General features: G+C 38.3%; 1 protein-coding gene across 1 annotated transcript; it reads left to right on the top strand.

Annotated features, from left to right (window-relative positions):
* The first annotated feature begins 29156 nt into the window (after positions 1-29156).
* LOC149787505 (uncharacterized) lies at positions 29157-57615 on the top strand. Its single transcript, XM_089975602.1, has 5 exons — positions 29157-29249; positions 29810-29848; positions 50824-51004; positions 55826-56216; positions 57000-57615. The coding sequence occupies exons 1-5, from the start codon at positions 29201-29203 to the stop codon at positions 57588-57590; spliced, it is 1251 nt and encodes a 416-aa protein (XP_089831728.1). The 5' UTR covers positions 29157-29200; the 3' UTR covers positions 57591-57615.
* Positions 57616-72089: the final 14474 nt, after the last annotated feature.

The following is a 72089-nucleotide window of genomic DNA, read 5'->3' as shown; positions in this document are numbered from 1 at the left end:
CGTCCACCGCGAATTTGTACATCCTCACTATTTGCCTGTCAGTAAGACGTATTTGGACAGTGTCAAAATTGCTATAGAAGGAGATCTGGGACAATATATTCCATTCACCAAAGGAAAAGTCACGGTGAAACTCCATTTTACAAAACGGTTCTCTCACGATTCGTAAGTCATGTATCCAGTGTACCGAGGGGTTGCTCGACAGCGAGGACACGGTTTAGGAGATATGCTAAAATCGGCCTTTTGTTCGGTGGCCCCAGTCTTGATACCGATGGTGTCACGTGGATTGCACGCCTTGAAAGATGCGACACTGACGCAAGGCAAAGAATTTCTCCAAAATGTCATCATCGACAAACAAAATCCCAAAGAAGCCTTCATGAGGGCAGGCAAAAATGTCTTGCTGCAAACGGGTAAAGACCTTTTGAGCCGACGAGAAACTCCTATAAATGCCCTGCACGCTACCGAGTCAGGTATTCAGCAAGGACAAGGCAGAAAAAGACGACGAAGAAAAAACCCTTTCACCAGACTTCACACGTATAGAGCTAGAAAGACAAAGAAAAGAAGAACCGTTCGAGACTTAGACGTTTTCGATTATTGAGACACAGAGAAAAAAATGATGCACCGAGAGTCTTGCGCCTGTTCCAAGTCAGAACTGGAACTGTTTGCCATGCCCCCCACCATGATGACCATGCAAGAATGCCAATGGGTGGAATTTCATCCCGTCTCCTCATTGACCGATTCCGCTCCCATCGAGTTTGAAATCAAAGGACAGCCCGAAGATTACATCGATCTGAATAGCAGTTACTTGTACCTGAAAGTCAAAGTTCTAGATAAGACAGGAGGTGATATAGACACTGAAGCAGTAGCTCCCGTCAACAATTTCATGCATTCCTTGTTAGTGGAGTGGACTTGTACTTGAATAACAAACTAGTCAGTAGCAGCATGGATACTTACCCTTATCGTGCCTACCTGGAAAATCTCTTGACGTACGGAATAGACGCCAAGAACACTCATCTCAATGCCTGTGTGGTATGGGAAGCTGACGATGCAGACCAGTTTGAAATATTGGAAACTGATACAAAGAAAGACCACACTGAGGGATTTGTAGAACGAAGAAACAAAGTCAAAGATGGAAAGAGTTTAGAACTGATGGATCGTTTGCAGTTGGACATGTGGTTGCAAGAAAAGTATTTGCTGAACGGGGTTATGTCCGCCTGAGACTGAATCGTAGCAGTACCGCTTTCCATTTAATGGCTGATAGTGACAGTTACAAAACCAAAATCCAAGAAACCAGACTCTACGTACGCTGTGTGGAAGTGTTACCTAAAGTGGGAAACGACATCAGTCAGACGTTGAGCAGAACGACCGCCAACTATCCAATACGACGCGTGGAAGTGAAAACCTTCACCATTCCCAAGGGACAGCGATCCATGATCGAAGAACATCTGTTCCAAGGACAGTTACCCAAACGTTTGATCGTTGGTATCGTCGAGAATACAGCCTTCAACGGAGCTGCCGAAAAAAATCCTTTCTACTTTCAACACTTTGGCGTGTCCAAGATCGAAGTCAGTCGCGATGGCAAAACCTTGCATACCCGACCTTTCGAACCCGACTTTGACAAGAAGAATTACTTGAGGTCGTACTTGTCCTTGTACGAAGCTACCGGACAGTTAGGAACCAACACCAGTCATGGCATATCGTATGAAGATTGTGCAGGAGGCTATGCTTTGTGGGCTTTCGATTTCACTCCTGACCAAGGCAGCGACGAGGGACATTTCCAGCCTATAAAATCCGGCCAGATTCGTGTGGAAATTAAGTTTGCAAAACGAGACCCTGGTGAAACGGTGAACGTCATCCTATATGCAGAATTTGATAATACGATAGAAATCAACAGTTTGAGAGAAGTCATTCTAGATTATTAGAAACCAAGGAAGACTGTTATCCCTCTTTACCTAGTGGAAAAACTTTGGACATAGAATGTGAGGAGACTGTGAAAGAAGAAGTTATCATAATGAAGTCAAGATGGCCAGAACAAGAAGCCCATTTAGTCTCCTATTTTGCCAAACACTTGGTCGAAAAAATGACGGAATTGATCAAGAAAGATTGCTATGGATGTCAAAACGATCATCCCAGTCAAATTCAACACGATAAATGCCTGTTGCTGAGTCAAGAAGAAGAATTGGACGAGTATCTGGACGAAGCTTGGAGTCTCATCTCGGACGAAGTCGTGTTGCATCAGTGGTATAAAGACTTGCGTGAACATTCTTGTCCACCATTAACCACTCAAGAGATCCATCGTATCGAAGCTCTCCTGAATCAGAGTGGGGAGACGAAGCAAAGAAACGGTTATTTGTCAGACATTTTCAAGCAAAAAGTCAGGATCGAATTGATGACTTATTATTACCTGTGAGGAAGAAAAAAAAACGCACAAAACATGGATACCTGGGAACTTTATTCCTTTTGAACCACAGGTCGTACACGGCTTCTTGGAATCCTGCCGTCTGTGCTAAAGATGAACTCCCTCATCGCAAACCTCAAGACCATCTAGATTATGTGATCAACACGGACGACAGTCATCTCCCAGGAACCCATTGGGTAGCCGTCTACTTTCCTCAAGAAGGATGTATGGAATATTTCATTCGTATGGATTGCCTCCTTTGGAAGACGATATCATTGACTTTACGAGAAGAAATGCTCAGACCACCCGATTCAATAATGTGAAATTACAAGGCACAGATTCCTTGGTGTGTGGACAATATTGTGTGTATTTTCTGCATCATCGCAGCCTGGACTACTCCATAGAACATTTAGTGACTCATTTTGATCCTCGTTCTTCTTCTAGAAACGATGTGAAAGTAAATCAATGGTTTTGTGACCATTATGCTTATATTTTGTCTCAAGCTAGGAAACGTAGTGTCCATCAATGGCCTAATGACTTCCATCAGTGGAAATCACAATTTCATTCACAACGTTGTCACTCCTGTCCAAAATAAAGTGTTAGTTAAAAAAATGTTTGTGATTTGAAGAAAATGTTTGATGTTATATTGTTGGATTATTGTTAAAAAATGTTAGAGTTGTTTGTTAGTGTTAAGTAATTTTGAATAAAAAATGTGTTTTGAAGAAAAAATGCCTTTGTCTTTTGTTTGGCTATAGGAATCTTGATTCATGCTCTTTGACTTCTCTCTATCCCTCTCATGACACTCATTGAACGGTCCGACTCGAAAACCGTGTGGGGATGTTTTCCTTCACGTCCGCGCTTTGACTTTAAAGCCGGGGGTAGTCTCCAGTCTAACCATCCATTGTCGACTCATCCTCCTACGAAGATGTGCTCCAGACTAGCTAAGCTAAACGAAGCCTACGTGAATTTGCATAGGGTCAGACACAGTCTGATACCGAAGCCAGAAGAGATAGAGAATGTGAGAATGTTAAAAGTCACTGAAGACCTGATAGAAGAGCTTTTCAGAGAAAAAATGAACAAGGAGAAAGAAGAATGGACAGAGAAGTACAGACTTCAGAAACAACAGAGAGAGCAGCAACAACAACAACAACAGCAGCAGCAACCTGACAGAGGCTTTGTCGATTGTCGTATCGACACCAAAGAGTTCTTCTTCTCTTTCCGAAAAAGCAGACCTATCGTCAGAAAGTCTATCGTCAGAGGACGTGGCATTCTTAGAAACTAAAAGATTGCTATAGCAAACAAAAAAAAAACAGCCCTTTTCAGGGCTACCCCAATACTCTAGAAAAGAAATAACAATCGATTTGCCAATGTGTGTATGTAGAGTAGTGTGAATATAAACACTTACTCTTTTGTGGCATGAGTGTATGTGTTTGTGATTGTAAGAGATCAAGTACGTTTGTGTGGATAATGATAATGTTTGTTTTTTTTTGCTGTTTGACGTGCGTGGAGAGTAGATTTGGGATTTGATTGCTTTGCGTATGTGGATAGTATATAATTTTTAAATTAGTAATGGGTAGTATAAAAAGTGAGTGAGTGTTTCTTTTAGGTCCGAGCGTTGTTTGGTCATGATCTAGGTAATATAACTTTTGTTTTAGGGGGATGTTTTCCTTCACGTCCGCGCTTTAACTATAAATTGATAATCGCTTGGCAGTCTAGCTACCCTGTTGATTCGTTAACAAGACAATGAATACCAGAATAAGCAAACTTCTTAAACTCCAGATACATCTGGAATATGCCAGGCGCCTGTTAAATGAACTTTCAGCGGAATCCATAGTAGAAGAGGGAAGAATAAAGAAGGAAGAGGAGGAGAGAAGACAGAAGGAAGAGGAGGAAAAGAAAATAGGAGAGAGGATGGCTTACAAGATACCAGAGACAGAGGATTGGGGTGCTGAATCCAATCATCCTCCCTCTGCGCTCTCAAGAAAAAAAGTCAAAGGAAACTGGGGAAGAAGATGTGTGTGTGGTGCCAGGCCTGGAAGGTTCCACCAGGTGTCACTGGAGTTCAAAAAACAAACAGCCCTTTTCAGGGCTACCCCAATCTCTAGAAAAGAAATAGCAATCGATTTGCCAATGTGTGTATGTAGAGTAGTGTGAATATAAACACTGACTCTTTTTTTCCTAGTGTATGAGTTTATGCATATGATTGTGTGTTTATAAGCGCTAGCATAGGTTAGTGTGGATAGTAGATTATTGAGATTTGATTTTAATGCTTTGCGTGTGTGAATAGTAGATTTGGGGTTGTTTATTGCTGGTTCACGTATGTGGATAGTAGATAATATGAAATGAGAAAAGTAGGGGATGTTTTCCTCCACGTCCGCGCGTTTTAAGTAATGATCTAGGTAATATAAATTTTGTTTCTTAGGGGGATGTTTTTCTTCACGTCCGCGCTTTTCGTATAAGAACCCAAAGTGTTCTTCGTTCGCACCATTCTACGGAATGACGGAAAGAAAATGGTAGCTGTATCTGAGCTGTTCAACAACTTGGTACGTATATACTATTGGATAATGGATGCTATATATGTAGTGGAGAGACTAGAAAAAGAATGGAAGATAGTAGAGTACCTGGACTACGCTAAATGCCTAAACGTAGCAAAACAAGTGGTAGCAGGAATGATAGAAGAGGAGGAAAAGAGATTGAGAGGTATGATGAATCCTGCCTATGTCAGAGTGGGAAGCCTAAAGGAAGCACTTGACAATGCAAGCAAAGTCAGGTGCTTTCTTGAAAATATGTCGCATGGGACAGAGTGCTCTTTTGTGGAGAGAGGTCTGGACAGACTGAAGAAAGGAAAGGAGTTAATGAGAAAAGTGATGGAGGTAGAGGTAAAGAAGATTAAAGAGAGATGGAATAAAGAAAGAAAAGATCAGAAAAACAAAAAGAAACAGGCAGAGTCTGAGAGACTCAATCAGAATTTGATCAAAGTCCAAGAAAAGTTCAGAGCCTTGGGCCATCCGGACTGGATGCCAGAGGAGGAGGAGAAGAAGAAGAAGAAGAAAGGAATGATGGAAAAAGTGAGAACTTGGTGGAAGAAGTGGAGGAAATAAAAGAAGAAGATAATGATAAAATCCAAAGGCCCTTTTCAGGGCCACCCACGTCTCTCGAAAAGAGATAGACTTTCCATTGCCTACCCCATTTTTTAAAATTTTTTTTTGTTTTGAAAAAAATAGAGACCCCTCCCTGTTTCAATTTTCACCTGTTCCCTTTCCATAGACCCATCAGGTCGGGACCATATTAAAATAGGGTCCCGACCCTGTTCCATTTCCCCTTGTCCCTAGATAGACCCACACTCTATTCCCATGTTAAATTCCCCTTGTCCCTAGAATGGATATTCTTTTCTCCCATGTTAAGTTACATAGTCCCCAGAGTGGATATGTTTTTCTCCTATGTTAAATTTTACATAGTCCCCAGAGTGGATATACCCTTTTTAACATGGAAGTCCTCTAGTCCCTATGGTGTCCCACTTAACTACTTCCATCAGACTTAATAAGTAGGTCAGGCACAAATAATCGAAAGTCATAGGGCTCAACAGTAAGATATAAGTATATTTCTCTATTAGGATTAGATTTTCTTGCAGGCATTTGTGTTCTTGGCTAGGTGTGGGTGTGGGTGTTAAACCTATCCAATATCCAATCAAGTAATTTCAGACAAACTAGCTTGAGATAACGATTGTACAATGGTTGTTAGATAATGTTAAGTCTGAGACTACAACAAGGGACTAATTAACAGTTATAGATTTATATGTCTTAGAATGTGTTTGTGAATAGAAACTACAAAACATTTAATGTACGGCAAATCGTTACTTAAGTTCAGTATTAATATTCTTAAAAGAATGGTACTATACTAATATAATGTGATTACTGTGTCTTTGTGTCTTTGTTCAGTGGGCAATTCATTCCACGTTGCTGGGCCCTGGTATGCAAAAGAACGACGTCCATATGACTTTGTTTTCATAGTGGGAATAATGAGTATACGATTGTCAGAAGAGGAGCGTAAGTATCTTGCTGGTGTATACACATGGGTGAGATCGGATAGGTATGTTGGACTAGAGTCCGACAGTGAAACGTAGCACAGAGAACAAATTTTGTGTTTGATTCTGGATCGAATGGATAGCCAGTGTAGGGTACATAGCAGCGGGGAGGTGTGCTCTGATCGTGGTACTCTAAGTATGATGCGAGCAACTGTGTTTTGAACTTTTTGAAGTTTCTGGAGCAGATATTGAGATCAACCAGACAGAATTGAGTTACAATAGTCCAGTCTTGAAAGTACTAATGAACACACAAGTGTTTTAGTGGCATCAACTGAAAGATATTTGCGAGTTGAGCTGATGCGTCTCAGCTCAAGATATGCAGCCTTGCATATGTTCATGACATGTTGGTGCAATGTGAGAGTACTGTCCAGAGTAACACCTAGGTTTCGTACTGATTGTGTGAATTTAATGTTTGTGTTGCTGATATTTATTGTTTGAGGTAAAGGATGTGAATGAGAAAGTCTTTGTGTTGTGATCAGAATGGCCTCAGTTTTATCATCATTCATCTGCAGCTTGTTACATGTCATCCATGATTTCACATCAGAAATGCACCTCTCTACACCTTGGATGGTAGCAACAACTTCAGTTGGGTGGCTAGATTTGTATATTTGGGTGTATCAGTGTACAATTGGTGAGACACTGGATGATGATCTATGACACTTGAGAGCGACTGAGTGTACAGAATGAAGAGAACAGGTCCAAGAACAGACCCTTGTGGAACACCACAACATAGATCAACTGGGCTGGAGTGTATTCCATTTGCAGATACAATTTGTGTCCTGTTGACCAAGTAGGACTTAAACCACAGTAAGGCTGTATCATGAATGCCAAATACATGCTGGAGACCGTGAAGTAATATATCATGGTATATTGTGTCAAATGCTGCAGACAAATCAAGGAGGGTGAGGATTGTAATCTTTCTTCTATCCAACGCAGAGAGAATGTCATTAACTACTTTTAGAAGAGTAGTTTCTGTACTGTGGCAAGGGCGATGTGCCGATTGCACATTGCTAAAATGACTGTTTGAATTTAGATGAGATACCAGCTGGGGTAGAACAACCTTTTCTAAGATTTTTTATACGAATGGGAGATTAGAGACTGGGCGGTAGTTCTTTAAATTGTTATGGTCTAGTGTTGGTTTCTTCAGCAGAGGATTTACAATGGCAGTTTTGAAAAATGCTAGGAATTTCCCGGATGAGAGAGAGGTATTAAAACTAAGCAATTGCAATATCCTTGTGGCATACAAAGGTGTCTTGTTACCAGGAACACGAGATTAAACAAATTATAAAGTGTGAAAAAGAAGATCAAATTAGGACAAGGTGCGGTCAATTAACAAACCACTGGACAGGTTTAGAAAATAATTGGACTTTCAGATTCCATCAGATTGTTGTCCACTATGTCCTTGTACTCTTGGAATGTCAGATTTAACATACCATTAGCAATTGACAAGGAAGTTATAGAACGAAGTAACCAGGAAAACCAACTTGAAAACGTTTATTTTTATTATGATCGATTGTTTTGCAATCAATTGCACACTCGATTGATGCCAATCAAAGAAAACCTATTTTTACTTCTTTTACGAAAAAGAGAATATTGTAATGGCACACAATATATATTTAACCAATATCACCCGTTTTTCTCCTCGAACAAGCTTGATTTTTTTTTTAATTTGTGCAAGTAGGATTAGAAAGACAACAAGAAAAAAATGTTAATTGGGATAATAAATCCAAATATCATGCGAGTGTTTGTGACTTCCTTCAGAACATGATGTCTTGTTGTGTTTTACAATCGAGACAATTAGGCTGTAAAGTGCATTTATTGGCGAAATCAGTAATGCCAGATGAGATGAAAGAAATTATATACAATTTGATACAGAAAGAATAAACGTTTAATGTTTGGAAATTTGATATGATTTTGTATCGTAGGTATTCATTCATGTGCCTTTAATGTGTTCTTCTGCACACCGTCCGTATGATTAAATGTCTAAAAGGTAATGTGTTCACGTTATCAACTGAAAAATATTTTTCTTCATACAAAGACAAGGCAACTATTTTATTTGCATGTTATACACCTCAAGGCATACCTGTATCACACGAGTACTGCATTTCCTGAAAATTCTTTTTGTCATAAATAAACTTTCAATATACCTCAGTCAACACAAGGTATTCGTCTTGCAAGCGCATCACGTGTGACTATTAAGGGATGATAGTTGCAATGTTTCGTTACATTTGTGAACTGTTTCTCTAAGTTGTATTGTTTACAGAAGAACCGTCAGGAAAGGCAACAAGCTATCGTGACCTTGTTTTTCTGCCCTTGACTTTCTCTATATACATCGAAATTTAGATGAAGATTTCAAAATGACTTTAGGACGCCTTTTCTGTGCGAATGTCCTTAACGTCTGTTTATCTATAACGACAACGATATTGTGAACACATCTTTTATTCCAACATTGCGGTACATGTCATCTTTATAGTCGTTGGGATCACCATATTGAAATATAACTATTATCAGGGCATGTCTTTGCCGTTTTAGGTTACTTTAAAAATATTAGTGGTGTTTCTGTCGTCTTTAATTTAAAGTTGGTATTTGCTCCACGTTTCAACGAAAACTATTGAATTTAATAAATAGAATTCAGTACGCGTGAGTTTTAATCAAGTTTTAGTTTCTTCAATCCGACGTTTTTCATGTGGAATTGCCACATATAAATCCAGTTCATAATCACAAAATTTCGTATAATCGAAACAAATACCAAAATATATTCATTCCAGATCAAATGGAAAAGTTGTTGCAATGCGCATTCATTCACAATATGACTCCAAATTTCAATTTCAACTAGACACACCATTTTCTTTCGAATGTTATGTTAGTGCACGACTAAGTTCAAATTTATCTGGGCGGAGTTATGTACGCATTAATAATGTTGTTGTTGTGTAATGATGAATCTGCGCTTGTGTATATAGTTTTGAATACGGCATACATTCAGTTACTTTGTTTCTTGTAGTGTATTTTGTTAATATAATTAAACATTAGGTAGAATAAGAAAATAAACATGTAATAAAAAGGTTACTGCATTTTTATGGGAAAATATGAACTCATTTTGTCGGATGGATATAATGCACTCCCAAGTTCGTGCAGTATTTACATCCTAAAAACTCCTTCATATTTTCCCATGCAAATGAAGTAACCTATTATTAAAGGTTTGAATTCAGTATAAATTCCAATGAATAACTTTATCCAAGAATTTATTGATAACACTTTTGTATTTCTAGCGAACATAACCACTTGAATTCAATAATGTAAAGAAAATAAAATTCAGCCCAAACTGGACACAACATAATACAACTTAAAGTGTTAGATGTCAAAGCACAACTGGTACAATCCTCACAATCAAAAGATAATAGTTTTCTACTTGAACTCAGGTCACATCAGCATTTTCGAAAAACAACCACTACCTAATGGAAAATAACCTTGTTCACTGATTCAATGGGCCTTGTTTACCCCCGACACAATAACCTATAACATTCACTTGGGAATCTCCAAAACCCTGACCACTCCTTGTTTATCTGATTTAATAACTTGGTTATTGAGTTCATACAAATAGAGTATAATTAAGCTATGTTTAGTTGTTTACATAATGACAATTTTTTTTACAAAAGGACATTCAGGTGAAGCAGAAATGAACTCAATTTTGGCCAAGGTCAAGTCCAGTAAACAATGTTACATTACAATAACATATAATGAAAAAGTCAGATCGATTAGATAGCTCCTGAAAAGTCGCTAAAAATTATTCCACTAATGATCACAGACTTGCACCTGAATTGGAAAATCCATCGTAATATTATTATCTTCATTTTATCTAGTCAAGACTGGTTCATAAGTTTGTGACAAATTGCGAGTAATAATAATTACGGACTGATGACGGAAGATATAAATAGCACTCCCCGAAATGGTCTTATCGTCATGTCATAGAAGCCAGCTTAGCAACAACAACAATAGAAAGAACATAAGAGACTAACGCAAAATTCAGGAAAAAAAAGGAAAAGCTTTAGGAGTAACATTTCGATGTAATATAATGTATATTTTTCTAAGATCAAACAAAAGAGCGATAAATAGTTCCCTATAAAATAATAACATCCTTACAAGAGGCAGCACAGGCCTTAGGTCTATTAAGAAAATGAAAAGCAAATTGCAGTAAGTTTGCAAAGAAGAAAATGAAGTACAACAGGACATATGTACATATTTATTTAAAGGATGAGGTTATATTATGTCTTGTACAACACTCTCTTATGTGAAATGGTGGTTCATTTATTTATGTTTGTCTTTTTATTTATGATTCATTTATTTATTTCAGGGATTTGAGCACCGAAGCTATCATTGGACTTGTTATCGGCGTCGTGGTGGGCAGTATACCTATAGTGCTTGATATATATATTATGTCAAGACAAAATGCTTTCACAGTGTTAAGTTTAATTTCTTTAAGCGTACCGAGGTCAGTTGTTATTAATTAGCATGACATACGAATCAGAATATCACAAGTGTAAACTACTGGATATTAAAAAAATTAAAAAACATCGTGGAATAATCGGTGTATATGAGACTTTTTAGACTCAAAAAGCTAGTTTAATGAGATTCAGTTCTTAAATCATTTAAACTGATAATTAAACTTATGCGATATAAGCCTTATTAAAACATGCGACTTCGCTTAGGTAGTATCTCACTACATTTGCAGACCAGTATAATGGGTCAGTAACTAACACAATCTGAGTGTCTCCATCAAGTGACGTCATTCGCACAAATGTGACGTAGTTCTCACTTTGTAGGCTCGGCTCGTACCTTCACATCGGCGATATGCATAGTAAGTAAAGGTAGAAATGTTTTGTGCATATTTAAAGATGTCGGTTGATAGTTATCTAAAGTATCATCACGTCAACGAAGGACGATACGGGTCTATTACAATTAAAGGTTCATGCTGTTGTTGATGGTTTTTGAGAAGAAGATTCTCTGTGTGTTTTAAACGCAAAACTGTTTTATTCAGTACTGACTATTACAAACAGATTATAATAAACACTAACAAAAGAAAGAGTGAAAACAAAAAGCTTTGAAATATTTAACAAAGAATATATTTCCCTGGAAAAACTGTAAAATGAAGAAAAAAAGAACTGTTTGTTTTAAGAATCAAATCCAAAAATAATCCAAGAATAATCCACGAATAAAATTTAGAAGTCCTAATAATGAAATGTTCTAATGAATTCAAGTTCGAATCCCGACGAAGAATCCCCGCTGACGTATGGTGTATCCATTGTGGTTTTGGAATGTCTACAGTTCTGTGTTATTCACAAACAATAATCTGGTGTTGGAAATCCGAATACAATTTTTAATAAACGTCTTCGTTCAAGAAGTCTGTCTGAGCACACAAATATTTCCAGAGAAACGAGTTAATCTTTTAGAAACCTAATAATCGGAAGAAAAATTAACATATAACTCGATAACTGGCTACAACAGAAGAAAACGACTTGACATCAAGTGTTTTAAGTCCAGACTGAGATTATTTCTCTAAAACAATGGTTATACAGTAATGTTGAGATGTAGAATGGGTCACGTGATCATGTTTACTTCACGTACTCGCAACGTGGCCCTGAAAAAAACCCAGCCATTTTACTCTAAGAACAAAATAAAAGAAATGTTGTTTACTTCACTAACCTCTTTGAACCGGATGGAATGAGTTTGATCCGGATTGAAACGGTTTGAACCGGTTAAAACCTATCAAAACCTGTTCAATATAGCCTTAAACCACAAAATGTATTTGGAATAAAACGGATTGAACCGATTTTGAACAAGGATAAATTGGATTAAACTGGTTTGAACGGGAAAAACTGGTTAAAACCTGTCCAATATATCCATAAACCATAAAATATATTTTTAATAAACCTGATTAAACCGGTTTTTGAACAGGATAAACTGGATTTGACCGGTTTTAACCAGATGGAGCCAGTTTCATCCTGATTGAACCGGGTAAACCCGATCAAAACCTGCCGAATATATATGTAAACCTTAAAATGTACTTGGACAAAACAGGTTTGAAGCTCTTTTGAAGCTGGGTAAGCTGGCTTGAACCAGTTTGAACCAGATGGAAACGGTTTGATCCTAATTAAACCGGGTTGAACCCATTTAACCGACCAAAACCTGTCTAATACAGCTTACACCATACAACATGCTAGAAATTATCAGGTTTGAACTAGATTTTAACCAGGATAAACTGGCTTCAATGGGATAGAACCTGATGAAAACCGCTTTATCCGGATTGAACCGGTTTGAAACGGTTAAAACCAGTCCAAACATGCCCTATACAGACATTGAAGCATACATTCTACTTGGAATAAACCGGTTTGTACCGGTTTTGAACCAGGATAAACGTGTGTACCGGTTTGATGTATATGGGACCGGTTTGATCTGGATTGAATCGTTAAAACCGGTTAAAACCTTTCCAGTAAAGCCCCAAACAATACAATCAACCTAGAATATTTGGTCTGAACCGACTATGAACAAGGACAAATGTTTAAACCGGATGGAATCGGTTTGACCCGAACTAAACCGGTTCCAACCAGACAAACCCGGTAAAAACCTGTCCAATACATCATTAAACTATAATATCTATTTAGAATAGAACTGTTTGAACCGGTTTTGAACATGATAAACTGGATTTGAACGGTCATATCCGGATCGAAACGGTTTCTTCCGGATTTAACCGGTTTCAAACGGTCAAAACCGGTCAAAACTTGTCCAATACAGACCCAAACCATAACATCTACTTGGAATAAACCGGTTGGAACCGGTTTAGAACCAGGATGAACTGGCTTGTAATGGTTTGAACCCGATGTAACCGGTTAGGTCCTGATTGAATCGGGTTGAACTGGTCAAAACTTATCCAATGCAGCCTTAACCAATACAATCTACTTAGAATTAATTGGATTATACTGGTTTTCAACCATGATAAACTGGTTTGAACCGATGTGAACCGGATGGAACCATTTTGATCTGGATTGAACCGGTTTTAAGCAATTAAAACCAGTCAAAACCTTCCAATTTAGCCCTAAACAATCAACTATGTTTGAACAAAACTGGCTGGAACCGATTTCGAACCAGAATAAACTGATTCGAACCGATTTGAATCGGATGGAAACGGTTTTATACGGATTGAACCGGTTTGAACCGGTTCAAACCAATCAAACCTTTCCAATACAGCCTGAAACTGTTAAATCTACCGGTTGGAACCGGTTTCGAGCCAAGGAAACTGGGTTGAATCGGATTGAACCGGTTTTTAAAATATACTCAGAATAAACCGGATTGAACTGGTTTGAACCAGTACAAACTGGATTTATCCGGCTTGGACCGGAAGGTGCCGGTATGATCCGGAATGAACCGGTTAAAACAGGTCAAAACCAGTCCAACACATACTTAAACCGTGAAATCAACTTGGAAAAAAACGATTTGAAACAATTTTGATCTGGGATAGACTGGCTTGAATCGGTTTGAACGGTATAGAACCGGTTTGATTCGGATTAGACAAAACCTGATTTTACAAAACCGGTTTGAAACGGTTTTCAACATGAATAAACTGAATGGAACCGGTTTCAACCGGATGGAAATGGTCTGACCCGGATTGAACCGGTTTGAACCGGTTAAAACCGGTCAAAACCTATCCAATACAGCCTTAAACCATGAAATCTAAGATGACAAAACCGGATTGATCCGGTTTTGGACCAGGATAAACTGTCTAAAACCGGTTTGAACCCTATGGTACCGGGTTCATCCGGAATGAACCGGTTTGAGCCGGTTAAAAACGGTGAAAACCTGTCCAATGCAGCATAAACAGTACTTGGAATATACCGGTTTGAACCGCTTTTGAACCAGGATAAGTTTTGAACAAGAATAAACAGGGTTGAACATGTTTTAATTGTATGGAACTGGTATATTCGGTATTTGAACCTTCTATAACCGGTCAACACTAGTCCAATACCGTCTTAATCCTTAAAATCTGCTTCGAATTAAACGGTTTGACCAGGTTGTCAACCAAAATAAACAGGATTGAACCAGTTCAAACGCGATGTAACGGTTTGATCGGATTGAACCTGTTTGAACCAGTTAAAAACTGTAAATACAGACTCAAGCCATATTGTCATTTTCGAACCATGATAAACTGGATTGAACCGGTTTGAACAGGATGGAACTGGTTTAATCTGGATTGACCCGGTTTGAACCGGTTGAAACCGGTCAAGACCTGTCCAATACAGCCCTAAACTTTAACATCTACTTGGAATAAATAGATTTTGACTTGTTTTGAACCAACAAAATCTGCTTTGCATCGGTTTGAACCGGTATGGGAAGGGTGTTGATCCGGATTGAACCGCTTTGAACCGGTTAAAACCGTACAAAACCTGTCCAATGCACCCTTACACCACAAAATATACTTGAAATAAACCGGTTTCAACCGATTTCGAACATGATAGGCTTGTCTAATCCAGTGTCAAATACATGGATCATCTTTCCTTTCATCCGGATTCAACGGCTTTGAATCAGTTAGAATATGAAAATCCTGTCCAATACAGCTTTGAGCCATAAAATCGTTTTGAAATAAACCGGCTTGATCCTGTTGTGAACCATGGTCAACTTGATTGGATGGAACCGGTTTGATCCAAACTGAATCGGTTTCGATTTGTTAAAATCGGGCTAAACCTATCCAATACTGCATTGAACCATAAAATCTACTTGTAGGAAACCGGTTTAAACAGCTTTTTGAAAAGGATAAACTGGTCTGAGCCAGTTTTAACCGGACGGAGAAGGTTTGATCCAGATTAAACAGGTTTGATCTGGTTAAAACCGGTAAACACCTGTACAATACAGCATTAAACCATATAATCTACTTGCTTGCAAGAAACTGGTTGGAACCGGTTGTCATCAAGAATAAACTTTTTGAACCGGTTGGTACAGGATAGAACCGGTTTAACCCGGAAAGAACCGGTTTGACCCAGTCAAAACCGGTAAAGACCTATCCATTACATCTTACACCATGAAATCAAACTGGAACAAAACCACTTAAACTGGATGTGAACCATTGTAAATTGGATTGAATGATCTTGAACCGGATAGTACTGGTTTGATCAGGATTGAACTGGTTTAATCCGGTTAAAACCGGTCAAAACCTGTCCAATAGAGCCGTAAACCCTGAATTATACTTGGAATAAACCTGTTTGAAGCGGTTTTCTGGCAGGATAAGCTTGTTTGAACCGGTTTGAACCGGCTGGATCCTGTTTGATCCAGAATGAAACGGTTTGAACAGGATGAAACTGGTTTGATCCTGATTTAACCGGTTTGGACTGGTTTAGACCTATAAAACCTGTTTAATACAGTTTTATACCACAAAATATAATTGGAATAAACCTGATTCAACAGGCTTTGAACCAGAATAAACTGGTTTGAACCGAATGGAGCCAGTTTTGATCGGATTTAACCATTTTGAACCTGCTAAAAGCGGTCGAAACCTGTATAACACATCTTTAGACCATAAAGCTACGTGGAATAAACCAGTTTGCACCGGATTTGAAACAGGTTGAAATGGTGTTAACTGGTTAGAAGCAGATGTTACTGGTTTGATACTGATTAAACCGGTATGAACCTGTTAAATATGGTCAAAATCTGTCCAATGCAGATTTTAACCATAAAATGCACTAGGAATAAAACGGTTTGAGTCGGTTTTGAACCAGGATATACTGTTTCCAAACGGTTTGAAATGGGTGGAACCTGCTGGAACATGATTCAACTAAAAAGCGGTCTAAACCTGTATTATACAGCCTTAAACCTTACAATCTACATATAATATACTGGTTTATTGCGATTTTGAACCAGCATAAACAGCTATGAACAGATTAGTACCAGATGGAACTGGTTTGAATCGGTTGAGACTTGTCAAAACATCTCACATACATCCTTAAACGATAAAATTTACTTCGATTAGACTGGTTTGAACAGGAGTTTAACGAGTAAAACCCGGTTTGAACCAGATGAAAATGGATGGAACCGGTTTTATCTGGATTGATCCGACTTGAACAGGTTATGACCTGTCAAACTCATTTTAACGTGATTGAACCAGTTTATGCAGTTTGAACTGGTTTAAACAGCTTGAACTGGACAAAACATGTTAAATACAGCCTTAAACCAAAAATCTACTTGGAATAACCCGGTTCGAACCGGTTTTGAACTATGACAAACTGTTTGGAACTGTTTTGAAACGGATGAAACCGATTTGAACCTGACGGATCTGATTTGACATATTTAAACTGGTGAAAATCTATTTAATGCTGCCTTGAACCATACAATCTACTTTATTGGTTTGAACCGGATCTGGACCAATATAAATTGGTTTGAACTTGCTTGAAACGGATGGAAAGAGTTTGAACCGGACTGAACCGGCTTTTACGGATTAAAACCGGTCCGATCCTAAGCAAAAGAGACTTTAACCATAAAATCTACTTGGAATAAACCTATCTGAAACGGTTATCATCAAGCAAGGACTAGTTTGAACTGGTTGAAACGGGTGGAACATGTTTGAACCTGATTGAACCGGTTTGTGCTGATGAAACCTGACCAAAAGAGCCTTAAACCATACAATCTAATTTGAACTAATATGACTTAACAGGATTTGAACAAGGAAAAACCGGTTTAACTTGTTTGAAAAGTGTGGAACTGGTTAAAACAAAGTTATCCGGTTTCAAACGCTTTAAACCAGACGAAACTTGTCCAATACAACTTCAAAGCATATAATATACTTTGAATGAACCGGTCTAAACAAGTTTCAAACCAGTAAAGTCTGGGTTTCACTTGTTTTTAAATGAATGGAACCGGGTTGAACAAAACTGAACAGACTTGAGCAACTTGAACCTGTCAAAACCTGTCCAACAGAGCCTCAAATCATAAAATCTACCTGTGATAAACCTGTTTGAACCGGTTTTCAAACAGGAACCGGTTAGATCCGGATAGAACTTGTTTTATCCGCTTGAACCCAATCAAAATCTATTAAATACAGCTTAATCCATAATATTAATATAAACCGGATAGAATCGGGTTTAAGCCAAGATAAACTGGTTTGAACCGGTTTGAACCAGATGGAATCGGTATGAACCGGTTTGAACCGGTCAAAGCCTGCTAAACACAGCATTATATCATAAAAATCCTTGCAATAAACCGGTTTGAAACGTTTTGAGCCAGGATAAATTGGTTTGAACAGGTTGGAACTGGATGAAACCAGTTTGAACCAGATGGGACTGGTTTGAGCCGCTGAAAGCAGTCAAAACCTGTTAAATACAGCCTTAAACAAAACAAATTATTTGGAGAAACCGGTTGTGAACCAGGAAAAACTAGTTTGAACTGGTCTGAAACGGATGGAACCCTTTTTCAACCAGGTTGAACCGGTTTGAACCTTTAAAATCGATCAAAACCTGTCCATTATAGCCATAGCTCATAAAATCTGCTTCGAATAAACCTGTTTGAACAGGTTTTGAACTAGGATACTCGATTTTGAACTGATTTGAAAGGGATAGATCCGTTTGAACCTTATCGAACCAGTTTGAACAGCTTACAACCGGTCAAAACCTTCCCAAAAGAGCCTTAACAATAAAATCTACTATGAATGAATCTGATTGAACCGGATTTGAACGTCAAAACTGGTTCAAACTTGATTGAAACATATGGAGCCGGTTCGAGCCGGATTTATCCGCTTTGAACCGCTTAACACCGGTCAAAACCTGTCCAATACAGCTTCAAAACCATACAACCTACTTGGAATAAACCGGTCTTAACCGGTTTCGAACCAAATTAAACTGATTGGATTGAACCTCTTTGATCCAGATTCATCCGGGTTGAACGGCTTAAAATCAGTCCAATACAAACTTAAATTATAAAATCCACTTGGAACAAAACCTGTTGGAACCGAATGAGAACAAAAATAAACTGGTTTGTAATGGTTTGAAACGGGCGGAACCTTTTTAAATCTTATTGAACCGGTTTGAACAGAATAAAACAGGTCCAAACCTGTGCAAAAAAGCCATAAACCATACAATCTACTAGGAATGAACCTGATTGAACCAGTTTTGAGCGAGAACAAACTGTTTGGGACTTGTTTGAAACGTATGCATCCGGTTGGGACCTGATATAACCGGTTACATCCAATTAAGACCGTTTGACAGATGTCCAGTACAGCCTGAAACTATACAATCTACCTGGAATAAGCCAGTCTGAATCGGTTATGAACCAGGAAAATCTGGTTTGAACTGGTTTGAAACGGACGGAACCGTTTTGAACCGGGTTGAACCGGTTTGGAAAGCTTAAAACCAGCCTAAACCTGTCGAATACAACCTGAACTAATTTAATCTACCAGTTTGAACACGTTTTGAACCAGGATAAACTTGTTTGAACTTGCTTGAAACGTATACAACCGGTTTGTGCTATACTGACTAGGTCTGGACTGCCTTACACCGGTGAAAACCTTTCCAAATACACCCTTAAACGAAAAAATCAACTTGTAGTAAATTTGTTTGTACCGGATTTGAATCAGGATAAACTGGTTCGAACTAGTTTAAAACCTATTGGTCCGGTTGGGACCGAATAGAACCGGTTTCAACTGCTTAACCAGATCAAAACCCGTCCAAAACAGCGTTAAGCCATAAAATCTACTTGCAATAAACAAATTTGAACCGATGTTAAACCAGGATAAACAGGTTTTAACTGGATTGAAACGGATGCAACCGGTTGAAACCGAATTGAACCAGTTTCAACCGGTTAAACCAGTAAACAACCAAGACAAACCGGTTCGAACTGGTTTGAATCAGATGGAACCGTTTTTATTCTTATTGAACCGGTTTGAACCGATTTAAACCGGTCAAAAACTGCCCAAAAGAACATTAAACCATGAAATATACTTGGAATGAACCTGATTTAACCAGTTTTGAACCAGGATAATTTCGATTTTCTTATAACGCACAGAACCGGTGGAACCGGATTGAACCAGGTTCAACCGCTTAAAACCGGTCAAAACCTCTCCAATACATACCTAACCCACACAATCTACTTGGAATAAACCGGTTTGAATCAGTTTTGAACTAGGATAAATTGTTTTTGAACTGGTTTGAAACGGATGGAACCGGCTTGATCCTGATTAAACCGTTTTCAACTCCGCAAGACCGGTTCAAACCTGTACAATACAGCCTAAAATCATAAATACTTCTCGGAGTAAACCTGCTTGTACCGGTTGTAAACCAGAATAAACTGATTTTATCTGGTTTAAAACGAATGAAACTGGTTTTAACCGATTTGTGCCGCTTATACCCGGTCAAAACCTGTCCAATGCAGCCTCAAAACCATAAAATCGAAGTGGCATAGAGCGGATTGAACCGGTTTTGAACTTTGGAGAATCTGGTTTGAACTGGTTTGAAACAGTTGGAACCGGCTTGAAAAGGAATTAACATGTTCAAACCTGTCCAAGACAAACTTGAACTATATAATATGCTTCGAAAAAACCTGTTTGTATCGGTTTTGAACCAGGATAAACTGGCTTGAAATTGCTTGACACGAATTAAACCCTTTTGAACAGGACTGAGCCACTTTTAACCTCCCAAACCGGTGCACACCTGTCTAAACCGGTCAAAACATGTTCGATAAAGAATTAAACCATAAAATCTACTTGGAATAAACCGACTTGAACCGATTTCGAACCAGGATCGACTGCATGGAACTGGTTTAAAACAAATGGAACAGTGTTGAACCGGATTGAACCGGCTTGAACCGCTTAAAATCTGTCCAAACCTGTCAAATACAGCCTTAAACCATAAAATCTACTTAGAATAATCGTTTGAACCGCTTTTGAACCATGATAAACTGGTTTGAACCTGCTTGAAACGGATGGATCCTGTCTGATCTTGGAATAAATTGGTTTGAACCGGATTTTATCTATGATGAACTGTCTTAAACTGGTTTAAAAAGGATGGAACCGGTTTGACACAGATTGAACTGGTTTGAGCCGCTTGAAACCAATTCAAACCTGTCCAATACAGACTTAAACCATACAGTCTACTTAACTGGTTTGAACCTTATTTGAACCAGGATAAATTGCTTTTAACTGGTTTGAAACGGATTGAGCCGGTTGGAACCAATTTCGACCGCTTAAAACCGGTCATGCCCTGTCCAATACCACATTGAACAAGAAAATCTTCTTGGAATAAACCAGTGGGAACCGGTTTTGAACCAGAATAAACTAGATGGAACGGGTTTGAACAGGATGAAACCGGTTTGAAACTCTTAAAACCGGTACAAACCTGTCAAAGACCACAATAAACCATAACATCTACTTGGAATAAACCTGTTTGTACCCTTCTTATACCAGGATAAACTGATTTGAAATTTTTTGAAAAGTATGCTACAGGTTTCAACTGGATCGAACCGATTCGAAACGCTTAAAACCGGCCCTAACCTGAGCAAAAGAGCTTTAACCATAAAATCTACTGGGAATAAACCTATTGGAAACGGTTTTGATTAAGGAAGGACTAGTTTGAACTGGATTGAAACAGAAGGAACAAGAGTGAACCAGACTGAACCAGTTTGAACATCTTAAAAGTTGTCCAAAACTGTCCAGTACTTTTTTAAAATATAAAATCCTGATGCACCGGTTTCAACAACTAAAAGGGAGCAAAAACAGTCCAATTCGGCCTTAAAAATAAAATCTAATTGGATGAGACCTGTATGAACTGGTTTTGAACGATAATTAACCGGGTTGCACTTCCTTGAAACGGATAGAACCGGTTTGAGCCGGAATGAGTCGTTCTAAACTGCTTGAAACCGGTCCAAACCTGTCCAATACAGACTAAAAAGATATAATCTACTTGCAATAAACAGGTTTGAACAGAGTTTGAGAAGGGATTAACTGATTTGAATGGTTTAAAACGGATGGAACTGGTTTCCACCAAATTTAACCGGTTTGAAGCACTTCAAACTGGTCCTACGCTGACCAATACAGCCTTAAACCATACAACATTCTTAAAACAAACCGTTTTAAACAGGTTTCGAACGAGGATAAATTGGTGTGAACTAATTTGAAACGGCTGGAACTGGTTTGAATCGTACTAAACCGGTTTTAACCGCTTTAAACCGGTACAAACCTGTCCAATAAGTCCTTAAACTAAAAAATCTACTTGGAATAAACCTGTTTTAACCTGATTTGAACCAGGATAAACTGGATTGAACTGGTATGAAACAGATGGAACCGGTTTGAACAGGATCGAACTTGACTGAACCGCTAAAATCCGATCTAAACCTGTCCAATAAAACCATAAACCACAAAACTACTTAGAATAAACCTGTTTCATCCGGTTTTGAACCAGGATAAATTGGTTTGAACTTGCTATAAACGGATGGGACCGGTTTAAACAAAGACTGGCTTGGTTGGAACCGTTTAAAACAGGTCTAAACCTGTCCAATACATTATTGAACAACAAAATCCCCTTTGAATAAATCTGTTAGAACCGATTTTGAACCAGGATAAACTGGTTCGAACTGGTTTGAAATGGAAAGAACCGGTTTGAACAGACTTGAACCGCTTAAAGCCGGAAAAACATGTCCATTGCAACCTTAAACAATATAATTTACTCACTTTTAAACCTTGATAAACAAGATTAAATTGGTAGGAAACAGATGAAACTTGTTTGAAAAAGATTTAACATTCTGAACCGCTTAAATCCGGTTGAAATATGTTTGATAAGCCATAGACCATGAAATTTAAATAGAATACACCTGTTTGATCCGTTTCTGAACCAGGATAAACTGGTCTGAACTTCGTCAAAACGAAGGGAACCGGTTGGAACCGGAATGAAAATGTCTGAACCGCGCAAAACCTGTCCAAACATGTCCAATACAAAATTAAACTACAAAATCTATTCCGACTAAATCGATTTTAACCGATTTTAAATTAAGATAAAATAGCTTGAACTGGTTTGAAACGGATATCTCCGGTTTAAACTGGATTGAATCAGTTTCAACCGCGCAAAAACCGGTTAAAAGCTGTCAAAAATAGCCTTAAACCATGCAGTCTACTTGAAATGAACCGTTTCGAAACGGTTTTGAGCCAGGCTAAACTGGTTTGAACATGTTTGAAACGAATAGAACTGGTTTAAAATGGGTTGAACCGGTTTCAACGGCTGAAACCGGTCAAAACCTGTCCTATACAATCTCAAAACATGAATACAACTCGGAATAAATTGGTTTGAACCGAATTTAAACCAGTATGATCTGGATTGATCTGGTATGAAAAGGACGGAACCGGTTCGAACTGGATAAAACAAACCGGTTGAACCGCTTAAAACCGGTCCAAGCCTGTCCAATACAGATTTAAACCATATACGTCTACTTGGAATAAACTGGCATGAAACGGTTCTGAAACAGGATGAAGTGGTTCTAACAGGACTAAAATGGAGGCAACCGGTTTGAACCGTTTCAAACCTGTCTAAACCTGTCAAATACAGCCTTAAGCCATAAAGTCTACTTGCAATATTCCCGTTTGTACCGGTTTTAGACCAAGGTACACTGGCTTGAATCGGTTTGAAACGGATTGAACCGGTTTGAACAGATTTGAACAACTCAAAACCTGTCAAAAGCTGTCCAGTAAAAACTTGTACCAAAAAATCTACTTGGAATAAACCGGTGTGAACCGGTTTTGAACCAGGATAAACGGTCTTGAACTGCTATGAAAGAGATGGAACGAGTTTGAACCGGATTGAATCTGTCTCATTTACTAAATTCCGGTTGACGCCTGTCCAATAAGATATAAACCATAAAATGTACTTGGAATAAACCGCTTTAAGCCGGTTTTGAACATAGGTAAACTGATTTGAAGTGATTTGAAACGGATAAAACTGGTTTGAACCGGATTGAACCGGTTTCAACCGCATTAAACCGGTAAAAACCTGTCACATACATCCTTTAACCATAAAATCTACTTGGAATAAGTCAGTTTGAACCGGTTTTGAACCAGGATAAAATGGTTTGAATTGGTTGGAAACCGATGGAACCAGTTTTCACACAATTTGACCGGGTTGAACCGCCTAAACCTGTCAAAACATATCCAATAAACCATTCAACCATAAAATGTACTTGCAATAAACTGGTTTGAACCGGTTTTGAACTAGGATAAACTGGCATGAACTGGTTTGGAACGGATGTAATCAGTTTGAATCGGATTGAACCGGTTTGTTCCACTTAAATTCGGTCCAAACATGACATATACAGCCTTTAAACATACAATCTACTAGAAATATACAGGTTTTAATCAGTTTTGAACCTCGATAAACTGATTTGAACTGGTTTGAAAGGGATGGAACTGGCTTGAGCCGGACTGAACTGGTCCGAATCTCTTAAACCTGGTCCAAACCTGTTCAATACAGACTTAAACCATAAAATCTACTTCAAATAAACCATTTTGAACCGGCGTGGAACCAGGATAAACTGGTTGAAATTGGTTTGAAACGAATGGAACCGGTTTGAACCTGATTGAACCGCTTTTAACAGATCCAAACCTGTCAAATTAGGCCTCAAACTATAAAATCTACTTGAAATAAGCCACTTTGAGCCTTATTTGAAGCAAGATAAACTCTTATGCCTGAAGAGTTGGCCAGATTTGGTGATTGAATCGGCTGACATTTTTAGGAATTACCAAAGGGCATTTGAGTATTGCTGTTGCTCTTCTATAATTCTTCTAGTGCATCTGTCTCTTAATGACATAAAGGAGATAAATATCTTCTTTAAATCTTATTTGTATTAACTTCTTGGCAAATGCTTTTCATTAACTATAATTAAATGCATTTCTAGAGCATTTGAAAAGTTTTAGCATGAGAACCAACTTTGGTCTTATGCCTGAAGCGTTTTGTGGTAATATGTCAACTGAAACCGATCTGGGAATAGAATCGAGAAACTCTTTTAAGATTTAGCATAGGGCGTTTGAGGATAGCTGTTCTTCTGCTATAAATCTTCCACTTCATTTAGCTCTTGAATACGTTAACGAATCTTATTTCTTATAACGTTTTGGCAAATGCTCTTCGCAAACAATATAAATACTCTTCAAGATTTAAGAGCGGTAGGGAATTTTGTAAGAAAAATAGGATAACACAAAATTTCTTACATACCTGAACTGTTTTGATTTGATATTTTTACTTACGCCAACAGCGAAGATCATTGGAAACGTATTAGCCAATAGGTCCTTAGAATTAAGTGATGAAAGCAATATTTATATATTGTTATCTTCGTTAATGATTAGCTATTATGCGTTTGCTAAACTATAAATCATCCAACAATTTTACAACTTGAACATGTTAACGAGATACAGATCTTTCTTAGGAATAATATTTCTTCTTAAAAGACGACTAAATCTCTTCAGTAACACTTCCAATACTCTTTTTGAGTTAAGAGCATTTCAAGAGCATTTGAAACTCTTTAGCATAAGAAACAACGTTCGTTTTATGCCTGACGAGTTTTGAAGTAATATGTCAACTGAACCGATTTGGAAATAGAATTACCAAAGAGCATTTGAGGATTGCTGTTGCTGTGCTATAATTCTTCCAGATCATTTATCTCTTAAAGACGTTAACGAGATACGTATCTTCTGTTAGAATCTTACTTCTTGTAACGTAATGGCAACATATCTCCGCTAACTATATAAACGCCCTTGAAGATTTACGAGCGTTAGTGAATTTAGGAAGAAAATTAACTTTTGTCACATGAACCGTTCTGATTTGATATTTCAGCTGACGCCAATAAGGGATATCATTGAAAATCTTTTAGCAATACGTTATATTAATTAAGAGAAGGAAGCAAGATTTATCGTCTTTAAAAGTTAGTTACTATGCTGTTGCTCCACTATAACTCTTCCAATCATTTTAACACTTAATAATGTTAACGAGATATAGATCTTCCTTAGAAATAATAATTCTTCTTAAATGATGACTTAAGCTCTTCAGTAGCTTTTCAAATGCCCTTATGGAGTTGCTAACATTTCAAGAGCTTTGACGTAAGCACCAACGTTCGTCTTATGCCTGAACAGTTGTGAGGTAATAGATCAACCGACCCAATTTGGGAATAGAATTCGAAGACTCTTGTAAGATTTAATAAAGGGCATTTGAGGATAGCTGTTGTTCTGCTATAATTCTTCCAGTTCATTATCTCTTGGAGATGTTAACGAGATACATATCTTACTTTGGAATTTTACTTTTGTAACGTATTGGCAAAAGTTCTTCTCTAACTTTATAAATGCTTATTAAGATTTAAGAGCGTTAGGGAATGTTTGGGAAGAATATTAGGCTAAGTCCTAACGTTCGTCACATGCCTTAACTGTTTTGATTTGATATTTCAACTGGGAGATCAGTGGAAGCGTATTAACCAATACGTTTCAAGAATTAAGTGACATAAGCAAGAGATATATACAGTTATCGTCTTTAATGGCTAGTTATGTTCTGGCTCCACTATAAGTCATCAAATCATTTTAACACTTGAAAATGCCGATGAGATACAGATATTCCGAAGGAATAATAATTCTTCTTAAATGACAACTAAAGCTCTTCAGCAACTCTTTCAATGCTCTTCTGGAGTGAAGAGCATTCAAGAACATTTGAAACGCTTTATCATATAAACCAACGTTCGTCTTATGCCTGAAGAAATGACCATTTTTGGTAATAGAATCGGGTGACTTTTACAAGAAATACCAAAGGGAATTGGAGGATTGCTGTTGCTCTGATAGAATTCGTATCACTGCATTTATCTCTTGAAGACGTTAACAAGATAGCTACCTACCTTTGGAATCTGACCTATTGTAACGTTTTGGAAGCAATTTAGGATAAGTCCTAAATTTTGTTACATACCTGAATTGTTTTGATTTTATATTTCTACTGACAACAATGAATTAGACAATACATTACAAGAATGAATTTAAGCAAGCAAGATGTAAGTTATTATGTTGGTCTGCACAATAACTCTTCATAACATTTAAACACTTGAAAATGTTAACGGAATACAGATCTTCCTTAGAAATAATAATTCTTCTTAAATGACGACTAAAGCTGTTCCCTAACTCTTCCAATTCTCTTCCTGAGTTAAGAGCATTTCAAGAGCATTTGAAAACCCTTATAATAAGAACCAACGTCGGTCTTATGCTTGAAGTGTCGACCCGATTTGTGAAAAGAATTGGAAGACTTTTGTAAGAATGACCAAAGGGCATATAAGGATTGCGTTTTCTCTGCTACAAGTCTTCTAGTGCATTTACCTTTTGAAGACGTTAACGAGATGCATATCATCCTTTGGAATCTTACTTCTTTTAATATACTGGCAAATGCTCTTCGCTAACTGTAAAAATGCTCTTCAAGATTTACGAACGTTAGGGAATTTTGAAAGAAATTAGGATAGGTCAAAGCTTTTGTCACATACATGAACAGTGTTGTTTTGATATTTCAACTGACGCCTATAGGGGATGCCATTGGAAGTGTATAAGCCAATACCAGAGGCGTAGCTGGGGGGGGGGGGCAGGGGGGTACATATGTCCCCGGGCGCCAATGTACAGGAGCGCCAAAATGAGGCTTACAACGTTACATTATAATAAGTAAACAAGGGTAATATTCAAAAATGTGATTAAACGGGGAGGGGGCTGGGGCGCCAATTGTATAGTTCGTCCCCGGGCGCAAAATATCATAGCTACGCCTCTGGCCAATACATTACTAGAATTAAATGAAGCAAGCAAGATTTATTTACAGTTATCGTCTTTAAGGGTTAGTTATTATTATGTTGCTCCACTATAACTGTTCCAATGATTTTAACACTTGAAAACATTAACGAGATACAAATCTTCCTTAGGAATAATAAATCTTTTTAAATGACGACTAACACTCTTTCCAAACTCTTTCAATGCTCTTCTGGTTGAAAAAAGTATTTCAAGTAAATTTGAAACGCCTTAGGACAGGAACCTAGGTTTGTCCCATGCCTGAAGAGGTGACCCTATTTGGGAATAGAATTGGAAGACTTTTGTAAAAATTACCAAAGGGGATTTGACGATTGCTTTTGATCTGATAGAATCTTGAAAACGTTAACGAGATTCATGTCTTCCTTTATAATTTTACTTCTTGTAACGTTTCGGCAAATTCATTTAGCTAACGATATAAATGCTCTTCAAGATTTATAAGCGTTTGGGAATTTTATGGAGGAAATTAGGTTAAGTCCTAAGTTTTGCTACATACGTAGTCTGTTTTGATTTCATATTTCAACTCACGCCAATCAGGGAGATCATTGAAAAAAAAGTATTAAACAATATTTTGCAAGAATAAAGTGAATCAAGCAATATATATGTACCGTTCTGATCTTGAAGAGTTAATTGTTATGTTATTGCTCCACTATAACTCTTCCAAACATTGTAACACTTAAAAATGTTTACTGGATGCAGATCAGTCTTAGAAATAATTGTTCTTCTTAAATTACGACTAAAGCTCTTCCTTAACTCTTCCAATTCTCTTCTGGAGTTAAAAGCATTTCAAGGGCATTTAAAATGATTTAGCATAAGAAGCAACGATCTTCTTAGGCCTGAAGGGTTGACACGATTTGGGAATATAATTGGAAGACGTTTGTAAGAATTGCCAAATGGCATTTGAGTATTGCTTTTTCTCTGCTACAAGTCTTCCAGTGTATTTAGATCTTGAAGACGCTGGCGAGATAAATATCTTATTTCTTTTAACGTATTGGCAAACGCTATTCGCTAACTATTTAAATGCTTTTCAAGATTTACGTTCCTTAGGAAATTTTTGAAGAAAATTAGGATAAGTGCCAACTTTTGTCACATTCCTGAGCTGTTTTGATCTGATATTTGAAATGACAGCAATAGGGAATATCTTTGGAAACTCAAGAATTTGTATCATATTCTTTCTGTTATCAACCTTATTTTAGAAATATATGTAAAGTTTAAAACTCTCCATTAGTAATAAACGATGCAAATATAAATTTACTTTCTGTGATACAAAAGGCGCAGTGATGCCTCTGTGAGATGTGTGCACAAAAAACATTGAAATCAATGTCAAAACTACTTCACTTTTGATTCCCGATCGTCCAATGTTACTCACAAAATATAATTCCAGTGTATTGACACCAGATTTGCTGCATACAAATGACCATACGTTTTCGTGAGTTAGGAATGATGATTATTGGTCACTTCACCTAAATTGGTTGGGACGTTCAGCTGATATTACGAATTATACATGACTGAATTTATGGCAGTCTTATGGAACTAAGTTGAAAGATTTAAACGTCTAACATTACTCATATGAAGATAAGAACTAAACCCATTTGGTACCAAAGTGGTGTATGCCAGATGCTTCATAAATTGAAGGTGTAAATAGTAAAACATCAGTGGAACATAATACCTTTAATGTGGTCCTTATAGACATGCATCTAACACATATCAAACTGTGTTCAATTTTAATTGTAATCAAGAATCCAATATACGGCAAAGATATATTTTATATAGGTTATTTTAAGTGCGTTTGAACGGTACTAACATGGACACAATAAACGGTTCACAGGTTAAAGGTCAGTAACGTCTATATTAATTTGCAAGGAATAACTCTCCCTGGCACTGCTCCCAGACAGTACGTTCAAACATGGCTGCTGTAGTATTCTGGCTAACACTGCAAAGTTTCGTGCTGTTAGGTAACAAGTTTTGACGCATATTAATTTTTGTGAAAATCATGGATAATGTTTTCATATCTTTTTATTCTCAACAAGTTAATATGTGCATCTAAACTGAATATATCATACATTCTAAATAACCTCCTTTCACAGCAATCCATCTCTGTCTATCCTCTGAGTGGCAAAACAATAACTATGCGAGTATAGTTATTATTCAATCTCAGCTGCTAAATTTCATAAATTGAATTCACTTAAACATTTAGCAACTGGAGATATTATATTAGTTGAACACTTGCATTATATTGATATGCAATAAAGCATTACAAAGCTTTCATGGAAATTACGAGTAACAAGGCTGATTGATCGCTATGTTCTTTGCCATGTTGTCTTTATGTTAATTTGCATCATTCCCAATATTCACTAGAGGTTTACCCAAACATTTGACAAATATTATCTTACATAATTTTCTCAGCTTGAAAACAGATGTGGAATATAACGTGTGAGAATATTTGTTTCTTTAACTAATGTGGATACTCTTTAATCTTAATTGCTTATCAGTACTATATTCATTCATTTTTCAGGCTCAGCCGAGAACAGTCGCACAGAGAGATTTATTATACGTAAGTTTAAGGATCTAATCATCAGACTTTCGGAGCTTTAGGAAGTAATTGATTTGATATGACGTAAGGATAATCATACGTAATTTAGCGCCATATAATGGATATGCAACATAATTCACAAAATGAATATTTCTGGCCTTATCAATATAATCAGTATAATCAATAACTGGGGAACATGGGATAATAAAAGGAAACAATGTTTTAAAATATAAAAATATTTAAAGGAATTGACCATCTCCTTTATAGTATCACAAAATAAAAAGGGCTGTATGACATTCTTTCTCAAAACTAATTATTTTGGTCATATTAGAAAAAACCCTCATGTTAAGAGATTTTATACAAGCACATCTTGGGATTTTGGAAAATAGTGCAGCATTAGTTGCATGCAACAAAGTAAGAGTTTCACTTCAGTCAAAGTAAAGACACCGTCGAGATCCGCGTTTCATTTCAGTCAAAGTAAAGACACCATTGAGATCTGCGTTTAGATTTTGGAAAATGTTATAAATAAAGAATGTAATAACAACTGCGGTAAATGATCACTTTGTTTGACACAATGTATGATTTCAAAAAAGTGTGACATTGGTTTATAATATTTAGTACATTACATTATCAGTGAATACACGGCTTTATAAGCTTTGACCATATTTAGTACTAAAGCGTTCCCTTGTCAGTTTTAACCAAAGCAGTGCCTATGCTCTTAAATTAAGCACAGAAAAACAAAAGCTTTGTAGTATTCAACAAATAAATATTTCCGTATAATACAAAGTGAAAAAGAAAAATAATTTCTGGTATTGCGAATTAAATCCCTAAAAAATCATAGAATTACAGATACAAGTCCTAATAAGAAAAGTTCTGAATAAACTTTAGTAGAAATCCTAATTTCGTCAAACGCCGAAGGTTTGATTTCACTTTAAATACCAGTGAATATTTCTGTCAAAATATATATTTTTTTATGAAGACTCGATTTCTAAACAAACAAATTACTGAATTAAATAATTTGAAGAAATAAATTCCAGCCCAAAAGAATTTCTGGAAACAGCAATAATGCAAATTTGAATCTGCTAGATCTGAAACCATGAACTAATACTTTTTCCAGTAACAACATTATATAGTCTCCCATTTGACATGAGATCACAATTAACATTTTCGAAAAAGCACCATTATCTCATGGAAACTAACCTTCTAGAAACATCTTAATGTTTACAAATAAAATGTTAGTAATGTTTAAAAATTATGTTACTAAAATTATCATACATAACCTGGATTATGTATGTTACGCCAGGTAAATTTGATGGGAATTCCAACAACCTTGACCCAGATAAAAAAAAACATATTAACTACAATCGAGAATGATCCTGATATTAAACACATACACAGAGAGAATATCTGAGCTATGCATTAATTGTTTACAGAATTAAGAATTACAATTCAATAATTCAGGTCAAAAAGAAAAGAAGCTCGTTGTCGGACAAGGTTAAGTCCATCAATCGATGTAACATTATAATAGCATTTAATGAAATAAAAATTAAAAAAATTAAATTAAAAATCTTAAGCAACAACTAATGCTAATTAAATACAAAGAACAAGATATCTATTAACTTTGACAAGAATCATTCCGAAATCAATGAAGGCACACTTTAGTGTTTATTTCAAGTGCTCAAAACGTTTAAAATTATGAATGAAATGAAACATATAGTCAATAGTTGAATTATAAGCTTGAAACCGCACTGATTGTAAGAAGAGTACTATGCAGTTATGTGCATTAAAGAGTCTTTCATTTATTCAACAGTAATATTGGTGCTGGTAATATAGTCGTCAGTCCGAAATAATTAGCCAGTTACAAGCGGCAAACGTCACGGCGTGAAGTGTTAGTGAGTTTCCATGATGCCATTGTATACCTTTGAAGAATTTAGGTTACAGCCGCATGAGTGTCCCTGTCGTTCCATAGTACCTATTAAAATCTAGTGGTATTCATTGGTTGTGTGACTGCAGGTGCAGTATTTATGGTCGGAGACTGGTAAATTACGCAATGGAATAAACAAGAAGGGTTTGTTCCGTCGTCGGCAGGAGCCGTTGATTGTTGTCATGGTGGCAAATGTGATGCAAAGTTACAGGCAAAATGGAAAGATATCAAAATGAGTTGTTTTGTGTGCCTTTTCTTTTGTACGGAATTTGGGAGATTCTCTACATCACACTGAATTATATCGTCATGCTTCCGCTAATGTGCCGTAAAATCCAATACACACATACATTTTATATTGTTTAATTAAAGAACAATTCAAAACAAAAGGCGAGAATAGTTATTATTACTATTATTACTATCGCTATTTGTTTAATTTTTTCAAGAGAAGCACAGTGCGATTTGTTGTTGTTGTTGTTGTTGTAGGGTTTAACGCCATTTTTCAGCACACGATAGGCTATACATGGCGGCCAGTATTAATGGTGGAGGAAGAACCCGGGAAAACCCCGGAAAGAACCACCGACCCACGAGAAGCTACTGGCAAGCTTTCTCACATACCCACATTGGCTGAATCCGAGACTCGAACCTACGCAGACAGAGGTGAGATGGCAGTGATCCGTAACGGACAGCGCTTTAGACCACTCGGCCACTCGGGGCCCCTCACAGTGCGATTTTAATACCAGAATATCAAAACATGAATTCGACAAAACCCCGATTGAGTGATTGCAGGTTGGATTCATTGGTCGTTTTGTATATATGAGCCGGCATAATCTTTTTTTTCATACCGATGAATTTAATTTTCCGTGGTTGATCGAGCATTTGATATCGATGCTCAGTCACCATTGCTGTATCGCACAATCTAGATTAAAACTATATCAATCTTTTAATTGACATTTGCGCGTCAAAAAATTGATATTTTCTTTTATAATCGAAATTTGTTTAGAATTATTTTCGCACGGTAAACCTAAACTATATTCAGAAACGTAGAGGAGCAGCTATGCAATTAACAGAAAATCAAGGAAAATACTAATTTTCTTAGAATACAAATTCTGCTCACCGTTGATATCTTTTGTCACTGTTCTTATTTTAATCAACGAAAGAAATTTATGCCAAGTTTTAAGCCTTGTAGAAGCGACGCAAGATGTTTCCAGCTCTTGTAGAGTTCAAGAAAAACATGTTACTTGCTTTGTCAACTAATGTGCTAGAAGTCCAAAAGTTCAGAATGTTAACAATTAAGTTCTCTTTATATTTAATGCCGTTGTTACGAGTGTATGACCTTAACATAAGTAATAGAAAATAGTGAAGACAACGAGCTTTGTAAAATTTAACAAATAATTTATTTCCCTAGAATACAAAGTGAAAAATGAGAAAAAGAACTTACGGTATTGCGAATTAAATCCAATTATAATCCAAGAATTATAAGCACAAGTCCTAGTAATAAAAAGTTATAAGTGAATGACAATTCAAAGCCCAATGAAATTCAAGCTGGAAGACGATGACGTCTGTAATAACCTACAAAGTGCAGATGTGTCAACAGCCTCTTGTTGAATCACATATGATATTATTCCAGTTTTGAATTCAGTACAAATTCCAGTGAATGTCTTTGTCCGAGAATTCTATCAGAGCACCTTTGTATTTCCAGGGAAGATAATCACTTGAATTCAAAAATTTGAACGAAAAAGATATTCAGCCCAAACTGGACACAACATAATACAACTTGACGTTTCAAGTGTTTGAAGACCAACTGACAAACCTTTATAGAAACATCAGTTATATGACTAACTAAAATGCAAAAGAGATTCCCGACTGAAGGTCAAGAGTTCATTCTTTTGGAAAAAAATAGACGTTTATTACCAACTGACACACGATAGATATCACGTATTTCAGGTATGACCTTAATTCAACTTAATGATTCTTGCTCTGAGACAAATTAAAAAATAAAATGTTGTTTTCTTGAATAATAATTAGGTGAATCATCTCATATACATATAATCTTATGAAGGTATTTAAGTTGTTTACATGGATGAAATAAAGAAAATTAAAAAGTCAGTCAGTTCAAGCAGAAATGAAAGTAGTGAAGTGGGGCACCCTAGCCTCAATGGAAATTAGCATTACAGGACCCCTTGGGCAAACCTAGCCTCAATGGAAATTTAACATGGGAAAAAATCATGGGCAAACCTAGCCTCAAGGGAAATTTAACATGGGAAAAAATCATGGGCAACTCTAGCCTCAAGGGGAATTGAACATGGGAAAAAAATCATGGGCAACTCAAGCCTCAAGGGGAATTGAAGATGGAAAAAAAATCTTGGTCTGTTGAGCGACAAGGGAAAATGGAACAGGGTCTGGACCCTATTTTAATAAGGTCCCGACCTGATGGGTCTATGGAAATGGAACATACGAAAATTGAAACAGGGAGGGCTCTCTATTTCTTTTAAAGAAAAAATAAAAATAAAAGATAGGGTAGGCAATTGAAAGTCTATCTCTTTTCGAGAAATGTGGGTGGCCCTGAAAAGGGCCTTTGGGTTTATGTTGATATGCCCTTAACATAAAGGGCATCTGTAACATCTTCTTCTTCTTAGGCTTCGTCGAATGCTAGGTCCATAAACTAAAACTCTTTTCAGGCATCCTTGCCTCTCCACGTAAATCCTACGTATCCATAGGCTCGTGTCGGTTCTATGGACAACTGCCCACTTGGATCGGACATACATGGATATGTCCGTCCTAAACATCATCGTTGACACAAGCGTTGAAGAGTGCACATCGGTCCACATGTTGAGGCGCCGAGAACAGGTGAATCAATGCAGTGAACTGCACTTATTTATAGGTAGAGGAAGGATTGAAACGGATTGAGTTTGTTGACCAATCCAAACACGCGTTAAAAAATTCAGTCAGCCCACGTCCAATCCGAAAGAGAGCAGTCTGTGACGTCACGTAGTCTATATAGATTCGCTAGCGCCTGTGTGCAGTCAATTCATGCGACAGTTATTCAACATGGCGGAAACTCAGAAAACGATCAATTGGGGTGTACCGACGGCGGAGACTACCCAAGGGAACCCGGACTTCCTTTCAGAAGAGGTGTATTGGGATTTTGTGGATTTTCTTACCTCGCAAGAATTTATTCCGGAACCTTCGTTACCTTCTTCATTACCGCACGTGGAGAATTTTAGACAGAGACAGAAAGAAGAATTGGAGAAATTTATGCAACGACAAAAGGAAGCGGAACAAGCTTTTCTCCTACAGCAACAGCAGCAAGAAGAAGAGGTAAGAAAAAAACAAGAAGAAGATAAAGAAGTATCAGCAAAGAAACAAGGGTGTGAAAATCAAACGGTCACGGTACTGTTAGACATTTTAGTGGAGTTAAGAAATCTGAAACAAATGTATCAGACTTCTTTATCACGACCGAAGAGAATACGACCTTCCCGAGCTAAACACTCCAACTCTGTGACTAAGCCTATCGTGCCACCCTTAGTGATTTCAACCAAATCATCATCATCAACAGTACGCAGTCCAGAAGCAGGCCTCGGCCGTGGCAAAGGCTTAAGACAGTTAAAGTTGATTGCTTAAACTCACCCCTACACCAAAAAAGGCCCTTTTCAGGGCCACCCACGTCTGTCGAAAAGAGAGAGACTTTTAATTGCCAATAACTAAAAAAAAAAAACATTTTACCCCTATAGTACGTGTCTGTGTATGAGTGTGTGAGTGTCCGTTCTTATTTTAAAATCAAAACTCAAAGACACTTACCTTTTTATACCTAATTTATTCTTTTATAAATATTTACAATCCAATTCACAATTAACAACAAATCACTTTAAAAAGTTCATAGACTTCTTCTGTCTCATTGTTCACTCTCTCTGTTTTTTGAATTTCTTCACCGTCACAGTCTTTTCCTCCTCTTCCTCCTCACTTTCTTCCCTTCTTCTTTTCTTCTCCTGTTTCTTTTACTTTGCCTCTTGTAAATAGAATTGTCTTCTTTCTTCTTCTTCTTCCTCTGAAGAATCCCTCTCTTCTTCCTCTGAAGAATCCCTCTCTTCTTCTGACTCCTTTTGTTTCTTTTTTGGGCAATCTGGAGACCAATGTCCTTTTTCTTGACAATAATAACAGGTATCTTGACTTTTGTCTTTTCTATATCTTTTTTTTTTGACGGTCTGGACACTCTGAAGACCAATGCCCTTTCTTCTGACAGATATAGCAAGTATCTTGACTTTTATCTCGAAAGGAAGGAGAGTAGTCCGTCGGCTGGTCTGAAGAGAATTTTCTAATGACCCCTCGCAAAGCTCTGATGAAATGTTCGATCTGTCTAGTCTCTTCCATCGTTGTGCTCGGTTTGAGGGTGAAATGAATAGTGAAAGGACAAGACACACACCCTTTTATATACGCTGGTCTGCCATGACTATAAATTAGTCCATGGTGTTTAAACTTTAGTCATTTGACGTTTTTCTATCAAGATGAAACGATCCAATTCATTTGAGAAGAAAGAAGAAGAAAGTAAGAGGCAGAAATGTGATCTATCGCCTCGTACCAGAGCTGAAGTCTTGGCACAAATTCATGCCAGCGATTTTGAAGAGGAGCTGAGTGAACCAGAATCCAAACCCTCTAAACAAACTTCACCACCCTTAGTTAACCTTGAAAAGTACTATGACATTCGAGAGACAGAAAAGCGCTCCTCTAGAAAATTTAGAACCACGGCTTACAAATACACGGTGAAGTTTAAAGATTTCAAGTCCGAAGTACCGTTGGAGAAAGCAGAAGGGTTCATCGCTGGGGTGTGGGATTCTTTACTCACCACACTCAAGCGACAATGTCAACCCAAAGAAGACGATCGCTTGAGACTTTCCATACAACACGACGGTTTGAAATCCCCTGTTTGGATCGAGATTAGCAGCCCTGCAGAATTGACCGCTTCCAAAGTCATGGACAAGATTCAACACGTACAACAATCTAATGGCCAGTTTGACATCACCGATGGAAAAGCTACACTGAACATGATCCACGTCTCTCCTCCTCAAGGGACTAGACGCAAAAAGATGTTATTGGTTGACGAGCTTCGCAGTACCAAAACAAGTCTCGTCCGAATTTACAATTCTCAAGACCAGATGTGTTTAGCCAGGGCCATTGTGGTGGGACGAACCTATGTCAACAAGAACGACACGGCAGAATGGAAAAGAGCCTGGAAAACTATTCGACAATCGGACCGAGCTAAACAACGAAACGAAGCAGAACTCGTGTTACAACAAGCTGGCTTGCCCAAGACAAACCCCGTGGCATTCCTGGGATGCAATAATTGCAAGATGCCCTAGCTCCACGATACACCTTGAAAGTGCACCCTCTGTTGTTTCGAGGGAAAGGCTTTAAGGATGGAAAATACGCTCACGTCTATCATCACGATGACCATTTCGATACCATTACCACTATTCCTGGATTCCTGGGATACAGTTATTACTGTGAGAAATGTGACTATGGCTATAACAATCGAGAGCAACACAAACATTGTGGATCGAAATGCTCAGGATGTTTGGCCTCTCCACCCTCTCAGAACGAAAGACAAGAACCAGTGCATTGCTTCACTTGTCTGCGCACATTTGTCAGCCCTGCCTGTTACCAACAGCATTTGAAGACGCAAGGTTCACAGAAGAAATGCGCTTGTCAACTGCTGAGATTGTGCCCCACGTGTGGACAATGGATATGTACCATAATACCAAGGTACGCGTATGTCGAGGAAAGAAAAAATGTCACATTTGTCATCACATCGTGGACTTGGAACACCAATGCTACGTGCAAAAATACCAACCCCAACCAGAGAAAGAGGATGGACACAAGAAGATCAATTTCATCTTTTTCGATTTCGAATCCATGCAAGAGACTGGTATTCACATTCCTAATTTCTGCGTGGCTCATCGAGCGTGCGAGAAGTGCATTCAAGAACCTATCGTGAGTCATTGCCCTTACTGCAGTAAGATTACTGGAGGGCGTGAAACAATCTTTCGGGGACCGAACACGCTAGCCGATCTTAGACCCCATCGACAAGACGTGGAGCCAAGAGGACATCGAACGTTACGGAGATTGTCATCGTCATGCCACGGTGATGGCTCACAATTGCTCCAGATACGATGGACAGTTTAGTCTCAGATAATATACGGAACATGGCACCGAGCGTCCTAAAGTGACTTTGAACGGAGCCAAAATCATTTTCATGCAAGTGGGACAAGTACAGTTTAAAGATTCGATGAGTTACTTGGCCATGCCTTTGAGTGGAATGCCTAAAACGTTTGGAATCACAGAAATGGCTTAAGGTTATTTTCCTCACTTTTGCAATACGGAAGCCAATCAACATGGCGTTCTACCCCATTTGCCTGAGGCTCACTATTACGACCCCGACAACATGCGTACCGAACAACGAGAAGCTTTATACGCTTGGTACCAGGCTCACGCCTCAGACCCTTTCGACTTTCAGGAAGAAATGCTAAAGTATTGTCGTTCCGACGTGGACATTTTACGGCGTTGCTGTGGAAAATTTCGAGAACTGTTCATGGAACACGGAGGGGTCGATCCTTTGAAAGAAGCTTGCACCATTGCCAAAGCGTGTTCCTTAGTGTACCGCCAAAGATTCATGCCTGAAAACACCGTGGCTGTCATCAGTCCTCAAACGACCAACTATATCAAACGTCAATACTCGGTCAAAGCCCTACGCTGGTTACATTACTTGTGCGACAAGGAAGACAAGTGGATTCAGCATGCCCGCAAAGGAGGGGGCGAAAAGACCATCGGAACGCATTAAGTCGATGGCTGTTAGAAGTGTGCGAAATTTGCCACTTTCTCAAGACACAACAATACCGCAGGGGTGACCCCACGCAGAAAGGCATTTTCGCAGACTACGTGGATGCCTTTTTGAAACTGAAGCAAGAAGCAGCGGCTATCCTTCCTGGTGTCACACTCCCGAAGACCAAAAGACATTCAAAGAGAAATACTGGGCACAAGAAGGCATGTCTTTAGATCACATCGAGAAAAACGAAGGCAGGAGATCGTTTGCCAAAGTGATGTTAAATTGCTTGTGGGGAAAAATGGCACAACGACCGTGTTTACCCAAGACGGAATAATTGACTCAACCTTCCCGCTATTGCCAGATGATTCACGTAGGAACCAAATTCATGAAACACGTGGACTCGTTCGCGAGAATTTGATTTTGGTCAATTACGAAGAAGATCTGGACTTTGTACAAGACGACCCCTTTGGAAATGTTATCATTGCGTCTTACGTGACAGCTCATGCTCGCTTAAAATTGTACGAAGCTTTAGAACTGTTAGGGGAACGTGTCCTGTACTTTGACACGGACAGTTGTATTTACATCCATCACCCGAGTCAACAGCACCCTGACATCGAAGGAGACCGTTTAGGAGCCTGGACAGACGAGCATCCCGACGACAAGATTCTAAGTTTCGTCAGTGGTGGTCCAAAAAATTACGGCTACGAATACCGGGACAAACAAGGAGAAGCGCAGACGACGTGTAAAGTGAAAGGATTGACTCTGAATTATCGTACCAGTCGTCTGGTCAACTTTGGGGTATTAAAAGAAGCCTTGCAGTCTAGAGAAGATGAACACTTTAAAGTGATCAACCGAACAAGATTGTACGTTTACCCACTCACCACATCGTCAGTCGACCCTTGGAAAAAGTCTATCAAAGCGTGTACCAGAAGCGAATGCGACTTCCCAATCATTTTACCTTACCGCATGAACAAGTCGGTATAAAACATTGGCTGTAAGAGGATAGCCACCAGAAGGATGACTTCACCACAGCAAGAATCCAGTGCGAACTCCAAGTTCAAACCCTACCATTTTCCAGTCTTCTTACCGGACTACTGTGATTGTGCCCGTCGATTGGACACGTTTCAAGCATGGTCTATGGATAGGGAAGGATTACCTTCTTCGCAGGATTTGTCTACTTGGGACCAGAGACTGGATTGGGATACGAAGTACAGAGTTTCGCATGCGGACTGAAGTTACGAATGGATCTATGTATCTATAAAGATTCAGCTATTCTGGAACATACTCGATGGTCTCCGCAGTGCCCTTACCTTTCTATGGCCTTTCCACCCATCACACTACGGTACAATTTTGATGGTACCTTAGAGACGGTACCTTCCAAAACTAGACACAAAAAAGGAACGATGTACAAGCTTGAGACTGCATTGCGACTAGTATAAAAAGGGGTTATGGTCAAGATCGATAGTTCATTGTGACTACCAAGACCAAGCGAACAAGATGAATACTTTCAGAGAAACACAAAACAAGTTCAGAAAGGCACAATTCAAGTTTGGGGCTTCTGAAGTGGAATGTGATTGTGAGCCTTGCGATGGGAACGATGCTGTACGTTGTGACCTTAGCGATGCCGTAAAGCATCATGGGAACTTCGTTCTCACTACCCCTATCATGGAAAGTGATGCTGTGCGTGTCAAACCTGAGTGATGCGAAAGCGATGCCGCTCGTCCTCTTGGACACTTTACTGGGTTTCGTTTTAAAGGTGAATGTCTACCTTCACGTCTACCTCCCTACGGATGTGATTCAGCCCTGAGCAAACTCCTGTCCATGTCACCCAACCCTCATCGAAACGAACCTGTGAAAGACGAATATTCGTTCCCTGTGCTTTTGTCGGAATACTGCAACTTTGAAAATCGTCTTCAATCGTTCAAAGGAAAATGGACTAAGTATCTGGGAGGACCGACCCCCGAAAAATTAGCCAGAGCCGGATTTTTCTACTTGGGCGAAGGGGATAAAGTTAGGTGCTTCAGTTGCGGTGTGTCACTTCACCACTGGGAACCGCAAGATTCGGCCTACCTAGAACATGCTCGTTGGTCACCGAATTGTCATTACTTACCCTTAGTGGGACCGAGACATTGAAGGAACTTACCATGTCGTTGAAGAAGAAACCAGATTGGTTAGGAATCAAATGTTGGACATCACCGAGACCAGTATTTAAACTTCATTTCAAAAACGATATTGAATCATTACCTAAAGAACTGCAAGAGAAGATTTACAAGGAAGTTTGGCAGGGACTTGCCAGAGTGAAATCTCAATGGGTAACTGTAGAACTTTTATGTCGAGAAATTCATAAGAGGAAAGTGAAAAAAGTCAACCAGTGTGTTAGATTTCTTTGGGTCAAGTGTGCATTCGTCCTATTATATTACTCTAGACCGTTTACATCAAAAGAGTTCAGTGACATTCTTGGACGTTACCCTGAATGGCAGTGGTCAGAAATTACTTACTATGTGGATTACTTTTGCTCTAGGAGAAGATTGTGAAATGCACGGACTGACCTATTCATGGATACTTTACAAGAGAACATTCGTGCTTTGCCTGTGGAGTTGAGAGAACGCATTTACCGAGAACGGATCAAAATACAAGTGAATCGCAAACGCAAAGTTATTCATCCGTTTTAAAATTATCCTCTGTTCCAAAGTATAAGAAGACTGATTATGAGTGGATATTACATCAGTCACAAAGGTAAGCGAGGCTATTGGCCACCACCCAAGGATTCCAAAAACAGTGTATATACTTATGGATACTTTACAAGAGAACATTTTGGGCTGGCCTGTGGAGTTGAGAGAACGCATTTACCGAGAGCTGGTCAAAATACAAGTCAAACGTAAAGAACAGTTGCATCCGTTACGTCACCAGATGTTTAACCACTGGTACCTGAACGGTATAAGAGAACTGATTCGGCAGAAATTGTTTCAGTGGTCAGACCTTGTTCAACACTTTGAGTTAGTGAATGAACGAAATGTTTGTAATTTTGGTTACTTCGAGATTCACCTAGAGCAACGCATTGAGGAAGACAAGTTAAAGGATTACCAACATAATTTACGTGGAATCTGCTTAGCGGAAGAGGAAACATCTAAACAAACTCTGGAGTGTAGGTTACAGTATGCAAGATTTAGATTCCCCACTGGAAAACGAAGATGTCTAGTTAGAAAGTACTTGTATTGCTTTCGAAATAAAGAGACTATAAAATCAGGAATCCATGCCACGGCTTATGTCACAAGTGATTGAATAGATTCCGTGGAAGGACCATATTCAAACCGTGGATCATTACCATCAATTAATTATAAGAACTGTGTCCGTTCAATTTGGGACGCCGCATAGTGTGTGTCTTAGTGACTTGTTTTCTGGGATTTCGTTTACCAGCCGATTCCTTGTGGACTCTTTACGAACAGTATTTGCCACCCCATTCAACATGAAAGTGGTCCCTTTAAATTTTCACGAAAGACTCATTTTGCTCAAAGCCTTGCGTTTTCATCTGGATACTTCTCGACCTCTACGGGAAAAAAAGATTCGTCAACTTTTAGCTACCGAAGACGTGTATGACGATGTGTGTGTAGCTTGTGACTTACATCCCCATTGGACAGATGTCCGTGACTGGAAAAAAAGAGGGTTTTGAGGCTTGGACAAAAGAAGTGACCCAGTATGCACGAGAGTTGTTCAAGGAAAAAAGTTACTTTTCAACCTGTGTTAGTGACAGTACCAGAAGAAGAACCCGTCACCCAGGATAGGACTGTCGTGGACATGCCTGAAAGACCCTTTCGGAAGGACACTTGTGTGACCTTACCCCCTATAGAACTGGTCAGAACATTACCCAAAACATGTTGTACAGACACTTGTGTTTATTCCACGTTAATGGTTTTCATGTGCCTTTTATCCTTGTACTTAAGCCTTTGGCTTTTATGTATATTTGTCTTTCGTGTTCATGTTTAAAACATTCAATAAACGTGTTCTGAAAAAGTATATAAACTCTTGTCTTGTCTGTTTTCGTGTCACAAGTGACATTCCTAACACTATGGCTACCTCTGCTGTCTCTGCTCCTTCCTCCTCCACTGTCAAAGTCATCGACGAACACTTAGATCGTGCCAGTTGGGAGGCTTTGTATCTTCGCCATCCCTTTAACATGCTCATTGCTGGACCTAGCGGTTCAGGCAAAACCGAATTCGTCAAACGTTTGATCGAACATAAACATCATTTGACCGATCGACCACCTCAGCGCATCGTGTGGTGTTACAATGAGTGGCAATCGGCGTACAGCCTCTTGCGAGAAAGTCAAGGCGATTCCATCGTGTTTGTGGAAGGCATTCCTAAAGAAGACGACGGCATCGTCTCTGACTCCCGTCAAACCCAAATGGTCATTTTTGACGACATGTTAGGAGAAGACGAAGAAGAAATTAAACTGTGGTTCACGCGCAAAGGGCATCATCGTAATGCTAGTGTCGTTTACATCACTCAAAATTTGTTTCAACAAAGTAAAGCCCATCGCACCATCAGTCTCAATGCGCATTGCGTGGTCTTGTTTAAAAGCCCTCGAGATAAATCGCAGGTGCAAGTCTTAGCCAAACAGTTAGGAACGCCTTGGCTGACTCAGGCGTACGACGATGCCACTCAAACTTCACACACCTATTTACTCGTCGATTTGAAACCTATGACCCCCGATGATTTGCGATTTCGTACCCACTTGTTTCACCACTGGGGCCAAGACGGAGGGCCTGTCCTGTACACGTCTGCGTCCTCGACTTAATTTCACTCAACAAAAAAATCTATAAAAACCTCAGACACTTTTCGTCTGTCTCACACAGTTTGAACATGACGTCCCTTCAGTCGCATCTTCCCGTCAAATTGATTCGTGCCTTGTACGGCATCAGTCGAGAAAAAAATCCACAAATACGAGCTCGTGTCTTAGAAGCTAGTCTCAAAGAAGTCTTACGATGGTTCACGGTGACAGCACGTCGTTACTACAAGGGATCATTCAGATTCCTAATCAAACCAAACGCTTTTTTAATCGAAACAAAGTCACTTTGACCCAACTGGCCGATCCCCGCATCGACACTCAAACCAAAAAATAAATCATTTTGAAACCTGGAGGGAGCGGTACTCTAGGAGGGGTCATCATTCGCTCTCTCTTAAGATGGGATCCTAATGCTCCCAAAGTTTTCACCAAGAAAAAAGTCAAACGAAGCTCCAACAAGAAGAAGAAGAAAAAGACCAGGTCCCCAAGGAGACATGTGTCTGCAAGAACGTCTCCAGTGGAGGGACCCTCCTCTTACCAGACACCACCTCGGAAAAAGAAAAGAAGCCCCCAGAAAAAGAAGCAGAGAAAAAGTCCCCAGAAAAAGAAAAGTCCACAAAAAACTAGTCGCAAGAGAGGCACTTCGGCCAGGACGCAACCTTACACTCGCAAACCACAACCTGCAACGGTGGTAACCGCGTCTCCGGTAGCCTCAGGTTCATTCACTTCTCCATTGATGTCACCAAGAACTGAAGAGTACTTGGAGACGTTGATCACACCAAGAACTTCTCCGTTGATAACCCCAAGAACTTCTCCAGTAGCAGGACCCTCCAATTTAGTGGCAGTGGCTGCTGCTCACAAAGGACCTTCTCCCAAAATCAAAGTCCAAAAAAGATCGGGTATGTTACAAAGTTTACTGAATTTGTCCAAGCAAGAACTGGCTCGATTTAGTCCGTTACGTACCCCTGCACGACGTGTAGTGCCTGTCATGAAGTTGATACGACGTAAAGACAATCAGTGGCGACGCGTTACAGTACAAAAAGGTGTGTGTGACCAAGTCGGGGTATCAGTGTTTTTGATGCTCCTGAAGACTCATAGATGTCACCCTCCAGAAAACATCCCTCTTCTAAAACCCAAGGAAAGAAAAGGAAAGGACTGCCACCACGTTTAGTCAAACATTGGGACATGTTATCTGTCCTGTCCAAAGCTTCTCCACCCCTACGAAAAAAACCCATTCAATCAGCCTCCAAAGAGGTCATTGATACCGTGTGCGAATGTTGTTTGAACGTCTTGAAAGGTACGATCCCTTTGTCCAAACACCAGAAACAATACTTAGGCAAACGTCGTCACGTTCTTCGCCAAATGGTTCAAAAGAAAATTCCCATTCGTCAAAAGAAGAAGATGTTGGTCCAACGTAGAGGAATTTTACCCCTCTTACTAGGCCCCTTGCTGAAAGGAGTCTTGGGAACGATGTTGGGAGGACTGGTGGGAGCAAGACAAAAAGGCCCTCTGAAGTCCCAAGATCTCAGAATCGACCCCTGACATCCCATGGAAGGACGAAAACTAGCTTTAGTGCCTTACAAACGATGGATGGAATACCATCGTTGGCAAGAACAACGCACCCCGCATTTACCTCCCAATCCCCATTTGAGCGAGATGTCCCAGTTACAACACGAATTGCAGTCCTTGATGGATCGCCAAGATTTGTCCGAAACAGAAAAATCGCAAAAGTACGGTCAACTCTTGCAACAACTGCAACTCTTTCACCAGAAAGCCTCAGAGGAAACAGCTCTTCCCACTCTGAAAAATTTTAAGACCTTGATGAAAAGTCCAGCACCATCACCAGTAACACCACCACTACTACCAGTGACCAACACAGAAAAAGGAGAAGAAGAAGAAGGATTTCAAACTCCTCCGGAAAAAGTACGCAAGTTAACAACACCACCTACCTCCAGAATTGGATGGATTAAAAAGATGATGACCACTCCTTCTTCATCAGAAGAGAAAAAGAAAGTGAAGACAGAAGTGAAGACAGAAGTGAAACAAGAACCGATATCCCCCGCTCAGACATCCTCCTCCTCGACACCTATTGCTGGTCGCACACGCAAAGCATTGCAATCCAAGAAAATACCCCAAGAGAAAAAGAGTAGCATCTTCCAAGAGTGGGTGCCTTATTAACACACAAACAAAAAATGGAGAAAGTATTAGCCAGCATTTACTACGATCCCTCCCATCCTGCAGGTTACGCAGGAGTTCAAAAATTGTATCGTGCTGCCAAAACGCAACTGACAAGTCTCCGTTTACCTCAAGTGCAACGATGGTTACAAGAACAAGCTACCTACACTTTACTCAAACCCATTCGACGCAAGCTTTCCAGAAGTCGGACCCAAGTGGAAGGCATTGATCATCAATGGCAAGCCGATTTAGCCGATGTCTCTCATTTTGCCAGCTACAATCGCGGCTACAAATATTTGTTTTGTGCCATCGACGTCTTTTCCAAATTTTCCTGGGTCGTACCCTTGACTTCCAAATCGAGCAGCGAGTTAGTGCGAGCCCTGCAACAAGTGTTGAAACAAAGCGGTCGTCACCCTCTTCGATGGCAAACGGACAAAGGCACCGAATTTCTGAACCAAGCGTTCCAAAAAGAATCAAAGAAACGTGACATTCATTTTTTTACCACCGAGAATTCCGAAACCAAAGCCAGCATCGTGGAACGTTTTCAACGCACTTTGAAAGTACGCATGTGGAAATATTTTACGCATCACCACTCTCTGAAGTACATCGACATCTTACCACACCTGGTGCAAGCGTACAATCTTACCATCGAAGCATCGGACGTGCCCCGCAAGAAGTGACTCCCGAGAACGAAGTGTTGGTGTTTGAGCGACTGTTTGGTACGTCCTCGACGAGGGCTGCCCCCAAGAAAAGTGGAGTGTCGACCGTAGAAGATTGGGTACGCATTGGCAAAACCAAACGCACTTTCGACAAAGGTTATTTACCCAACTGGACGACCGAATTGTTTCATGTCACTGGACGAGTGCATGGCCGTGATCCTGCCGTCTATAAATTGGAAGACATGAACGGACAAGTGCTCAAAGGAACGTTTTACTTACCCGAGTTACAACGTGTCACCATAAAAAAAGACGACGTTAACGACATCGAAAGCATTCTCGAACGCAGAACCCGTAAAGTGGGTAAACGACGTGTCAAAGAAGTCAAAGTACGTTGGAAAGGATATCCACCCAGTTTTGATTCTTGGATCGACGCTTCGCAAGTCATCGACTATAAAAAGAAGTGACCATCATGCCCTTTCACACAGACGCAGCTACGTCGACCACTCCTTCACCTAGTTCTTCTCTGCAAGATTTACAAAAACAACCTTTGTGGATGTGGTGCGGAGAACGTGTGCCTAAAACGCATATCGTCTTTTTCTGCCAAATCTTCGTCGTGTATTGTGTCATCGAGGCAGCCATCGCCAATCTGAGTTTGGAACAAGGAGACAAACAATTGTGGACCATTTTATTGAGCAGCTGCATCGGTTACCTGCTTCCCAATCCCTCCCTGAAATTCTCCTCGAACGGGAACAACGGGAACCTTGTGTCCAGTACCAGTGTCATTCACGACTCCAATAACAACAACAACCCTATTTTGAGCGGAGACACTCCTCTGACGTCCAGTAACCCCTCGGACAGCCACAGAACTCTGGAATTATGAGTCACCAAAACCAATTTTACTTAACCTTACCCAGTGACAGTTCCATGGAGGTGTTTCCCCACAACACGTTGTGCTGTTACACGGCCAAATTACCTCAGACCATCCCATTAGATCACGAAGCCCATTGGAAAGTGGCTTTAGTAGAAATCATTCACCCGACCCAAGTCCTCAATGTCCTTCCCAATGAAAACTTTTTGGTGTGGAAGTTCATGACGAGCAAATGCAACAGTACTTGGATACCCATGGCAAATATAACATAAAAACCCCTGGCACACAAAATCAAAAGTACACCACCTATCACTTGTTCATTCCCCCAGGCTACTATTTTAGTGGTCAACATTTGGTAAGCACCATAGCCTCCAGGTTTAATGTCGTGTTTATGAAAGCTTTGGAAAGTGTCCAAAAAAGTGTCACCCTGGAATACCACAAATCAGCTCGTCGCTTCTTGATGAAATTTAACGGGAGTAATATTGTGTCCATTTTATTTTGTCCTGAATTGTTTGACATGTTGGGCGGAGACATGGACATGAGAATGGCCATGCTCAAGAAAAACGAATTACCAATCATTTACGACAACGAGTCTTTTACCAAGTTATTTCGTTCCCCGGTAGAAATGAACCAAGGACTGAATTTGATGTTTGTGTACTCCGATGTGGTGGAGTACAACGTGGTGGGACACACCTCTGTGCCGTTACTGCGTGTCATTCCTTTCAAAGTGGATTCTGCCACGACCGCTGACGAAGAAGGTGGAAACACTTACCACGTTCACCGCGAATTTGTACATTCTCACTATTTGCCTGTCAGCAAGTCGTATTTGGACACGGTCAACATTGCTATAAAAGGAGATCTGTGACAAAATATTCCATTCACCAAAGGGAAAGTCACGGTGAAACTCCATTTTCGAAAACGGTTCTCTCACGACTCGTAAGTCATGTATCCAGTGTACCGAGGGGTTGCTCGAATGCGAGGACACGGTTTAGGAGATATGCTTAAATCGGCCTTTCGTTCGGTGGTCCCAGTCTTGAAACCGATGGTGACACGCGGATTGCACGCCTTGAAAGATGCGGCACTGACGCAAGGCAAAGAATTTCTCCAAAATGTCATCATTGACAAACAAAACCCCAAAGAAGCTTTCTTGAGGGCAGGCAAAAATGTCTTGCTGCAAACAGGCAAAGACCTTCTGGGCCGACGAGAAACACCTATAAATGCCCTGCACGCTACCGAGTCAGGCATTCAGCAAGGACAAGGCAGAAAGAGACGACGAAGAAAACACCCTTTCACCAGACTTTACACGTCTAAAGCTAGAAAGGCAAAGAAAAGAAGAACCGTCCGAGACTTAGACGTTTTCGATTATTGAGACACAGAAAAAATGATGCACCGAGAGTCTTGTGCCTGTTCCAAGTCGGAACTGGATCTGTTTGCCATGCCCCCCACCATGATGACGATGCAAGAATCCCAATGGGTGGAATTTCATCCCGTCTCCTCTTTGACGGATTCCGCTCCCATCGAGTTTGAAATCAAAGGATAGCCCGAAGAATACATCGATCTGAATAGCAGTTACCTGTACTTGAAAGTGAAAGTGATCAAAACGGACAACACCAATCCAGGACGCGATGCTAGAGTAGCTTCTGTCAACAATTTCATGCATTCCTTGTTCAGCGAAGTGGACTTGTACTTGAATAGCAAACAGGTCAGCAGCAACATGGATACTTACCCGTATCGTGCCTACTTGGAAAATCTCTTGACGTACAGAAAAGAAGGCAAGAATACTAATCTGTATGCTTGCGTGGTATGGAAACCTGACACGGCAGGTGTAGGCACGTTTATCGACACAGCCCTAACAGAAGATGACAATCCTCACAATGTGGGGTTTAACGACCGTCGTAAGAAAATTCTGCAAGGGCGATGTTTAGAATTGATGGATCGTTTGCATTTGAACATGTGGTTACAAGGAAAGTATTTGCTCAACGGGGTGGATATCCGTCTGAGACTGAATCGTAGCAGGGCCGCTTTCCATTTGATGGCCCATGCCAATGAATACAAAACTATCATTCAAGAAGCCCGACTTTACCTGCGTCGTGTGGAAGTGTTACCTAAAGTGGGAAACGATGTCAGTCAGACGTTGAGCAGAACGACCGCCAAGTATCCGATACGACGAGTAGAAGTGAAAACGTTCACCATTCCTGCTGGACAGCGATCTATGATCGAAGATCATCTGTTCTAAGGACAGTTACCCAAGCGTTTGATTGTTGGTATCGTCAGAAATTCAGCCTTCAACGGAATGTACAACGAAAACCCTTTTGAGTTTCAACATTTTGGCGTGTCCAATATTGAAGTCAGTCATGATGGTACGACCTTGTGTACCCAACCCTTTGAACCTAACATTGGTGCCGCGAAGAATTACTTGAGATCGTACTTGTCCCTGTACGAAGCCACGGGACAGTTAGGAACCAACACCAGTCACGGTATTTCGTACGACGATTATGCAGGAGGCTATGCTTTGTGGGGTTTTGATTTCACTCCAGACCAAGGCAGCGACGAGGGACATTTCCACCCTATAAAATCGGGTCAGATTCGTGTGGAAATTCAGTTTGCCATGTTCAATTCCCCTTGAGGCTAGGTTTGCCCATGATTTTTTCCCATGTTAAATTTCCATTGAGGCTAGGTTTGCCCAAGGGGTCCTGTAATGCTAATTTCCATTGAGGCTAGGGTGCCCCACTTCACTACTAATGAATTCAATCTTGGACAAGGTCAAGTCCAGTGAACAATGTTACATTACAATAGAATCTAATGAAATAAAAAAAATAAAAAAATCTAACAAACAAAAATTACATTAAATATACATAACTCCATGTCTAATAAAGACGTGCGTGTATTTATATTTTACGTCAGTATAACCTCTACGGCGTTAGAACTTCTATTTATATTTTACGTCAGTATAACCTCTACGTCGTTAGAACCTCTACGTCATTAGAAACCCTACATCATTAGAGGCATACTACATATGTCAACAGAGAATAAAATGGAGGTCTAAAGAAATTTGTTTTGCTCAACACAAAACATGACTTTAACGACATCTAATTTCATAACGGGCTTTTACCCATGTTCACAAAGAGACAATAATCATCTGTTTTATTATTTGTAAAACATTGAGTACCCCGTTTTACTAAACATTTAAACTTTTCCTACTAAAATCAAGTGATTTCAGCACAAAAAACCACCCCACACCGCCAAAAAATAACTTTTTTCAAAGAAATGTAAAGAAAAATCTTTAGTGTACCAATTTTAAAGTGTGAAGTTATTTTTCATCATTTCTACTCGTACGTCATCAGAGAAAATTCCAATAATATCAAAAGGTTGCATTGTTAACTGTAAACGCCAAATTACAGGAATAATTTTGAAAGGTTTAGTAAAATCACAGCCGTATAGAAGTGCTAGAATAATCAAACTTTATTGTTTTAGTTATTACTGTTGCGGTATGGAATGTACATATAAGACTAATTCATACGACAGGATGTAAATAAAGAATATCTTACATGTTGACAATGGCACAATCTCATATGCAATAGACGTCTTCACAATGGCACTGTATACTTTTGTAAATGTGCTCTCAGATGGTAGTATCACGAATGCAGAAGAGTTAAAACTGCGAGATGATAATTTGGCTGTATATGTATAAAAATTTTCCAGTTGATCTGGATCTCGCTTACTATTCGTGATACTATAATATTGTCTTCCTAATGTCTCTTTTGCTAAAGCGGGCTTGGATGCTGCGTCTCGTCTTGTATTCGACCCAGTCTTCTATATGAATACTAACCCGGACCTGCTTAAGGCGGGAATTCGCACTGCTGATGTCGCACGTTCTCATTGGCTAAACAAAGGTATACAAGAGGGTCGCCAGGCGTGCGGAAGTTTCCATTCAATGCAATATTTAGAAAGGTAAGTTGCATTTCCTAACAAACGCGCCATGCCTGTTTAGGGACCCAAACAACAAAGTATTTCCGGTCTGTTTTCATTACTTGACGACTATATCTTTCATTCTTTACTTTCTTCTTTTGTATACATCGCCTTGGCTTTTTACAATGTTTAGAAACACAATATTATTGACAGACCAAATTTTGGCTTTCACACAAATAAATCTGAAAACTTATTTCGCAGGTATCGTAGAAGGACAGCCTAAGTTAATGACAAAATTGTAACTCAGGTCTTGACAATGTAAATATTCAACGAAAAATGAGAGACTAAGTACATGGATGTTTGTAGTTCACCAGCATCGAAGTAAAAATAATAAACCAGTAGATAATACGACAAGAAAAGAACAATACGAAACTCATTCTACCACTTTATCCGTTGACCATTGTGTAGCAAGCTTTCTACCTGTACATTTACACTAAAGAAAATCATTACGTTTCTATTTTGATTTGTGTCACTCACGCAGATTTGGTTTTCTTAGTGTACAGTCAATAAATGCACACCATGTATTTTCGATTCGTATTCAGACAATTTTCCCATCTAAAACAAAAACTAAAGCTTAAAATATTTTGTCAAGTCTCCGAATAAGGGCTTTCATTATTTATTTACTGAAACAACACGTCACAGCATGATAGAAGTTCATATCATTTAACCCATGAAATGGTCTTTTCTTTTCGAAAATGTCCAAGAATAACATTTAATTCATGCTCCAAACAAGAAATAATTAAAATTAAAATCTTTTTTTTTTTTAAACAAACAACGACGTCCATAATGGGCCTGTTTTGGCCCCTTTGGTTCACATAAAAAAAATGATTCATGTACGTTTACAGAATTTGCTCAATCAGACACATTTCATATTTTGATATAAATTAATATACTATTGCTAGATAATCGCATGATAAGGACATAGTCTCTAGAATGACAACAATATGAACTAATCCAATTTTAAATATTTGGGGCATGTGTGCGTGTACACATACATTTGTATGTTTATAAACGGGTACAGATGCAATTTTACCTCTTACGACTACAGTATAAAGCAAAATGCAGACATCATAGTGTATCGTCAATACATATTAGATATTCTGACTGTTATTTTGGTGTATGTGTATATATATATATATATATATATATATATATATATATATATATATATATATATGCTATCAATGCTGATATAGCAAATCTACATGACTGGTCAGATCAGTGGTTGTTAAGCCTAATCCAGGAAAAATCAGTCACTGTTTTCAGCAAAAAAAATAACCCACACTTTCCCAAATTTAAGTTCCTAAAGTCAAATCATTTGCATGTGTTGACCTTTGGACTTTACACTTCGTAATGATTGCATTTGCAGTGTACACGTTGAAAATATGCTTAAGAAAGCATATAAAGTAATAAATATTGTATGAATCCTCAAATAAGATGTGCAAAAAATCCTAAAATATAATTTACTTAACATGCATAAAGTTTATTTTAGAATATGCAGATGTCGTTTGAGATGGATGTTCAAATACAAACTCAGACAGAATAGAACGATTTCAGTTAGAGGCAGCTGTCAGCAGGGGTGTCCAAGGTCTACCCAGAAGTGCCCGTACACGCAATATCTACAAAACAAAATGTCGCTTGACCTCGCTCCAAGAAAGAAGCAAATCTAGCAAACTCTGCATTTTTCAAAGAATTATTTATGATGATTCACAATGTTATTTAAGTGAACTGCTATCCTCTTTCGTGGGAGAAACGACACGATACAGGATAAAATCTCTACACCTTTCCTGGTGATACTGCCAGCAAATACTTTATGTCATTTGTTTTAACAATATAAATATTACAAGAGAGATAGAGTTTGATTGCTTTTAATGTTTTCTTTATCATATAGGTGCCTGGAATTATAACATATACAAATAGAGAAACACATTTGAATACATTTTCAGCTTTCTACTGAATTCTCAGATATTGCATTCGTTTGAATGATATGTGAAGGTGTTTACCTTAGTAAATATAGTTTAAGGTAAATTTTTACTTACATGAACGTCAACAAGGGGCAGTGAGATAGGTATTCTAAGGGGCTAGGCAGGGTATATCTCTTTCTAGTTGGAACAATCAGCGATCTTGATTCATACCAGCTTTATACAACTTTTCGAGGAAATAGTTGCCAATAGCGTTGTAATAGCTAAACGACTAAACGTTGGACTATCATCAAATTAGGATCTTTAAACGGCGATCATAACTGAAATCACGTAAAATCTTTTTTATATTGGCAAATATACTAATTTATCCCACTTTTGAATTAGTAGCACAATCAGCCAATCAGATAACAGGTCACCTTATTGATATGTGTAGATCTCTGTTTTATTAAACGTGTCAAAAATCTAAAAATTTAAATTAATTTTCGTGCAAAGTTAGGTCAAATTATTAACATAAATATGGTCCAGAGAGTGTTAACAAGACCAGCCAGATAAATATTAGATTATTTGATATATATGAATTGGTGTAACTCTTCATTGAGCGTGTCTAAGATCTTTTTTTGATATAAACCTATGTACCACTCTGATTAAAATTTGTTATAAAATGAAGCTTCTATTGCTTATGATCTCAGCCGACAACAATCCAAAAGACCTGGTTATAATGTGAGGATCGCGCTCGCAATAAAATTCACCCAAGAGGTTGTCCGTGTAAACGAACATATAGAAGTTTGAACTTTATCAGAAATATGTCATGTAGAGAGGTAAGAAGTTCAGCCAATCAGATGCAAGATAAATTCATTAATATGCATTGTTGCAGTTCATGATCGAATTCAACTAAGATATGAATTAAATAATTACCTCTCTATCCAATTCTATTTCAAATTATAGCCCAGTTTAGAGTCACAAAATGACGCTAACATTGAACACGTTTATCAAAGCCAAACATAATATCATTAACAATAGGCATGTATTTCAATCCCAGTTTAGATTCTCAAATAATCATTGACATTAGACATGTGTTTTATAACCATATTTAGAGTCTCAAAATATCCTTAACAATAGGTGTGTATTTGAATCTGTTTACAGTCTCAAATTATCATTGATATTAGACATGAATTTCAGTCCCAGTTTAGATTCTCAACATCTCATTGACATTAGACACGTGTTTTATAACCATGATTAGAGTCTCAAAATATCCTGAAATAATAGGTATGTATTTGAATCTCAGTTTACAGTCTCCACTTATCATTGATATTAGATATGAATTTCAATCCCAGTTTAGATTTCAAAATATAAATTATAATTGGCATGTATTTGAGCCTCAGTTTACAGTTTCACAATTTTATTAGACATGTATTTCATAACCATGAATAGAACCCCAAAATGTCGTTAGACATGTATTTCATAACCATGATTATTACCTCAAAATGTCATTAGACATGTATTTCATAACCATGATTATTACCTCAAAATGTCATTAGACATGTATTTCATAACCATGATTATTACCTCAAAATGTCATTAGACATGTATTTCATAACCATGATTATCACCTCAAAATGTCATTAGACATGTATTTCATAACCATGAATAGAACCTCAAATTGATAATAACATTAGATCTGTATTTCATAACCCTGATAATTGTCTCAGAATATCATTAACATTAGGCATATAATTCATAACCATAATTAAAGTCTCAGAATAGCATTGACATGGTGTATATAATTATACCATGATTATAGTTTCAAAATGTCATTAACATTGTACATTTATTTCACGACTATGATTAGAGGCTCGACACATTAACATTAGAGGCTGAAGATGTCATCAACATGTGGTCTATTTCATACCTATGATGAAGGTTTCAGAGCAAAAACAATTATCAACTCAAATCATATGGCTTTGATGCTGTTTGCACAATACACATTGCTATATATTTTTACATCCTTTCAATCATTCTAATAATTCTGAGTCGAACATATTTGATGAGTTACTCTGTGATGCAATAGACCTATACCCAAATACAGAAATGCGAGCTTCTTTGTTGATTTGCATGGGGGTCACATGTTATTAGTTACTGTGCACCACATGGGCTTGTTAATATTTGCTGCTCCAATAATTATTTTATTTGCATCTTTGAATTTTCTGGGGTTCACATTCACAGAGATAACAAAAGTGTAAATTTCTTCATGGCACCTACCCGTTGATCAGATACATATATACTACAGTCCTAGAGAGAGAGAGAGAGGGAATAAAATACGGAACATGCTAAAATATTTAAATTCAAGTTTGAATAACATACATAAAGGAAGATAAATATCTTTCATGGTAAAGGAAAGTAAATCGAAACGGAATATATCCACTTTTTTATTAAAGTGGTATCGCTGTGAAGATGTAAATTTTCTCCCACTGACACATTTCAATATCTCATTTTGAAATATATTGTAAGTAAATGTATTCAGAATTCGATATCATCTACAAATAAATACTGGAAAAGTCACAGTCGCTGCATGTTGCTCTAATTATGTTTTTTAACTTTATTGTTTGTTCTTTCATTATAATATAATTATCTAAATTACTTCTAGAAAAATCAACGAAGTTTTATTTTTACGCAGGATTAATAAAAGACCAAACGTGCACATGTGAACAAGTAGCGGATTTGATTTAAATATTGTAAATTTGAAGATTAGAATCGAGACTTTGATGAACGTGCAAATGTTTACTATTATATCTCTCGAACATGGAACATTCATTTCTGGAATTATCCTTAATTTGATCTACATTGTCGCGAGATCCCATCTATTACAATAATACATTTCCAGATACCCAGAATTAAAGAATACATACCACACAAACTACGTTGCGGCGGTTCAGCATTATCTACAGCATGGCCATGCAGAAAAACGACTGGGTTACGTGGATGGGGGCTTTAATACACGGTTTGGGAAACGATGGACAATCTCTAATGGGAAAGACATCTTTATAAGCGCTTCGGCGAGGATGGGAGCCGCCATAGATAGTCTCGTTTGGAAGAACAAGGAGTTCATCAATGCTGCCGACCATGGACGAGAACTTCAAATGGCCTGCAACACGGATCACTTCACGGAATGTTACAACCCCACTGAGGCAGGAGGGAGAGATGATGGGATTGAGATTACCACCAAAACGATCATTCAGAATGTAAATGCACACGGACATACGCTTCAATCACAGGTGTGTATCGCTACAGTATAAAGCACTACATCTGAAGTGTGATGTTTGACACTCTCGGACGTATGCTGAATCGCTCCAAAGCAATCAGCAACCAGCCACATTGTTTGATTGATCCGCTAAACATATTTCAATAATACATATATTGTCATGCAACGCTAATGGAGTCATTACATTTGGAGGACTGAAAGTTTATTTATTCAGTTCGCCTTTAAAATACCCCTCTCCCATCCCCGAAATAAAAATATATCAGGATATACAGTATGCCGGTAAATTAATTGGTTTTAGTGTCTACACGAGACTGTATTTACTTATTTATGGCTCAAAAATTTGTTATGATGTTCATGCTCCTCCTGGTCAAGACACAGAAAGTAGATATTTCGGTGATTTTGTTTTTCTCGTCCTCAAAAGATCAATCTCCATCCAGCTGTTATGTAATGCTCATGTTTGAGACGGAGAATAATTTTCTTAAGACAGTGCGACTCGGTAAACGAAAATAATGTTGAAAATCGTCGAACCATTTTACGATAAGTGTTGCCGATTAAAGTATTTGACTGAAATATGGTTGTCTCCTGCAGAAGGCTTTAACCGTTCTAACATTTCGGCAGAAAGTACTTTATCTTCATTTAATTCAACGTTGATTTACCTGGAGAAAACATAATTATTCTGTGAACTGCCTCTGTTAACACACGAATCGGTTGGTAGAGTAGAAATAGTCCTGCTGTTTCCACGAACTTCCCAATGAGAAATTCAAATTTGAAATTTACTGTTTGTTATATTCTGCAGATACATCCTGCGTTCTGGTTGCGTCCTGGTGTTCACGAAACTCAAGGAGATAGCGGTGGCTGTCATGCGGGATCACCAGCATTGAATACGAAAGAAACATACGATTTCCCTTTCCAGAAGGCTGTTACGATTGGTTGTACTGCTCATCCTAACTGTATAGAATTTGTATCTAAGTTCACCATTGGCGGAAATTGGCCGAATGGGTTCACATATATACAAATGGAATCGCCGACTGGTTACTTGAATGGAGACTTTACCAAAGTGTACAACTACAATGCCAATTCACATCAGGTTGAAGGGCATAACTCTGACCGAGTTCCAATCATTATGACCACTGGAGACGACAAGTATGGAATGGGTGTTTATGCTCCTCCTGGTCAAGACACAGACGCGTATCAATACTATGGAGTGGCCTTCTTTCCACAAATCCAGGATTTCCCGGGAAAAACGTCCAAATGGAATGTCGTTTTCCGGAAGAAAAAACCGCAGCACACATCTACCTATACGTATAAGACCTATTTATGTGTTGGTGATCTAAATATTGTTAAAGACTGTCTTGGCAAGGTCATTCATGCCCATCCCCACGTATAGAGTGGAATAAAGTTATGAATATCGACCGAAAAGCTTATTTTTTTTTGTATCTAATGCTTTTACGCTTCCAAAGCATTCACATATTTTGTTTCTATATTTAAACAGAAGATAAAACCGTGCCCTGTTTCTGAATCCTTTCTTTGCAAGTATATAACTTTGACAGTCCACTCATGTTTTGTTTTGTTCCTAATACATCAGCTTTTATTAACGTTCACATTGGCTTCAAATTCAACATTATCTGTTCATCATCATCATCACCTGTTTAAAAATTATTTAATTCTTTTCTTTACATTTCACAATGACTGTGGCGTATGAATAAGAGATTGCGAAAGCTTTAACAAAAATATTACTTAAAATAGACTTGGGCTGAATGTGTGTTATACTTAACGAATGATGGACAAAATATTGTAAAGATGAGGGAACGTGATAAAAGTTGCATATGTTTACACTTAATGTGAATAAACCATTTATTTCATTAAACTAAATCCAAGACAAAGATGATTATAACATTAACAATATATCGAAGTACTTCCAGAAATTTATCGAAATTGAAACTGAAATTGCAAACCTAATCATTAGCAATAATATCATGGGCCGACATGAGTTTACAAACATGAGAAGTCCTATAAGTACCAGGTAACATTATGTGCCTAATTAGGACAATGGCGCTCAAAGGTATTGAAGTAGTACAGCCTTGATAGATTTGTGATCTTCACAGCATTTCAAACAAATTCAACTCCCTGATAGACGGTCATTGTACCATAATCGAATTCAATTAACTGCAATGGGTAGCGCGAAATGGCAGATATTTCAGAGTTCAAACTTGACTCTGAAAACACTGCTATGGTCTTCCTATTAAATGTGAAGGGATAGCAAACAATGGATGAAATAGTCTATATAAATGTCCTTCTTATTTCCAACACACTAAATTACGAACCTAAACTTTCTATGAAGCAATGAACCACGACTACAACACCCCTCTTCCCCTCTCTTGCTTTTAAAGTTTAAGGCTGAATCAACATCGAATCTTCTGTAAGCCCAGATCTATATGTATCATGATCAATTCATATGAACGCTGATTCAGAAACATGCATAGAGCAACAAAACAATGGTTGGAGAAAGTCTATGCGCTCAGAAATGAAGCTGGCCCATGAGGAAAATAGTATAGGGATGAATGCACGATGAACATTATAAGATGTGCTCTTATGCAGACCTGTCTTGTGTACTTTGAATAACTTCATTACTTATCCGGACAGCCCAGCTGGTAGTTTACATCTGTGTAAAATCCTATTTTATATTAATCTCAATGACCCATCATCTTTCTCGTTAGTCTTCAATGAATATTTAACGTTTTAGGACACAAAGGGCATGGTTATTGGGGGCTGTTGTCTTCTAAAAGAAAGAAACTTGTTAGAGACACATTCGATAAATTTTGTCTTGTATCTAGTCATAGGATACGTTTTCACGACTGGCTTGGCGTCATACTGCTATGTATATTTTTACGGCATATTTGTTTCGTAGCGCAAATGATGTGTATCCTCACAAATTTTAAAGAAAAAGAAGGAACAGCTCCTAGCGATGGCTCATCACCACAGACTGTCCTGAGCTCTACTGGTTGAATATCAGGTAAGATGGTTTGCATTCATACAAAAATCTGTATCCAGTTGTATAGCCGTCCTAGAAGCACCAAATTTGTTGGAACGCCAGCGTTGTGTATTTGTTAGCTTCACTTGATCGACCTTACCAACTACAGTCAGCCAATAAAGATTTTCGTCAAAGTTACGCACTATTAGTCTTGGTATTTATTAAACTCGATTCGGCTCTGGGGACAAAAATAGAACAAAACGAGCAAGCAAGGTTGTATATACTCTATTGCCGTAAGATGGTTTGCCTTCATACAGAAACACCGTGTCATCGTAGACAGCCACCACAGCAACGGCGTACCTGCATAAATTCCAGTGTATAGGCTTTATCTCAGCAATCTCTTAATAGATCAAGAAAGAAAATAGGTGTTGAAACTTAGTCGTTAATTTTACATCCGCTGCAAGAAACATGAGCATTTCTTAATCACACATGACGTAGGTAATGTTAAAGTATTGTCGTTTTAGCTACAGGCCTGTCACCATAAACGGCCGAAATATACCTTTGAAAACTGCCAAGCTATGGTCAAATTATCTGTTACAAAACACGCTGTATATTATATTTAGGTTGATATATCTCTGAAAGATGAGCTCCAGTTTGTGGATACGATGATGATTACCAATAAACTTTAGCAGTACTTAAAGGACGAGTTTTACTTATCGCGAAATAAATTGTTATGTTTGTTATTCACTCCGGTCGCAACGTGCGCTGTATATAATACTCTATGCCCCATATACTCTCTTTCTGGGGTATATGTAAATCCCAACACTCAATTATCTTGTGATAATAACGACCTAAACAAAGCATCTACTTTAATTGTTTGGATATAGACTCATTGCGACCCTAAATCCCACTTGAAAATGACAAAAAGAAGCTAATGCAATATAACCAGGAACAAATGAGCGCGGTCGATCGAACATTCGAATCGCTACATGTCCGAGTTGTTAAAAGACAACACACAGTTAGAATAGACTCTACGTTTGGGCCATACCCTTTCAAAATGAATGAGATGGAGCTCTAACAGATATATATAACATCAGAGCGTCAAGAAAGTGTCAGAGTTCAACTGGTTATATGTTTTGTATTCGATATGATTCAACATTGAAGAATATTTATTAAAAGAGATAAATATTACATTACTCGATCGAAAAATATTTTGTTATATGGTAATTTTGCGAAAATACTGTGTGCGTCTGATTGTCCAAAGCAAGTCTTTAAACTGACCCGGTGTTTCTCGTAAACAAATCCAGTTGGTGTACATAAGTTTCGAGTAAATAAATAGCAAATCAATAGGTCAATACTACTTATATTACTGTGGCCATGAGTGTTTCTCGTCCCAAGATTTAAGTTATACTGCTTTTTGTTAGTCATTTTGTACAAATTTGAACGAAATTACGACATTTTTATATATAGAAGAATTAGACTTTAATTAGTTATACTTCTTTGCAACCTCGTTCCTTCGTAAACCCTGTATTGACCCATTTTGACTTTGTCATATGCTTATCATTTGCTGCACAGTTAAAATATGGTAGGTGCGTGATTACAAATTCCCATGTGATGGGGGTGGGCAAGATCAGTCAATACTAGCTTCAAGCACACACCTAAACTCTAATAAAGTGTGCAACTTTTGGATGGAAATTGTGTGAAATTTCTTGGTATCACAACGTGAATTGGGCAGTGAATATCAATCTAGTAGTGAACCTTGATATTTTGAAGTCTTTCTAGAGTGTACCTGCAAATGTTTAAATTTACTAATATAATATAAAAATGCACTGACTGTGAATGGTATTCTAAACAATGTTGCATAAACCAGAAAGTATAGACTCGGTCAGAAGTACAATTCCTATTTTCTCAGACTGTTAATGTTAAACAGTTTCACGCTTCAGATTAATTTGAACTGCCCTTCATGAATATGCAATTACATTACGTGCTGAGTGCTTAATTAATTCAAGACTTTGGACATGAACCGTTATGTGATAGCCAAACAATACACAGTCTGGCAGTAGGCTGAGGTTTAGAATGTATCTTATATAAAAAGCATTCGACCTCTTTTGGTTGTATTTTATTTATTGGAATTTCTATAATTTTTAATTACCTTGGGTTGTAAACCGTGAATATAGTTTTCAATCTTTTACAAAATATCGAGATGTGATATTGCAAACTGTGCACATGAAACGAAGTCCATGACCATCCTATGGATAAGAGCTCGTGTTGATAGTCTTGAATTTGACCCACTGCATCATAGATTAGACTTTGTGTTTCAAATATTTAATTGTGCAAGCTCTTCTATTTTTTATATATATTCTTTTTCATTCGTAGTTCATTATCACAGAATATAATTGTTAAATAGCATAATATTTTCAGCTGATGCCATAACTGATACAAGATTCAAAATATCCCTTCTACTTTCGAGTAAATACATATAACCATTTATTCTTTTGCTGATCAAATTTTCTCAAATCGTGTGTTATTATACAGAGAAAAAAAACCTATTCACAAAAATAGCCTTATGTTCTTCTCTCTTCAAGTCACGCAAACGAATAAATCATCCAACATTTTAAATATCTTCTCGTACAGTTAAAAGGTAACCTTATTTAAAATTTGCATTTGAATTTATTACTGTTTCATCGATTTTACCGCGTTTCTAATGTATGAGTTGTTTAATAGCTGACTAGACTGCCCATCCTTTAAAGTTGGGGCCCCGAATGGCCGTGTGGTCTAAGGTGATCGCCATTACCGATCACTGACATCTCACACTGGTCCGCGTGAACTCGAGTCTCACGCTCCGGCAACGTAAGTATGCGATTATCTAAACATGTCAAAAACTGTGGATATAGAACGAAGACCATGACCATCCTATGGACAAGAACTCGTGTTGATAGTCTTGAATTCGACCCACATTCACCAGTGGAATCAAGAGCAGAATACAATAATAAGATGACATTGTAACCTTTCTAATGTTCAAGACAGCTACGTAACAAATACTCCAATCACAACTCTCCCGCATGATTTTGATACACACCGTCCTCCTGGATTGGTGAACGTACATGATCACCAAACGTGACTGCACGGAAATCAATTTACTTTCTTCATTTATAATGACATTAAGATCTAAGCTTATTCCCCCAAATTGACACTTTTCTTTCTCACACCAAGAGCAATTGATTTAAAACTTTGGTTTGCTATTTTGTGGAAATCAAGCCGAAGAAACGGATGTAAATTATAATAACGTACGATCAAGTTTTAGCAGTCGTAAGAGATGTAGAATGTATGCTGGTCAAAAGTTCTGGATGGCAATCTCTAATGGATGACCTCGAAATCAAGCTCCTGCAAGGTCTTTAAATACAATGGCCAGTTTTGGTTTACCAATATATGTTATAAATATCACTATTAAATGCATGGGATAGTTTCATAGTATGTCTCAACGTATTACATACAAATTACATTAGTTCCGAATAGACCGATTGGAAAATCTAAGCAGGATATTTGATCTGTGTACACTTTTTCAATAATGTATTTCATATTTTTTTAAATAATAAAAGAACAATAGTGACAACACTAGTAATAATATAGTACTTTGTTTATTTCATTCGGTAATGCAGGTCCTCACCCCAAAGTTACATATTCTTCAGACAGACATCTATATGAGGCAATCTGATTAAAATCAGACCTCCACTGTTATACATAAAGATCTGACAGTGACCACTTAGGGGCATGTTCTGGCAACCTATGTTATTACCATAATAGCTAAATATATCAGCCAATTAGACGAAGTCTTATATCTTCGCGTTTGGAGACTGAGCAGTATGGACGAAGAGCATGAATGTGTACCGAACAATCTGGTTCACTTTAAGATTTTTTAAAGCTGCAGTTCTATTGGGGAATTCAAAGGTCACCAGGACATGACCCCTAAGCGGTCGTCGTAATATCTTCACGCAGGATTGCGGAGATCTGAATTTAATCTGAAAATTTTGTTCAGAAATCTTTAAAAGATTTGTTTTAAAATGTTGCATCGATCTATCTTCATAAACCATCTTTTATCATCTGAACATATCGACACGGGCACCACATGCAAGATAACTATTTTGTCAGATGAGTATATCCGAGCATCTCAACTTTTTAACAATCGCATAGCATCACAAAAATAGAGATCTTAAACACCTTATTATTTCAATAAAGGCACTGCCTCCCAAGGTAGGTATCATTTGCTTCTCAGTATTTACGATCTCGCCATATCAGCAATGTTAATATATTCAACACAAAATCATGTATAGTTGTAAATTAAAATCAGTAAGATGCATACCATTGCTCATGCTTACAGTTAAGTTTGAAATCGCTCAGTAAGTAAAAATGTGATAACAAAATCATGTTGTTTTCATTTAAAATTCGTGTATAATCTGGCTAAAAGCATTAATGTTCCTTGTTGTCAGTAGTTGGCACCATATGATTATATACAAAGTTGCTTCACTGTACATGCATCTATAGTACCATTGTTGTCTATAATTACCACGGCATTATGTGTTTGTCCAAAGATCTAAATGTGAAAGTTTGTTTTGTTAATTAATACACATTCTGTCATATTTTGAGAGGCATATCCCATGCTGTCCAAGAGAGACACCCTTGACCGTCGAAAAGATATATCGAAGCGGTTGTATTACACAGCACTTAAGAGATAACCCCACCAAAGTAAGACCGAGGTGAAGAACAACAATTTCCTAAAAATAAATTGTATAAGACAAGACAAATTCACAATACATATAAAACAAACAAATGTAAAATAACAACCAAGCAGCATTTAAAGGTATCTAAAGGACGCAGCTTTCTTTAGAGAACAACAACAGATTGGTTGTAACAACAAGAGATTGGTTGTAACAACAACAAACTGGTTGTAACAAAATAAGCTAATCACAAAGAGCCTAAACATTTGTTTTTTTGGTGATATTCTAATATTTCCTGCACATTAAGCACCGCCCACTTCCTGTAAATTATTAGTACCTTTAGAGCTGAACCAATATTCACGATATGCCAAAAAATGACTCATGTCGGCTAGAATAATTGAGACTCGCTCTTTGGTAGGAAATATGTCATGTTTTATTTTCTATGCAAGCGATAGGCAGATGGAATCCTGGTCCCAATAACGTATTCTGTTGCTTTTATATATCTTTTATTTAATCATTACATTTTAGGGAGGTATTTCATTTATACTCTCCTGTAATAGCGACCGGTAAGATGACATTTCTAATCTCATGACGATGTTTAATAGAACCGACACAAAATCCCCATATATGATTCTTCTATTGCACTGTTCTTGTTACTGCCCAAGATAAGATTCAGAGGATGGTAATGTTTGTAAAATTGGGATTAATTTGGAAAATTTTGACCAATGTTTGTCTCTCATGGAGTGTATCATGGAAAATCATGTTGTATGATTCCGTTTGTCTAAGGAGTGTCTGTCTTGCCATTTTTACAATGGAACACCTATAACACTTTAGCTTTCTAATGCAGAAACTAGTCTGTGAATTATTTACTTCTTGCTTCTAGCTTTGCATGTCTACGTTTTTCTATGTGTGTCTAATGTTATATTAGACACGTCATTTGGACACAGACGACTAATTCATTTCCGTGATGTTTGTATTGGGTCTAATTGCCATACTTTTCTACTAAGATGGCAACTCGTACCTACAGCCTATGCCTATTCTATCCAAAAATAAACTTTAAAGATAATGAAGATGTACACGTCTTGCGAAATAAAGAATTTAACATTTTCCGATAATTACTTTCAGACAACCAGCAACATTCAATCATTTAATAGCTTATTTAATATTTCACCACATACAGACTCCTTTCATGGCTTGCAAAATAATTAATTGCCTATGTCACACGAGTTCGAAGACATACTCTCACAATCATCATATTCCTTCCTTGATCCGACGTCTAGTAAAAACCAGACCTTCTGTGCACCTCGTCATGTTGTGTACCAGGTGTTCCTCTTCCTGCTCCGATATTGGCCTCTTAGTGAATTCTCGCACATGTCGATCTCCTAAAATAAAACCAGATTTTTAAAGCAGTTTTTTCATAGTGTCGTCCAATCGCTGATCTTTTCACTGTCAAAAACCAAAGCATTAACAGTACTTTCTGTTCGCAACGACGAATCCCAGAAACTTTAGCCAGAGATTTCGCAAGACACACATCACGGTCTTTAACACTTTAGTCTCTGCTAATGAGGAAGAAATAGCTGGTCTTTGAATGCCAATACATTTCTCTTTGATCATGCGCTAGATAATCATTTCCACACACAACACCCGGTTTGCAACATCAAAGATTGTGGTTCTATGTAAATTTTAGTCTCCATCGTTAGTTTTCAGCTACCTGAACTTAGACTCAACTCCTGCAACGTCGGGGAGTTATTACCACCTATTTTTTGCATACGTAAGAGGGTAGCTCAATACCAACACCCTCGAATAACATAACCACACCCGTTAAGCCTAACTGGCATAAAGATACGCATTCCTGTTCATGTCCACTCTGTTATCCTCATATTGTACCATTCTATTGTCAGCCATCCTTTTCGGGCTAGATCGATGAGGTCAGAAAAAGGATACTAATAAGGCTACACCCAAACTGGCCAAGCGATACAGAATATACTATGATGAATGGCAGTCCGATTTCGACCCAGCTCCTCTTCAGGGTTGTTTGTCGCAGAAAACTACGTCTGCTCGTGTTGCCCTTTCTCTGATACTCCTCTGGGTATGTCTTCACAATTCAGCACTAAATTGGAAATACTATGACCAGACATCTCTGGCTAGTCTTTTCACGCAATACTTGGGCGAACTCCTTCACAACATAACCCGATCTTGTGAAATATTTCGATATTTATTTCTGGATCACATAAGCAACGATCGAGTTTTAAAAACGTATGGATTAGTCTACCGTAATACCTTCATGTGCCCGGGAAGAAGTTAGCAGTCACACCCCATCAGTCGAAATCTCTGCCAAAGCTTCGCGCTGGATTCGTTACGTGCATGAGCATGGAGACAAATCGATACAAGATGCTAGAAACGGTGGAGAAAAGAAATTTGGAAATCTTTCTGTGGATATTTTAAGATTTAGAAACCCTACGGACTGTCTACTAATTCAAGGAACATCAATTTCACAGATGACTCGCTCGTTTTCTTTAACGAATCGTAGAGAGTATTTCTCAACGGTCTCCACGGGAAAATTCTACGAGCAAACATCCAGCCACACCAATAGATAGAATGTCAAGGATAGTATCGACGATAAAACAATTACGATTTTTTAAATATAGAACCTTTAAATCCCATGTAACTGTTTTTTGGGGGAACGAAACAACACAACACGCCTGGTGTACGACGTGGATGAATTTCAAGGAGAGCAAATCTAATAAACCGATATGTGTCTCTTGTATCCTTGGGTGTCCAAATATCATCTATTATCTATTAACAACCCAGAAATGTTGATGGAATACAACGACGTAGTACGCATTCTTCAATGCAAAGTTTCGATCAAAGGCAAAGCGTTAGCATAGATAAACGTGTACCATCCTGCTCTTTCATATTATTGCAAAGGAAAACTCAGGTTTCATCCGTGCCGTGCGTGTGCTGAATCTTCTAAACAAAATAAACCTTGTCGACACAAGGATGACGAACGCGCTTTGACAGCAACCTGGATGAGTGTCGAATTGTGTCATGCTCTGGACCGTGCGTACAGTTCTTTTTTTAAAGTATACGAACTTTAACACTTTCTTATCCTAAAACAATACCGAAAGGATAAAGATTCGAGTCCATGGCTTTTTTCGAGTACTTACATAGAATGTTTAAAATTGAAACAAAAATCAATCCAAATGACAAATATACATTCAAACAAAGCTACCAAATTCAAAATGGCATCACTTTGGGACACATGGAAAAAATCGAAGGAAGACGATTGTTTCTTAAGGCATGCTGAATTGTTTCTGGAGAAAGTGTGTGCCAAGTCTAATATTAGCCGAGACGAAACACTTGGCAGATCCAACTGTCTACTTTCAACTTGGGGACAAGAAAGAAATGCCCACGAAACACACGCAAATCATTAGCAAAGAGTTTTCACCACCTGAAGAGTGTATATGACACCCAATGCCCCTTTAAAATTGTAAGCTGCCTTAGAACATTTAGTAGATAGGGTCCTTTACTTTGACACAGATAGTTTTATGTGCATCGTTTGCCATCGTAGTAGTCACCCAGATATTGAAGACGACCGTTTAGGAGCATGGACCAATGAGCATCCACTTGACACTATTTTAAGTGGTCGACCTAAAAATACAGGTATAAGTATAGAGATAGACTGTTATGTATATCTATATTTTGGATGTATATCTATATTTTGTTTTAAACGTTTGTCAATAATTCTATATCTTTAAGATAATATTTGTAAACATATTTACATGACCTTTTGACCTTAGAAAGTTCTGAAAAACCTAAAGTATGATCCACATCTTTGTCATCTTATTTTATCTTAAGTTTGTATATAAGGTTCTTAATATCAGTCTGTGTGGAATCCCTTTCAGTTGCGTTGAGTAATAATTTGAGAGGAATTATTTATTTAAATTATTAATTGGAGTTACAAGGTGCTTATTAACATTTTGACTAAAACACTATTTTGTGAGTATTGTGAATTTATTCAACTTCGAAGCAAGGAAATATATTTATCCAAATGTTACCATTGAAAAATAAAGTCTTAGATAAGCCATCATTAAAGTACGAAAAATATGTTGTGCTTCAAACTGGAAAAGACCCAGACACCCCTATAAGTTCGTTTATCGTATCTGGCGACGACATTAATTCCTCCTCTATGCCACACGAGAGACGAGGCAGAGAGGAACGTCTAAACCCTTTCGATCTTATAAACACGTTCAGAAAAAGAATAAAAAAGACGAATGGGAGCTGTCAGAGTATTGGACGTTTTTCATTACAAACTGCGAGTCTTACTAATGTTCCAAGGCTGCAAGACAAGTATTTGCTGTATGGATTAGATGAACGCCTGTGACTATATCGAAGTAGTGTCGTGTTCGAAGTATCATCTTAGACATGTAGACGTGAAAACTTTCATAATAGCGATTGGACACCGATCGAACATCGAATATAATGTTTTCCAAGGACAGAAATTTAAACGTTTGGTCATCGAATTCGCAAGCAATGAGGTCCTTAACGGAGCCATCGTTCAGAATTCTAACACAATCTAAGAGTTCAACGTGTCCATGACAGAAGTCACTCGAGACGTCCAGACATTGTATACAAGATGTTTTAGACATAACTTCGCGATCATCTTATTTCACACTGTTTGAAGCCATAGGAATAGCTATTTACCAACAACAGCCACGGTTTTTCGTACGACAATTTTTGCAGGACGATATACTTTCTGGACATGTGATTTCACTCCAGACCAAGGAAGCGGCGAGGAACATATCACTTTTTAAAATCTGGCCAAATTCGTGTGGAATTACAGTTTGCATTAGTTCCAGCGAACACATGTTATCATACCGAATCGGAAATGTTTTCCTTCACGTTATGCGAACGTGAAGTCAAGAGAAATTGCACGAACCTAAAAGAAACCGTTCTTCTTTTTTCCCTGTATACACAACACAGAGAATTAAATTCCGAGAAACACAGAAAAAGCTAAATTCTCCGTCCACCTACCCATGATTGATGCAATCAAAAACTTAAATATCGACTGGATATTCAAATATATCTGGGTTTCTTTTCTGGAATTGATAAAAAAGCTAAATATAAAAATTTAATGATATTTTAAACCCTAAAACATATATAACAGCAAAAACATAAATAAAGGTATGAAACAATAACCGCTTGTCCAGGCGGGGTGAGGGATAGCCAGTCCACCGCGTGGAGGGGAACGGAGGTTAGTTAGGTAGGAACTGGCGTCACAATTGCGGACATCCACACTTTTGGATAAAGCTAACTCCCCGCGCCCTATAAGATGAACTAGCAAAAATAAATATAAACTGAGATCAATAATTAATACAACAAACCTCTTAGCAAATTAATCGATTCAAAGACCTCTGATAACCCCTTCCATAAAAATCACTGCATCATTTACTTACAAAATTACACAACAAACGATCAAATATAGCATAACTTTTTATCTAAATAAAGGTAATAGCACTAATCCGGTCAGGATGGGAGGTGAGTGGGGAAAGCGATGTTGGCTCATTGGCAATCCACTGGGTGGGGGGAACGGAGGTTGGCTCATTAAAAACTGGCGACGAAATTGCGTACAGACCCACTTGTAGAGTCAGATACCCATACGCCACATAAAACTGACTAACAAGGACTTGTTTAAATTACTATAAAAATCAAATTACAAACAGAATAAAAATCATCATATACTCTAAATAAAGTCATATAAAATAAATAAAATATGAAGAAAAAAAAAAACAACGCACGAGACCTCGAATAAAACTCCCACTTAGATCAACTTTAACAAACATCACTAACCAGCGATCGTTTATAATCCTCTATTCTGGTGTAAAGCAAAGAAAATGTACATAGTAAAATAATTTATCTTTTACCTGAATTAAACTGTAGCTAAGCCATAAGGCGCAGCCACAAATGGTGGCAATGATTGCGAAACAAGAATTAAATATTATACTTTAGAACTCTACAAATCAGATCCAGTTGCACAATGCGGCAACAATAGGCAGAGAAAATAAATTTCGCACATAATTCTAGATGGTTTGACTCTCAAAATTAGAAAATAAAAGGTGGTTAAAATTCGAAGAACATCAGCGCCCTCTGCAAAAGGGTGGAACAAATATAATTTAAGTACCTTGGGAAACGCTGATTAGATAAATTAAAATCTGATCCATAAAACCTAGAGCAAATAATCATAACCATCAGGTCCGGCCAAATGAAATGACATAAGTTGGTTCCAAACAAAACTAAGCAAGTAAATATCAGATCGACTTTTCATGAAATTGAATTAATGTGTAGCCAGAACCCGTGTTTTTAAAAAAAGAAGTAAAAAGATTTATTTCCACTAACAACCTTAGGACAGAGATACCTATATTTAAAACTTCTGTCATGTCCACACCATTACCTTTCAACAAGGGATAAGAAAAACAAGGATCAAGAGGATGTTGCTGTTGTTGATGTTGTTATGGGGTTTAACGCCATTTTTCAGCACACGATAGGCTATGGATCTCGGCCAATATTAAAGGTGGAGGAAGAACCCGGGAAAACCCCGGAAAGAACCACCGACCCACAAGAAGCTACTGGCAAGCTTTCTCACATACCCACATTAGCCGAATCGAGGCGGCTATCCTACCTACTTTCTCTACGTCGAACGTCCCGTACAGCAATTAAGAAGTGTGTGGTGCACACGTCAAAGCGGCGGGTGGTGGCTCTCACCCGACGAAAAAATAAGAAGCTAGCGGTGCTGGCATTAACGAGTTGTACAAGGCATAAGGATATAAACGACTATAAATCATCATTAGACAGCCAGTCAGTTTTTCCAGTCATTGTCGATCGTGTAAAGAAGAATGGCATAAGATTGCAAGATGGGTACCTTTATCAAAGCAAAATCATTGAAGGACAGAGTGCAGCACCTAATGTGTCGGGTGGATGACAAGGAGTTTTCCACGCAAGAGGCACATAAAGAGGAAGATCACCTCACTGAGAATCGCCAATCAGTTTCTAGTAGAGGTGATGGAATATAAAGTGGCGAAGATAAAGGAGGTGTGGGCGTAGGAAACAGGGATAAAGAAGCAAGAGATAATAGAACGGCAATGGTATCGCCTAAATGAGAATTTGAAGAGGATCCAATAAAAGATGTGGAAAAGAGATTATATAAATTTTATCCCTGATCAGGAGCTGCCGTAGCACGAGCAAGAACAACAGGCAGAACTAACTTTGATTCTCCAAACAGGTGATTGGGAAACGGAAACCAACGAGCCTAGCTTTAGGTTCACTGTCTCCACCAAAACATCTTTACGGATGAGGGCCTGATCAGTCGCTCTCAAGTGTCATAGATCATCATCCAGTGTCTCGCCAATTGTACGCTGATGACACCCAATTGTACAAATCTAGCCACCCAACTGAAGTTGATGCTACCACCCAAGGTGTAGAGAGGTGCATTTCTGATGTGATATCATGGATGACATGTAACAAGCTGCAGATGATTGATGATAAAACTGAGGCCATTCTGGTCACAACACAAAGACTTTTTCATTCACATCCTTTACCTCAACAATAAATATCAGCAACACCAACATTAAATTCACACAATCAGTACGAAACCTAGGTGTTACTCTGGACAGTACTCTCACATTGCACCAACATGTCATGAACATATGCAAAGCTGCATATCTTGAGCTGAGACACACCAGCTCAATTCGCAAATATCTTTCAGTTGATGCCACTAAAACACTTGTGTGTTTATTAGTACTTTCAGGACTGGACTATTGTAACTCAGTTCTGTCTGGTTCATCTCAATATCTGCTCCAGAAACTTCAAAAAGTTAAAAACACAGCTGCTCGGATCATACTTTGAGTACCACGATCAGAGCACACCTCCCCGCTGCTTTGTACCCTACACTGGCTATCCATTCGATCCAGAATCAAGCACAAAATGTGTTCTCTGTGCTACGTTTCACTGTCAGACTCTAGTCCAACATACCTATCCGACCTCACCCATGTGTACACACCAGCAAGATACTTACGCTCCTCTTCTGACAATCGTATACTCATTATTCCTACTATGAAGACAAAGTCATATGAACAGCGTTCTTTTGCATACCAGGGCCCAGTAACGTGGAATGAATTGCCCACTGAACATAGACACAAAGACA

Source organism: Sinohyriopsis cumingii, chromosome 11, assembly GCF_028554795.1.
Source record: "Sinohyriopsis cumingii isolate HCF-2022 chromosome 11, ASM2855479v2, whole genome shotgun sequence".
In the NCBI taxonomy this organism is placed as follows: domain Eukaryota; kingdom Metazoa; phylum Mollusca; class Bivalvia; order Unionida; family Unionidae; genus Sinohyriopsis; species Sinohyriopsis cumingii.
The sequence above is the reverse complement of the archived record's forward strand: the minus strand, read 5'-3'. Positions and strand labels throughout refer to the sequence as shown.

Excerpts from the sequence above, each read along its gene's own strand:
- LOC149787505 (XM_089975602.1), top strand. The coding sequence starts at position 29,201 with ATGGCTGCTGTAGTATTCTGGCTAACACTGCAAAGTTTCGTGCTGTTA. Across the intron at positions 29,250-29,809 it reads GCAAAGTTTCGTGCTGTTAG|GCTCAGCCGAGAACAGTCGC; the intron begins GTAACAAGTTTT and ends TTCATTTTTCAG. Across the intron at positions 51,005-55,825 it reads TCAATGCAATATTTAGAAAG|ATACCCAGAATTAAAGAATA; the intron begins GTAAGTTGCATT and ends ATACATTTCCAG.